General features: G+C 42.2%; 2 protein-coding genes across 10 annotated transcripts; one reads left to right on the top strand and one right to left on the bottom strand.

The window, feature by feature from the left end:
• Positions 1 to 3563: 3563 nt before the first annotated feature.
• On the bottom strand, positions 3564 to 7566 carry inhbab (inhibin subunit beta Ab). The gene is made up of 2 exons (XM_063461587.1): positions 6723 to 7566; positions 3564 to 4947 (listed from the first exon to the last, which is right to left on the bottom strand). The coding sequence occupies exons 1-2, from the start codon at positions 7120 to 7122 to the stop codon at positions 4172 to 4174; spliced, it is 1176 nt and encodes a 391-aa protein (XP_063317657.1). The 5' UTR covers positions 7123 to 7566; the 3' UTR covers positions 3564 to 4171.
• A 5719-nt stretch (positions 7567 to 13285) lies between these two features.
• On the top strand, positions 13286 to 47486 carry amph (amphiphysin). Of its 9 annotated transcripts, none has more exons than XM_063461385.1 (23): positions 13286 to 13416; positions 14099 to 14179; positions 19682 to 19736; positions 21369 to 21463; positions 21554 to 21649; positions 21727 to 21834; positions 21960 to 22045; positions 23934 to 24009; positions 24101 to 24183; positions 26833 to 26971; positions 33201 to 33320; positions 33402 to 33485; positions 33903 to 33929; positions 34053 to 34076; positions 37543 to 39750; positions 40053 to 40082; positions 40859 to 40891; positions 43641 to 43931; positions 44494 to 44538; positions 45056 to 45106; positions 45799 to 45987; positions 46107 to 46208; positions 46297 to 47486. In XM_063461385.1, the coding sequence occupies exons 1-23, from the start codon at positions 13348 to 13350 to the stop codon at positions 46399 to 46401; spliced, it is 4197 nt and encodes a 1398-aa protein (XP_063317455.1). In that variant the 5' UTR covers positions 13286 to 13347; the 3' UTR covers positions 46402 to 47486. The 9 variants fall into 9 exon arrangements, with proteins under 9 accessions (XP_063317455.1, XP_063317456.1, XP_063317457.1 ...); XM_063461386.1 differs by having other exon boundaries at positions 37546 to 39750; XM_063461387.1 differs by having other exon boundaries at positions 33210 to 33320.
• Positions 47487 to 72089: the final 24603 nt, after the last annotated feature.

Raw genomic sequence — 72089 nt, forward strand, 5'->3', positions numbered from 1 at the left:
CACCCTTAGTCCTCCTCTTAGTATTTTTTATAGCAAGTAAGCCCAGATCAGATGACCTCAAAGACCTGCTAGCGACATAGGGCTGTAGCAGATCAAAGATGTAGGCAGGTGCCAGTCCGTGCACAGCTCTGTAGGTCAAGACCAGGATCTTAAAATCAACTCTAAATTTAACAGGAAGCCAGTGTAACTGAGATAACAATGGTGTCACATGCGAGTACTTGGAGGATTTTGTCAAAAGCCTCGCTGCAGCGTTTTGCACAACCTGCAGACGATCCAGAGAACCTTTGCTAAGACACATGAACAGCGAATTACAATAATCCAACCGTGACGAAATAAATGCATGTATAGCAATCTCCAGTTCAGAGCGAGATAAAATCGGGCTTAGCCTAGCCACATTTCTTAAATGATAAAAACAAGACCGAACCAGAGAATTGACATGCCCATCCAATGTGAGACTCGAGTCAAAGGTGACACCTAGATTCCTGATAGAGGATTTAACATAGAGTGAGAGAGAACCAAGGGCTTTCACTATCTGGGGTAGAAATCTATCAGGGGCGCATACGAGGACTTCGGTTTTGCCCTCGTTGAGTTGGAGGAAATTTGCAGCCATCCAACGTTTGATCGAATCTAAGCAATCATTCAGCCGCTGAAGCTTAGACAAATCCTCAGGCATAAAAGAAACGTACAACTGAATATCATCAGCATAACAATGATAAGAAATATCCTCAAAAGTTTACAGTGTAATTAATCAGATCTGCCATTCAGATATTCCAGAGTACATGTGGCCGTAAATACATTTACAGTGTGTATTATCGTAGGGTCTTTACCTTACAATAAGGCTCATCAAACACAGTGAGGCAACTGTTGTCATGATATAAATTCAATTCATTTTTCAGTTCAATAAAAATGAATTGGACTGATGCCCGATGTAGACCTGCGGAAACCAAACATGAATTTTCACTAACATTATAATAATAATAATAATAATAATAATATTACATTTTATTTATAGGCGCCTTTCAGACCCTCAAGGTCACCTTACAGTAACACGTAAACAATACCATAAAAACATAAGAAAAATGTATATATAGCAAACATGGTAGATAAAATTTAGACATAAACAGTCATAAAAGTATAAAAGCAAATATAAAAACTGAGCAAGGTAAAAATGGCCTAAGACAGGTCAGGTGTATGCAATTCTAAACAGATGAGTTTTGAGATGTGATTTAAAAGTGGTGAGACAGTGTGTGGACCGTAGAGCAAGTGGAAGTGCATCCAAAGTCTCGGGCAGAACGACTAAAGGCTCTGAGTCCCGTGGTAGTCAGGCGAGCAGGTGGAACTGATAGAAGGGAAGCTGAAGAAGAGCGGAGCGTACGAAGGGGTGAGTATGTGTGGAGAAGATCGGATAGATATGGAAGAGCGAGGTTATGAAGCGCTTTGAAAGTGAGAAGCAGGATCTTGAAATTGACACGGAGGTGAATTGGGAGCCAGTGGAGCTGTTTAAGAACAGCTGTTATATGTTCAGTGGATCTAGTTCTGGAAATAATACGAGCAGCTGTATTTTGAACCAACTGCAGTTTATATATATATATTATATATAATGTCATTAATTATAAACAAAATGAATCAGGAATGATTTCTCTGTTTTACAGGCAATACATTGATCTGTTATCTGTCCTGTCAACTCTTTCATACTAGCAGTGAGCACAGCTTTAGTAACCAAAGGCTATCCCACTCGTTTCTAATGCTAATAATGTATTCTTTTATACAGAGGAAACATGCTACACATTTCACAAGAACACACATTTTAACCAAGGGTTAATAGAAATATAAAGGCTCAGAGCAGTGTTGACTCCTGTTTGTTTACAGTGTATGTTATGCCTGTTCATGATGGTTTGTGTTATTGGGGATCTAACCCGTCAGCTGTAGGGATCTCACTTTGTTTAGCACAAAGACAATGGACTGATGTTATTGGTGGTTGTCTCATGTAATTGCCATCTAAACCATATCTCTGTTTGTGTGAATTTAAACAATTTAAGCTAAAAGTTAAACTCTCACAAATTCCTCTATTTGGGTCCAACAAGTTCAAACCTTCCAAATAGTACCTCTCTGAGCTGAAGCTGGTCATTGTCCAAAGAGTTTCATCAGTGCCCAGAGTGCTGATAAGTCTGATAACCTCAGTAACTGCTGGAGTCTCTCCCAGGATTCAATGGGTGAGGGTACTGGCCCTGTTTCCAGCCAATCACAGGCATCTTAGCTTAAATGTTTCTGTTTGTTTGTTTGTTTGTACTTTTGTCTACAACCCTTCAGGACATCTTTTTTTTCTCAGCCTGCAGCTCTGTGGGCACGTTTGAAACTGACTCCTGATGTTGTGTTTCAGGCTCTTTTCATCAAGTGTTTCTGTGCTCCAGTACCCAGAATTCTTTGGGTTTGCCTCAACAGTCTTTGTGGTTCTTAAACCAACTTGTTAACTCAGCGATGAGTTTGTAGGTCAGTGAACAAACAGAGCGCCACCATGCCAGCTGGCTGCTCCGCTGCTTTCAGCCTGCGAAGGTTTAACTTTACCAGTGTCAACAGCCAATCAGGGGGCAGAACAGACAGAGGTGAACGTGAAGGAGCCTCTCAGTCTGCCAGCCATCGCTCCCATTTTTACCTGAAGACAAAGAGCTGGCTCTCAGATTTCTGGCTTTGTGAATGTGTGAAAACAGAGCTCAGAGCTGAGGGGCTGGGTGTCTTTGAACACATGCGTCAGGAGTCCAGCCTGCATGTCCAGACCAAGATACTGAACCCGTCAGGGTGTCAGTGTGTTTGTGGATGTTTGAAAGGTGCTTGAGTATAGAAGAAAAGTATCTGTATGAATGAAGCTTGTAGTAAAATGTGCTTAGAGGAGAAAAGAGCTATTTAAGAACAAGTCCGTTTACCATTTACAGCATGATTAACATCAGAGAGTAGCTGCCTGAAAGTTCCCCATAAGCACGTCTTCCTCTGAAAAGAGTTAGGGTTCGAGTTAAGGTTGGTTGTAAAAAAAAACAAAACACTTTGAAACCTGAAAACCGAGCGGCTGGGTGCCAGCAATCACACTAAATCTGAAATAAAATCACTGATCTGCAGTAAATTAAATCACTTCCTGCTTTTCAGATCTTCATTTTGCTTTAGTCAGGATACACTTTATTGATGCTTGAGCCAGCCCAAATCTGTGATATTAACTCATGATTGACCTTAATAAACCTTTTAAAACAGGGCCGGTGTCCTGCAGGTTCTAGATATCACCCTGGGTCAACAGAGCTGAATTACACGATTAGTTCATTACCAGGCCTCTGGAGCACTTCAGGACATGTTGAGGAATCAGCTGACACATCTAAAACCTGCAGAAAGCGACCCTCGAGGCCTGCAGTTCCCCACCCCTGTTTGAAAGAGTTCATAATGGCTGAGCTGTTCTAATATTTGCAGTGCAAGGTTTGTCCTGAGGGTGGCACGAACTCTCAGAGAGTCATTGAAATGCAAAGACTTGTGTTATTTAGAGTTTTCCAAAGACAGAGACAAAATGTAGATTGGTAGTCCGTTTAATGAGAAAACAATCAATGGAAATAAATTACAGAAACAACATATTTTACAATTAAAGATTGATGTGAAGAGAAATGTCTTCAGGTTGTTTTTGTTTCAGCAGATTAAAGGTTTAATCTGACACAGGTGGATTTCAGCCGTTTGTCTCTCAAGAAAATGAACCAAACGTTTGTCTTTGGCTTTCATCTGAATCCAAACTGAGGCAATGCATCTAGAAATACCTATTACTGTGCAAATATCTACATTCAGTGTGTTTCATAACAATAACGAACATAAAGTTTGGCTTCAGCAACCAGATTAACTACTTTCAGCTTCAGTGGAGCATGCTAATAATGTGGAAACGTTCTCTGAGCAGCAGAAAAGCAACACTGATGAAGCGCACAGAGACATCCACGTTGCATAGTATCCTCAGCACATTCCAATGTGGAAAAGTCTCTCCCAGTATGAAACACAAAGATTCACTGAACACAGGAGACTGTCTTTCCTGGGAAAGAGCGGATCAGATGTTTCTTCCTGCAGGTTGCAGGTTTCATAGAATATTTCTCAGAGGTTCTCTGACAGTTTCCAGAGTCTTTCCGGTAGAAGCAGCAGAGCAAAAGCCAGCTGTTCACGAGCAGCCGCACTCCTCCACGATCATATTCTGGATGTCCTTCTTGATAATCTTCTGCTCTTCGTTGTAGTAGAGCATTGACATTGCTCGCAGCCTCGTTGGCACGCAGCACGACTTGATGTTTTGAAATGGGCTGTAGCCTCTCATGCGATAATGGTTGATGACCGTTGAATGGAAAGACAGCGGTGAGCTTCCGATGCTTGCCATGTGGTTTGGACAGTCGCCTTCGCAGTAGTTGGCGTGGTAACCAGCCGGCGCGATGATCCAGTCGCTCCAGCCGATGTCTTTAAAGTTCACGTAAAACTCTCGTTTGCAGCAGATGCGGATTTTCCCATCGCACTGCAGAGCTCGTTTAGCTCGGCGCTTAGCCACCTCCTCTCGAGCTCGAAGCGCCACCATGAGGAACGGCCGGTGTGACTGATCTCCTCCCGTGGCCCGTTCACCGTTTGCAGGCGTCAGGACGGGAGCGGCACCTGCCTCGAGACACAGAGGACAGGAAACCCGTAACCTAAGAGGACTGCTGCCGTCGTCCAGTAGATTCTGAACAGTGCGAGGAATGGCGAGGGTGTGCCAGCCACTACGACGGGTGTCCGCCATCTTCTCCGAAACACAGTCCTCGTCATCATCGTCACGATAAAGCCGCAGCATCACTTTGCTTCTCAGGCGGTTCATCTTTGACATTTTCAGGAAGATCCAAACGTTTGCCTGCTCCACCACAGACAAGCCACTGCCCTCCCTTGAGATGTCAAAGGTCACCGTGTTTGGCCCGTCGCCTGTGAAAGAGAACAGTTAGGACATTAGCGCTGTGTCACATTTACTACACAGAGTCAGAAAAATTCAGTCTAAAACAGTGCGATCTCTGACCCTTGACGATGACAGAGGGGCGTTCAGAATTCAGTCTGATAGTCTTTGACCTTTGACCTCTCAGATTGTATTTTAAGTGGAAACTGGATGGGTTAATGTGGTTTAGGGTTAAGTCTGGGTGGATTAGGGTTGGTGTGGGCGATAACCTGTGTCTGAGCTTGGGAAGATATCAAATGAAATGTGCTGAAGACGCCTTTGGAAAGACCAACTTCATCTGGCAGTTCATTTTTCCCTGAAGGGAACAAACGAGGAACTTGAAGCCATGACCCCGCTGACCCCCCCGCACACAGATAGAAATTTTAATGAGTGAACAAAGTCGATGTTCTTAACAGTGAAAGCTTGAATGGAGCTTCAGCCTCTAAATATATTCAACATGAGGAAAGGCACTAAAAAAAGACCAGGCCCGATTTCAGGGAATGATGTTAATGATGTTAACAAGCCTGGTCATATAGGACGCTAACCCCGCCCCCACCCACCCACCCCCACCCCAACAAAAAAAGGCCCGTCCTGTCTCAGTGCTTCCTTCTTTGTCTCCTGTTAGAGAATAATTAGTGAGGCCCAGATTTATCTGAATGAACAGATTATTTACGCGCTAAGATCACTTGGTATGCTCGCCCAAATTACTGTGCACTAATTTGGGCGAGCATCCTTTGAGGGGCCTTTTGATAGAGACAACTATTTATAGAACAAAGCAAAGCAGCAATGTGACGGGTCCGTATTCACAGGAGACTTTAAAGCCTTTGCAACCATCATCATCTTCAGTAAGTCACAGTGGATTGAGAGCAGCTTAATGACAAGCAGCAAAGATCTACCGCTGGTCAGACCAATGTTTCCCTCATCTTTCATCTGTTGAGACTTTCTCCAGCTGTTTGTTCTCAGTGAAAACACCTCAGAGAAGCTCTGTGGATGTAAGATGTCCTCATATTGATTGTTACTCTGAGTCTTTGTGACCCAAACGAGCAGATCATTCGAACATTCCTGTTTGAAGTAAAGTTTGACCGCTGATTGGTCACCAGTCTGTCTGACAGACATCTTCAGTGACTGTTTAAACTTTGATGAGACGTTGATTTGTTAGTTGACATTTTGGGGTTCAGAAATGAAAGACACAAGGCTGTCGTTCCATCAGAGAACCCTTCCTTGTTTCTGTCCACAGAACAAACACGTTTATTTCACTCAGAGACAAACTGGAAGTTTCACTGCAGTCAGACGCATGAATGTGAGCTGAATGTTCTGACCTGAACATGAAAACCTGTGGCTGAAATCTGTAAACACACTTTGACCTCTTTGGATTATTGTGAATGAGCTGAAAGAGCAAACAGACAGTCTGACATCACTGACGGTCAGTGAACCTCTGAAGAGTCTGACTCCACAGACTCCACTGAGTCTGGATCTGCTGACGTTAATAACCGAACCCTGACCCAGCCAAGAGAAAATGTTCCCTACAGACACTCTTTAATCCACCGTGTCTTCAGTTCTTACATTAAAGGGTTTTTTTCTGCCAGACGCCTCCTCGCAGAATTAGCTTTAACCAGTCAGAGGGCTCAGTGGTGAGCCTGAAAACCTTCTACAGCTGTATTTAACCAGAACTAATAACACTAATAACACTAACCCTGAACTCAGAAACTGGATGTGATCTCTGTCAGGACAAGAAGATAAACCACGCCTGATGTGCCGTGGGACTCACCTGGCTCTCCAAAGGTGATTATTTCAGATGGTGGTTCGGGTGGTGCTGAATTGCCCGTGCCCTGGCCCTCCTCCTGGATCTCCACACTGCCGTCTTCAGCCACATGGGCCACGTGAAGTTTCTTGATGGCGTTGAGCAGAGCGGCACGAGGAACTGGCTGTGTCAGGTTGGGCCGGGCGCTCAGGTGCAGCATGTTGAGAATGTGACGCTTCACTGCCTCCACCATGTCGCTCTGAGCTCCGGACGAAGACGAGTTCCTCCTCAGCTGAGGCAAAGAGCACGAAGGACAGTCAGAGGACAGCGCCGAGTCCTGCAGCCGTGGTGCCGGAGAGATGGTCGGAGAGGCATCGATGAGAAGCCATGCTGAGATGGAAAAGACCACGGCAGAAACAGAACACATAATGGTTGGCGGTCTGATGCAGAGTAAAAGACAGTAGAGTTTTTATTTGAAACAGGTTTGAGATTCTTCAGATAAAATCCTCTGAAATTCAAGAGACTTCAGGGCGGAAACTAGAAGCTCTGACGTGAAGTTGCTGCAGGTCTGATGCGGTCTGAGGCTTGTTCTGGTGTTGCTAGTCCTCCTGGTGCTGGCCCGGTGGTCCTGAACTGAACGAACAGTGTGCAGGGTCACTCTACTCTTCCTCTCTGCTCTGTTACAGTAATTATACCTCTCAGCCTGTTTAATCCCTCCCTCCATCCACAGAGGTATTTCCCTGTGAGTCACACACACACACACACACACACACACACACACACACAGTGAGTAAAGTCTCTCAGAATATCTCAGGACTGTTTGTGGAGTTTCCTCCTGAATGAACGTCACGACATAAGAGGAGGAGGAAGGAGGAAAGAGGAGGTAGTGTCCCTGATTCATTCACCACACACACACACACACGTGCACAGACACACACAGATGAGTCAGCGCAGCGTCATCATCACCTCACGTGGAGGAGAGACTGTCGGTGTGAAATAAATTTTTAGAATGGAGAGAGTTTGTTCTAAAGACCAGAGTCCTGCACAGAGCAGATGGAGTGTGCTCAAAACAGACTACCACACACGCACACACAGTGACATCAGCACGCCCTCTGCTGGTGGGAGTCAGGACCTACAGCGTCCTCTTCACCTGAGAGGGACCCTCTGAGTCAGTGGCTCCTATAAGTTCACACAGGTGTGTCAGCTCTGCGGCAGGAAGGAGAAACATCGGGAATATCCACATGTGTGGATGTCAGTGAACTGACCGCAGACCTCCGACCTGAATGGCTGTAAAGCCTAAAAATGTGACGCCGTCATAACACGGGTCGAGCGTCAACTGAAAATGTCACACAATCACTCGTTTGTTTGATCAATTCAAGATGTCAACTGGCAAGAAGTGCTTTTTTTTGACAAAATTCATGTGGATGTGAATTTTTGAATGATCTAACTTTTAAATGACGTAATGCTGTTACGTCATTTAAAGCAGAAGCTGTTTGAAGCATCCTGTATAAAGATGAGACCAGCAGATGATTGGACTAGAGCAGGGGCGGGGAACTCCAGGCCCCGAGCGCCGATGTCCTGCAGGTTCTAGATCTGACCCTGGGTCAACACACCTGAATCACATGAGTAGTTCAACACTAGGCCTCTGGAGAACTTCAAGAGGAGGTCATTTAACTGTTTAAATCAGCTGTGTTGGATCAAGGACACATGTAAAACCTGCAGGACACCGGCCCTCGAGGCCTGGAGTTCCCCAGCCCCTGGACTAGAGCAATGATGTCAGTGCTGAGAGCGATGCAAAGAACAGAAGCAGCAGTTGAGCGATTACAGATTATTGAACTTACACATAAGCTTCATTTCACTTGCTGGCCCACGTCCTCATTTTAGGTTTGACAGTGTTTTAGTCGATAAAGGTGATAAAGGCTTGGACATGAATTGAGCTGCAGTTTGGGAAAGGCCTTGAAGGGGACTGGCAGATCCCCGTGCACTGAATAGAAGAGAAGAAGTTAAAGAAAAGGGAAGGGAGGGTGGGGCACATAGACGAGAACGAAAAGCATGTAGAACTGAGGTAACATATATAGATAAGAACTGGAAGGAGCGTGTTTGGAGGCGTGGTCCTGCTCCAGAAATTCAGATACTTTATCTCCAGTTCAACATGGCTGTTGAGTGACTGGCAGAGTCATCAGCTGCACACCTGCAGAAACATTAGGACCTGCACGGCACAGAAAATAAATCTTACTGGACAGAAATGATAATGTGGCTTCTTTGTAAGCAACTCATTTCCCCGCTGACACTCTACATCTGAACTTCAGGGTTCCCCCACCAGACACACTGACCTGTGGGAAACGGCACTCAGGAGGTAGTGGGGTTTTGTAGTGTTTGGAAGGTTGGTGGTTAGAATCCAATCTGCATGTTGAAAGTGGTCAAAGTGCCCCAGGTGCACCCATCGAATTTACGCATGTGCATGAAAACTGAATGAGGGTGAATGTGTGAATACAGACTGCAGGGTGTAACATGCTGTGAGTGTTCGCTGTGGAGCAGCGCGACATGAAACCCACTGAGGTCTAAACACGGTTTGCGTGGAATGAATAATTAGCAGCTAACTAACCCTGTGAACTACATAACTGTACTCAGTATTCTTACAGTGTCATAATAAATGTCACCTTTATAAGACAGAACTGAAGAGAAGGGGCTCTGAAACAGAGCCCGGTGATCCAGAGTAAATTTAAATAATGTTCTAAGCTGGAAATGATCTTTTACTTCAACAACACACAAACAGAACCGCGACACAAGCAGGACTCATGGAAACAATCCGGTCTTTAAGTCTGACGTCATTAGCCGTGCCTGAGCCCAAACTCCGCTGCAGGTCCCAAAGTCAAACGAACACTGCAGCATCACTGACAGTTTAATACTGTCTAAATTCTTTCATCTTTAATAAAACGATCAGCATTGCTGCTTTACCAGGTGTAACAATTAAGTTTAACATCCAGGCATCCATGAAAACAGAATTTATGAAATTTAACAGAGTTAGAAGTTAGCAGGAAGTTAGCTCGCTAGCTTCCACCTAAACATGATATAGCATGTTCTGACTGAGAGATTTCCAAAACAAATTCAAACGTACAGCTCTGCTATCACTTCCAACATAAATGAAGACAGAAACTAAACAGCAGTGACGTTTGTAGGGTTACTGAAGTTGGGCTAGCTGGTATATAATGATGTGCTACGTGGTAGCTAGCGACACAACTATGTTAGCATAACATAAACACAGTGAAGCTGGAGGATGAACGCTAACTTTTTTCCACTCGATAAAAGTTAACGTGAGGGTTCCTGATGGTTAGAGACAAATGCAATCGCATGGCAGGATGCTGTAAACGGACCAAACTTCAGTCAGGAGAACAACTGAGATAATCCATCCACAATACGAGGTTAGTCATTAATATACTGCTGCATGGGCTGGGCTGGAGTTACATCTGAAGGTTTAAAAACTGAGCTTTAAAATGAACAGTGGTAATAAAACCAGAGAGAGGCCGACAGTCATCGCTGACTGTTTTTAGAGGCTTGTTGAGATTAAATAGAACAAGATACAAAACATTAAAACATGTTAAAAACACAAAAGCCTTATTAAACACAGAGTAGTTTGGGCCCGGAAGCAGGATTCATCTCGTCATCACTTAAAGACCAGATAGTCTTCTCCAACATGTAGTTTGAGGCTCTGCTGCCCTCTGCTGGTTGTTTCTCGACATTAAATTCAATCAGTTCAGCTTTAGTAATACAGCACTAAGCGATAATCAAGCGATAGTGGCCTCAAGGTGCTTCATGTTGCCCCGACAGGTGTGGCAGGCCTGGACAGGGGCAGACGTTGTTGGCGACACATTGACAAACTGCTCTATAAAGCAGCGGCCCCCAACTCCCGGCCACAGACCGGTACCGGTCTGTGAGTTGTTTGGTACCGGGCCGCGAGAGTTGAGGCTCGGGTGTGAAATGTATGGTTTTCAGGGTTTTATCGTTAACTCGGCTTCCCTGGGTCTTTTCCTGTGTGTTATGAATAAATTTTCTATACATTTTCATGTACTTTATATTTCTTTTGTAGTTGTGTGTCTTTATTTGAAAGAAATATTTACGCGTTACCATAGCAACCAGAGAGCATTAAGGGGCAGAGAGGAGGATGTTACTCTCAGTGTTTTTTCAGGAGGACGCTGCTAATAAAGTAAAACATTTACACAGTGAATTCACATTTATTATTATATTTAAAAAAATACCACAGTTTTTGGTTTGGTCGTATCATTTTATTTTTTTGTATTTATCTGCCACACCTTAAAGGCCGGTCCGTGAAAATATTGTCTGACATTAAACCAGCCCGTGGCACAAAAAAGGGTTGGGGACCGCTGCTCCTCAACACCAGCCAAAAAACAAAGTGAGGCAGAAATGATGTCAGCGGGGTCACAGACATTTACCTCAGAGAGATCAAAGTCAGCAAATACAGGTATACATTTCCCAGCATGCTGTCTTTTTTTGACTTATTAAATCAAAAAATCTATCTAAACAGGTATCCATGCTGCACAACGCAGATTAGGGTGGTATGACATCCCTGAAACATCTGTCTTTGATAAAGACCCTAGATGTTAGAGGGGACACGCCCACAATCCCTCCTCCATTCAGAGATGGTCTTTCCCTTTTCACGTAAATGGCCTCCTTGACTCCGCCCTCAAACCAGCCTTCCTCCCTGTCCAGGATGTGTACATCCTCATCATTGAAAGAGTGTCCACTGGCCTGTAGGTGTAAATAGACTGCAGAGTCCTGGCCTGACGAGGTAGCTCTTCTGTGTTGTAGCCAGAGGTTGTTTGGTTTCCCCGATGTATAAATCCTGGCAATCCTCCTGCACTTAACAGCGTACACTATGTTACTCTGTTTGTGTCGGGGGACCCGATCCTTGGGGTGGACCAGTTTTTGGCGCAGCGTGTTTTGGGGTTTAAAAGTCACAGAGACCTGGTGTTTAAAAAAAATGCGTCTCAGCTGCTCCGATACTCCTGACACATACGGGATCACTACAGGTTTTCTCTTGGGCAGCGGTTGTCCTTCTCTCCTGGATCGGCTGCAGCTTTCTTTAGGAGCCTTTCCAGCTTTGACAAAAGTCCAGCTGGGATAACCACATTTACTCAGGGCCTTCTTGATGTGATGTTCTTCTGCCTCCCTGGCCGCTGTGTCAGTGGGGATGCTGTTCGCTCTGTGTTGTAGCGTCCTGATGACACCCAGTTTGTGCTCCAGTGGATGATGAGAGTCAAACCTTAGATACTGATCCGTATGTGTAGGTTTACGGTACACGTCAGCTTTTAGATGTCCCCCATTACTGATGGAAATCTCACAGTCTAAGAAGGCTAACCTGCCACTTTTCATATCCTCCCTGGTGAATCTGATGTGTCCACCGAGTTAATGTGATCCGTGAAATGTAGTACGTCCTGAGATTTGATTTTCACCCAGGTGTCATCCACATATCTGAACCAATGGCTTGGTGGTGTTCTGAGAGTGGTCCTGTTGCTGACGTTGGGCTCATCCTGTAATCTCTTACAAATTATCTCCAACACTTGAGTGACTGGAATACAAGTGAAGGGAGATGTAACATCGTGCGAGACCATTGTTTCATCTGCCTCCACAATAACATCTCTCACCTTTTCAACAAAATCCAATGTGCTCTGGATGTTCAGGTGTTCAGAGCTGCCTACCAACGGGCTGACGATCGAAGCCAGAAGAAGGAACTCCCTTTAAACATAAAGTGGCCCCACACAGGTTAGGGTTTGAGTGCTGCTCAGATGTAATTACACACACACACACACACACACACACACACACACACACACACACACACACACACACACACACACAGGGGATTGAATAAAATAAAATAAAAGATTTAATTAAAGGTGTGTTTTAGCTTTAATCACTCCAGTAGCTTTGTGGTGAATAGTGGGGGTGGGGGTGGGGGGTGTCAAGATCTCTGTCTAAATAAATAAATAAATGTGGGTAAATTCTCAGATGATGACACATGCAACTATTTTCCTGGTAATAACTGAAATGAGTAAAGAAAATCAACAGCCTATTTATGCAAGCTCATTCATAATTTTATTGGGAGGGGGGGGGGCATAACCCCCCTGGAAATTACGCCCCTGGATCACTCTGCTGCTACACAACCAATCACTCCTTATTGATTATTGATCAGAGATCATGACCCATTAGTCCACACCTGGTTGTTAGGGTTAGCTGTCACACCTGTCACAGCTGAAGGGTCAGGGGTTTAGCCCATATGCGCTGTCAGGCCTTAACGTTTGTTCACCTAGAAAAAGAACGTTTTGTTGCTTAATGACGTCAGGACAGGCTTTACATCACTTCCTGTTTACTGTAGAGTTGAGTTAAAACCTGAAATAGCTCGTGAGTAAGCTGCTCCACCTGCAGATTAACCCGTGACAGTCTGAAAGCTCCGCGGACACACACACACACACACACACACACACACACACACACACACACACACACACACACACACCTCACTCACCGTCCAATCAGAGGAGCACTGAGTCCTCGGCCCCGCCCCACTACACTCACACACCCCTCCCCCTCCCGTGTCTCCGGTAATCCTCCGCTCTCTCTCGGTGCGGTCGTCATGGCGGAAATCAAAACGGGAATCTTCGCTAAGAACGTGCAGAAGCGCCTGAACCGAGCCCAGGAGAAGGTGAGAGGGGGAGGAGGAGGAGGAGGAGAGGAGGAGCAGGTGATGGAGGTGATGCGGAGGGCGGATGGAGAAGCGGTGCTGGAGGCTGCAGGAGGCTGCAGGAGGCCCGGTCACCGCCGCTCTCTAATCCGATCGCTCACACATGATGATCGATGTTTTACTGATCATTTGCTATTGAGCCGCGCGGAGGTCACGTGATTAGCTACGGGCTGAGGAGAAAAATCATCAGAAACGGAAAAATCATCAAAAACAAACAGAGCGCGTTCTGATTGGCTGGAGCAGATCGTGATGTCACGTGTGCGGTAAAACACGTCACGCACGTTTTCCTGTTGAAAATTAAAGACGTTAGTGACGTATTTCCCAGGTCCAAGGTCGGGAGTGTTGTCCACGACGTGATGACGTCATGGTGCTACCTTAGTTTTATTTATCGGGCGCAAACAGGCGCACACGCACAGCTGTGAGTTGATGCCTGCCCCTCTCCTCTGACGTAATTAAGGTGCTTCACACCTGAAACAGGAAACATCCACTCAAAGAGAAATCGTAGAATTCCTTCAGCCCGTGATCTAACACACCTGTGTGACAGGTGGCAGCTTTACTGACGCTGACAAAACTCACGAGCGTTTGAATCACCAGCGCCAGCGCTGCTGGGCAGCTACAAACTTTGATGTGATTTCTCTTTCAGGTTCTGCAGAAGTTGGGAAAAGCAGACGAGACCAAAGATGAGCAGTTTGAACAGGTGGTCATCAACTTCCGGAGGCAGGAGGTAAGACCATACCTGGGATAACTAAGTGAAGCGCTATACAAATACAGGCCATTTACCATTTACCAGGACAACTTGGCTCATTTTACTTACAGATTTTATACAGAGCTGGAAGGTCGAAGACTTCAATGCTCTGCTCTGGATGTACAGCTCTCACTGAGGCAGGATAATTACTGACAAACTGGTTAATAAGCTGAACTTGACTGTCTCCATATTTGAGCTCATTATAAACCACTGCTGGCGGGAGCAGGTGTTACAGTCAGGCAGTGTGTATGTAAAAACACCAATGTTTGATCACTGTTTAATCAGCATTCACATTTCTTTCAAAAATTCAAAGACTTTTAATTTTATACAGATGTAAATGTGTAAAATAAGAGTTGCTTTCAAAATAAAAGCAACAAAGTTACATTGTTATTACCTGGTAAACGGTAAGCCATTCTCTGATGGGGAGAAACTGCATGATGTATGCTTTAACAAATTTCCCTTTGACCTGAAAGGGGCCGGGCAGCCACGTGACCAGGTGTTTTTAATGCCCAGGCGTGCTGTAGATGAGATCTCAGCCCTTCTAACAGATCTGCAGTGGCCCTATTTTCCAGAGATCTGATTCGTTAGTTGGCAGTTTTTTTTAGTTTTTTTTTTTTAATTTGTTCATTTCAGGCACAACAAATACATATATTGAACATAAAGTGCACAAAAACAAAAAAACAAACAAACAAAATGTACCTGAAAAGGAGTGGGATGAAGAAAACTTATTAAATCCCACCCCTATGTTCATTCATCAACAAAAAACAATAAGCTTCCCGCAGCTACGCCCATCGTTGCAAACCAAACAAACAAAACCAAGCAAAACAAATAGAACCTTCATAACTGAATACAGAATATATTAATTATAAATTGCGTTACCACAGGTAACAGGCAATAATAATTACAAGTAACAAACACACATACATATACATACATACATATGTATCTACACACACATGTACATATATATACATACATACACACTTTTTTTTTTTTCCCTTGGAATCCATACCAGCAATGGTAAGAGAACAGACATTTCAGAGTGCACTAAAACCATCATTGATTATACTGTGACCAGACCGACTGTTTGTAGAGGAATTTAAATCTATGAATATTTTTGCATTGTTTCAGTTGTAAACTCAGACTGTTCCAGATTTTCACACCACATACAGACACACAAAAACCTTTACGGGTTGTTCGAGTTCTGGGTAATTTGAATTCTCCAAAGCCTCTCACATTATAAGCCCTTTCTCGAATTTCAAATATAGATTGTAAATTTGCAGGTAGAAGTTTATTAAAGGCTTTGTATAAGATTATGGATGTATTGTAATTAACCAGATCCTGGAATTTAAGTAACTTTGCCTGAAGAAAGAGTTTGTGAGTATGATCTAGATAACCAGCCTTGTGAATAATACGCAGTGCTCGTTTCTGTACTGTGACTAATGGATTAGTTGTGTTTTTATATGTGTTTCCCCACACTTCCACACAATATGTAAAATATGGAAGAACCAGGGTACAGTACAGAGTACGAAGTGCATCTTTATCAAGGTATGGTTTCACTTTGTTCAAAACTGCGAGGCTTCTGGAAATTTTGGTTTTTATGTGTCTGACGTGGGGTTTCCATGAAATTTTGTTATCAATTACGACTCCCAAAAATTTGTTTTCACTCACATTATCAATTGGTACACCTTCAATAATAATTGGTAATTCTATATTATATTTTAAATTACCAAAAAACATTGCTTTAGTTTTATTTATATTTAATGATAATTTATTTATATCCATCCATTTTTTTAAATTAATTTTAGCTCCCTGTTTACGGTCATTACAAGATCAGTATAATCATCGCTACTGAAAAATATGTTGGTGTCATCTGCGAACAGTATGAGTTTGAGTACTTGAGAAACATCAAAAATATCATTTATGTAAACATTGAAAAGTTTTGGTCCCAACACTGACCCTTGGGGAACACCACATGTAATACCAAGTTTCTCAGAATGGTAATGCCCTATGCTAACATATTGTTCCCGACCCGTTAGGTAACTTTTTAACCAGTTACCAGCTTTCCCTCGAATACCATATCTTTCCAATTTATCCAATAAAATTGAGTGATTGATTGTGTCGAAGGCCTTTTTGAGATCAACAAAAATACCAACTGCATATTTATTTTTATCCAGTGCATTAGTAATTTCTTCTACTGCCTCAATTATCGCCATTGAAGTGGTTCTTTGCGTTCTGAAACCATACTGACCAACATTTATTATTTGATGTTTTTCAAGGAATTTTTCTAATCTTGAATTAAAAAGTTTTTCTAAAATTTTTGAGAATTGAGGCAGTAGAGAAATAGGCCTATAATTGGTAAAACTGTGTTTGTCATTACTTTTGTATAGTGGTATTACTTTTGCAATTTTCATTTTTTTTGGAAAACAACCGGACTGAAATGATAAATTACAGACATATGTTAAAGGACTAGCAATATTCAGAATAACCTGTTTAACTACAGACATATTTATGTCATGATAATCCATTGAAGACTTACTTTTACATTTTAATGTGATATTTATTACTTCTTGCTCATTTGTAGCAGAGAGAAACAGTGAAAAGGGATTTGATTTTATATTACTGATATTTTCATTTTTTTGACACGGGATGTCCGCTGCTAGTTCAGGGCCAACATTTATAAAAAATTTGTTGAACCCATCAACAATGTTACTCATGTTGTGATTTTCACCATTTGCATCAATGAAATATTCAGGATATGATGTTCCAGAAGATCCTTGTTTAATTAAGTTATTTAACACATCCCAAGTTCCTTTTATATTGTTTTTATTTTCATATAATCTTCTTCTATAATAAAGTTGTTTACTCGTTCTTATAATATCAGTCAATTTATTTCTATATGTTTTATATCTTTGTTCCACTTCTTTTGTTTTTACTTTGATGAACTGTTTATACAGATTGTTTTTCTTTTTGCAAGCATTGATAATTCCTTTTGTGAGCCAAGGACTTTTTATCTTTTTTTTCGTTGTCCTGTGTTCGTTTACAGGACAATGTTTATTGTACAACATAGTAAAAACATTTAGGAAATTGTCATAAGCCTTGTCCACATCTGACTCTTCATACACCGAGCTCCAATCTTGTTGTGCTAAATCGAAATTGAAGGCATGAATTGCTTCTTCATTTATTGTTCGCTTTGCTATTGTAATCTTGGTATCTATTTTTTTTAAATCACAGTCACACAAAGTAAAAACTGGTAAGTGGTCAGTTATGTCACAGACAAGCAGGCCACTATTAATTTGGAAATCCATGACATTAGTAAAAATATTGTCAATAATAGTGGCGCTATGTGATGTTATTCTGCTTGGCTTTGTTATTGTTGGATATAGTGATAAGCTGTACATCGTGTCAGTAAAGTCATCAATGGCTTTTAACCTTGTTGGGTTTAGCAAATCAATATTAAAATCACCACAGATGAATAGTAAGTTTTGGTTCACTGAAGCAAACATTTTTTCTATCCATTCATTAAAAGTGTCAATACTTGAACTGGGTGTCTGATATATGCAACTTATTATAACATTTCTCTTTTTTTCATTCATGATCTCAATAGTCAAACATTCCAAAATTCCATCAATAGCCATAGACATAGTTGTTACAACATTGTATCTTATAGAGTTATGAACATATATAGCAACCCCTCCGCCCGCCTTATTTAATTTATTCATGTATTTTAAATCATATCCATTCAAACCGAAATCTATTCCTTTATCGACATTGAACCAAGTTTCAGTGATGGCTATAACACTAAAGGGGTGAGAAAATTGTTGCAAGTAGTCCTTAATGAAATCAAAATTAGAGTACATGCTTCTACTGTTAAAGTGAATTAATGAGAGCTTCCCGTCTAGGTTGATTTTTTTTCATATTGTTCGTGTGTGAAATAATTACAATTTTTAACAAAAGAAGAGAGAAAATTGCTTTCAGAATCTATTTCTGGGTCTATTATATTATGCTCCATATATTCACAGTCTAGATCAATTACTTTCTGTTGGAGAATTGATTTCAACGTGTCCATGTCATTTCCTGGTGTAATTAGAGATGTTGGTGTATTTATCATCTTTGATTGTCATTAGAGTTATATATTACCTCGATACATTAGTGTCAGTTGTACTTGTCCAGATCCTCCATGTTCCTCACTGTCAGTACTTTTGCCTCTTCTGGTGTCCCGTTTAGCTTGATGAAATCTTGCAGTTTGTTACCCATGTATGTTGTATTTTACCGTTCTTCTTCAGTTGCCTTGCCTTCCTCGCGATGTCTGCGTTTTTTCGTGTCAGATGCTCATTAATGAAAACATCCGTGCCTTTCAGTTTGCGTCCTTGTTTCAGCAGTGCGACCTTGTTCTTCCGATTGACGAATCTCATAATGACGGCCGGCGGTCTGTCGCTCCTCCTGGACAGTGGGTGACATGCTTCTACATGCTCCAGGTCCATCTCTATCCCTTTGCTTTGAAGGAAGGACGCCACCTGTTGCTCCACCGAGCGGGTCTCCTCGTCACTGGGCTCCCCGACGTTCCCGGCCACCGCGCGCGCATATGAGCGCGGCTTGATTTTAATACCGCTGATGACCATGTCGTTCGTATGGGTGTACTGCTCCAGCTCATCCACCCGCCGCTCGAGATCCATGATTCGTCTGTTCTTCTGGGCATTTTGGAGGCGTAGCTGTTTTACCTCCTCCAGAAGCCCCAGAAGCAGCTTCTGCTGCGCCCTGACTGCGGCCACGTCTCCGCACAGCGCTCCGAGGGAGGTTTTTATGTCCTCGACCTCCTCTGGTGTTGGGCCTTTCTTGGGTGGCATACTGGGTAACCAGCCTTTCCAGTCCAGGGGTCCTTTCTTCTTTTATTTAACTGGCGAGCTAGCAGTTGCTGGTAGCTAATCTGTAAACTTGCTAGCTATCTCCCGGTTAGGGAGCGCAGCCTGTTGTTCAACATGAGCTGAACAAACAGCAAAGTTCCTAAAGACAAACTGTTAAAGGAGCAAACAAAGCAAACTTACACTTTCTTCACACACCAACAACAACAAGTTAACAGAATATGTGAGGCGAGTACAGCACCATTTACCATGGCAATGTAACCTGGTAAGAAGTAAACACTCTGTGTAACCTTGAAAACACAGAGTTAAACATTAAGTTACCTGGATCCCAAATCCTGTGTCATAGAGAGCTCATTTCATGCCTTTAGTGTGAAAAACCTCAGTTTATGTTTGATTTGATTATATTGTGCATAATCACAACAACAGTTGCCTCAAGGCACTTTATATTGTAAGATAAAGACCCTATAATATAAAGAGAAAACTCAGACAAGAAACTGGTGACAGTGGGAACGAAAAACTCCCTTTGAACAGGAGGAAACCTCTGCAAAATGTCTGACAGGAAACAGAATTCCTCCAGTGTAAAATAACTGATATAACATGTTTGTATGTGCTTTGCCAGTCTGAAGGTTCTCGGCTGCAGAGGGAGATGAAGGCCTACATGTCTGCCGTTAAAGGTCTGTATGGTTCATTATCTACGTGATACAAACCTCACATGAAAGAAACGTCTTCAGTGACACTTTGCATGATTCACAGTTTATAATAATCTTTCATTATCTAATGCTGCAACCTACTTGGAAAGTCAGAGCAGCCACAGAGGTAAACAGTCCAAGATGGCGGCAGTCAACTTTGAATCTGTACTGCCACTGTGGTGTATTTGTGACTCACTAAATAAGACATACAGAGTACTGACCAGGCTCTATCCATGAATGTGCTGCAGGGGAGTTTTTAAGTACAAAAAATATTATTATGCTGTATTGTTAGTGATAACTGAAGGACTCTATCTTGCTAAGAAGCAAAACAAATCCTGCTTTGTTTTCTCACATTGCAAACTTTCTTAGTGAAACATACGAACTCAGGAGTGATGTCACTGCTGAATTACGAGGTACCAGGAATGTGGCATCAGTTCATCCTGTCTTAAAGGTTTTTTAATTTCTTCCCCTTCAAGACTACTTTGTTATGATTGGCTGCCCCTCACTAGGATTCTATTCAATATTCAACTCAGTTCAGTTTTATTTATACAGCACCAAATCACAACAACAGTCGCTTTAGGGTGCTTTATAACCCCTATGAGCAAGCACTTTGGCGACAGTGGGGAGGAAAAACTCCCTTTTAACAGGAAGAAACCTCCGGCAGAACCAGGCTCAGGGAGGGGCGGGGCCATCTGCTGTGATTGGTTGGGGTGAGAGAAGGAAAACAGGATAAAGACACGCTGTGGAAGAGAGACAGAGATTAATAACAGGTATGATTCAATGCAGAGAGGTCTATTAACACATAGTGAGTGAAGAAGAAACACCCAGTGCATCATGGGAATCCCCCGGCAGCCTACACCTATTGCACTAAGGGAGGATTCAGGGTCACCTGGTCCAGCCCTAACTATATGCTTTAGCAAAAAGGAAAGTTTGAAGCCTAATCTTAAAAGTAGAGATAGTGTCTGTCTCCTGAATCCAAACTGGAAGCTGGTTCCACAGAAGAGGGGCCTGAAAACTGAAGGCTCTGCCTCCCATTCTACTTTTAAATATTCTAGGAACAACAAGTAAGCCTGCAGTGTGAGAGCGAAGTGCTCTAATAGGGTGATATGGTACTACAAGGTCATTAAGATAAGATGGGGCCTGATTATTTAAGACCTTGTATGTGAGGAGCAGGATTTTGAATTCTGGATTTAACAGGAAGCCAATGAAGGGAAGCCAATACAGGAGAAATCTGCTCTCTCTTTCTAGTCCCTGTCAGGACTCTTGCTGCAGCATTTTGGATTAACTGAAGGCTTTGCAGGGAGTTTTTAGGACTTCCTGATAATAATGAATTACAGTCGTTCAGCCTGGAAGTAATAATTGGTGACTGTTATGATTTGGTGCTGTATAATTAAAATGGAATTGAATTAAATTGAACTACAACTCCCGAGTAAACTAACGTAGCCTCACAGAAAAGGTTTCAGTTAGATGGCGCAGGTGGCAGAGCTCTGACCTCACTATTTAAAATTTCCGAACAGGACAGGATGATAGAGAAAAGCTTATCTTCTTTACGCAGTGAGTAGCAAAGTTTAATGTTGCCATTATGACCACCAGCTGAAATTGTACTGTCATTGGCAGGGATGCAGCAAGCATCCATCAACCTGACTCAGTCTCTGCACGAAGTCTATGAACCCGACTGGCATGGAAAGGATGACGTCCTGACCATCGGGAAGGTCAGAGTCATAAAAACATCCCAGAGTACACAAGAACACCAGAATCCACCTGAAATATGTAGCATAAACCTAGGTGTCTATTTTCTGCAGGACTGTGATGCATTGTGGGAAGACTTCCACAACAAGCTGGTGGACTCGACACTACTAAACCTGGATGCATACCTGCAGCAGTTTCCAGATCTCAAGGCAATCAACAGTTTGGTTAGGGAATGATTTTCTGAAATGGATGCATGTCATGAAAGCTCAACTTCTTTTTGTTTCAGACCCGTGTCGCCAAAAGAAGCCGCAAACTCATTGACTATGACAGTGCCCGACACCACATGGAAACCATGCAGACGTCTGGGATGAAGAATGACCGCAAGATGATGAAAGTGAGTCATTTCATGTGTGGATGGACAGTCACAAGATAAAGGATCAGCTGTTTCCTGTTACCTGTGCAGCTGTTGTATCTGTGCAGGTGTTTTGTAGTTGACTTAATCATGAACTTTGTCTGTAGGCAGAGGAGGAGCTCAAAAAGGCACAGAAGGTGTTTGATGAGTTGAATACAGGTCTACAGGATGAACTGCCAACTCTTTGGGATCGGTGAGTTTTGACATAGCATGCTAGGTTTGAGTGGGCAACTAAAATTTCAGGCTGAGTAACTTTGATAAGAAAAAAGGTTAAAGCTCCTGACCAACGAGCTGCTGGTTTGAGTCTGGATTTTAATGCTGACATCACAGAGAAGACTGCTTTTGTTCAATCTGTCAGGGATCATGTACAAGTTATTATTAAAAACACTGATTAGTTCCAGGCCATATGTAGCAACCTGTGATGGTTTCTACTGGTATTATCTACAGCTACTTTCAGTACCATTGATGTTAAGTTATACTCTTTTTCTCCAATTGATCTTTCTGAGTTAACTTCAATAATTACTTCCTTCAAACCATCAACGTGTCTTTTAGACCCCATTCCTACAAAACTGCTCAAAGAAGTCCTGCCATTAATTAATGCTTCAGTCTTAAATATGATCAACCTATCTCTAATAATCAGCTATGTACCACAGGCCTTCAAGCTGGCTGTAGTTAAACCTTTACTTAAAAAGCATCTCTAGACCCAGCAGTCTTAGCTAATTATAGGCCAATCTCCAACCTTCCTTTCATATCAAACATCCTTGAAAGAGTAGTTGTCAAACAGCTAACAGATCATCTGCAGAGGAATGGCTTATTTGAAGAGTTTCAGTCAGGTTTCAGAGCTCATCACAGCACAGAAACAGCTTTAGTGAAGGTTACAAATGATCTTCTTATGGCCTCTGACAGTGGACTCATCTCTGTGCTTGTCCTGCTAGACCTCAGTGCAGCGTTCGATACTGTTGATCATAATATCCTATTAGAGCGATTAGAGCACGCTGTAGGTATTACAGGTACTGTACTGCAGTGGTTTGTATCATATCTATCTAATAGACTCCAATTTGTACATGTAAATGGAGAGTCCTCTTCACACACTAAAGTCTATTATGGAGTTCCACAGGGTTCAGTGCTAGGACCAATTCTGTTTACATTATACATGCTTCCCTTAGGCAGCATCATTAGAAGACATAGCATACATTTACACTGCTATGCAGATGACACCCAGCTCTATCTGTCCATGAAGCCAGGTAACACACACCAATTAGTTAAACTGCAGGAATGTCTTAAAGACATAAAGACCTGGATGGCCGCTAACTTTCTGCTTCTTAATTCAGATCAAACTGAGGTTATTGTACTCGGCCCTGAAAATCTTAGAAATATGGTATCTAACCAGATTCTTACTCTGGATGGCATTACCTTGGCCTCCAGTAACACTGTGAGGAACCTTGGAGTCATTTTTGACCAGGACATGTCCTTCAATGCACATATTAAACAAATATGTAAGACTGCTTTCTTCCATTTGTGCAACATCTCTAAAGTTAGAAATATCCTGTCTCAGAGTGACGCTGAAAAACTAGTTCATGCATTTATTACTTCCAGGCTGGACTACTGTAATTCATTATTATCAGGAAGTCCTAAAAACTCCCTGAAAAGCCTTCAGTTAATCCAAAATGCTGCAGCAAGAGTCCTGACAGGGACTAGAAAGAGAGAGCAGATTTCTCCTGTATTGGCTTCCCTTCATTGGCTTCCTCTATTCAATTCAATTAAGAAAAAGGTGATTCATGTAAAACTTGGTGCCTGCAGGTGACCATCATCACAAAACTATAATAGCACCCCAGCTTTGAGCGTTATCCCCAGGTCCTCTCGCCCCACTTCCCTGCTGACTCTTTTCTAACAACAGAAAAAAACTGTCCAAAACTTGCAGAAAGGTGAAATGTCTTCACAAAACATAATGAAGTCCAGTCACTTTCCCAGCACCTTAGACTACCATAACCTGGATCATTGAGAACCTTCACAGCCCCAAATTGTAGTATTTATAAAAACAAAAAACAACAACAGCCAAGTTTTACTTTTGTGCTCTGCAGCCGAGTCGGCTTCTACATCAGCACCTTCAAGAGTGTAACGAGTCTTGAAGCAAAGTTTCATCGTGAGATCTCACTGGTGAGTTTTCAATTTCCTAAACCAACAGGGTGGCTTTTCTTTTTTCTTTGAAATCATTTTAACTGAAAAATGTCTCTTTTAAACCATCCAGGTGTGCAGAGAACTGTACGAAGTGATGACAAAACTGGGAGAGCAGCACTCTGACAAGATATTCACCATCCAAGGGGCTCCGAGGTCAGTACAAGCTTTTTCCATAACTGAGGAAAACGAAGGTAGATCAGCGTTTGGTTTCAGTGTCTTAAACTGATCGTACAACGTGATGGCAGCAGTGGGTTTAGAAAAAATCAATTTTATTATTCTGTTTTTAGTTATTCTTTCAACATAAACCAATCAAACTAGAGTTTGGGTGGCTGGGGATTTAAAGATAGTAGTCCAGTTTCCTTCCACAGTTCAAACACATGCATATTAACTGGTCATCTAAGGAGCTTGGAAAGAAAAGCATCTGGACTACGAGGACCTGGATGACTGAGAACCTTCACAGATTTATTAACTGGTCATTGTAAAGTATCCATTGAGTTTTGTTTTTTTCAAAGTTTTAATCCACTCATCATGGACATGGATGTCATGGTAATTTGGGGCTTTTAATGATTTCTTTGAACTGCTCTTTTTCCAGAATGATTCAAAGTTCTTCAGAATTTCTTTAGGATTAAGAGATTGAATGGCTTCTGACACTTCTTACTTGCATAAGTCCTTTTCTTTGTGGCTCAGACAGCGAATAAATCTGTATTTTTTTTTTCAGGAATTTGCTCTGTATCAATGTGCTAAACATGGTGCATTCAGACTCAATGTCCCCAGCCACCCTTAGAATGCTGTCCAAGCTCTGCAAGAGGTGGGAGTTGAAGCTCTGACGTACCAGGGCCTCTCCCACTGCTACTGCACCCTCACTGAATGTTTAGGTGAACCCGGTCTGTCCTGCGTACTCCCCCCACCACCAGGTGGTGATCCGCTCCTCTCTTCACCCGAGTTCCCAGAACATATGGCTGCATAGCTGATGGTATGATTACAAAATTGATCATCGAGCTGTGACCTAGGGTGTCCTGGTGCCACCTGCACTTACGGACATCCTTATGTTCAAATGTGGTGTTCACTTTGGTCAAACTGTAGTTTGCACAGAAGTCCAGTGTGGGCAGTTGCAAATTCAGTTGAGTTTAAAGGTGTTGATTATGGAGCAGGGGCTTCTTTCTTGGATGGCGCCCTCTTAGGTTCCTGAGATGTTTCCAGTTCATGGCAAGCTTGAGCCTCGGTGGTTCCTGGGTATTCTTGAACACCTTAACCAATTTCCTCTGAACCTGAGGGGGACAGTTTGGGTCTTCCAGACCTTAACAAAGTGTTGACTGATCCAAATAACTTCTACTTATTAATGTAAAGTTAAAATACCTTACCTTTTTAATGTTAAAAGACATTCAGCACCACTTATTAAAAATGTAAGCGGGTGTACGTATACCTTTTTTATCCTATGTGGATTGTAGAGAATAAAATTCCTGGTTCTTTTTTTTAGGTTACATCCTGGAAAAAGAACAGTTCAGAGAAATGTTGAATAGCACAAAATTACCCTGACATTCATGGCCACGATTAGTGGATGAAAACTTCTGACTGCAGCTGTTGTCGTGTTCAAATTTTTCAGAAGGGATTCAGGAGAAATGTCTGTCGTTTAAAAAGACTTAATTTGCTTCAGCAGTTGAAATTATAAGTTGAACCTCTGTGTGCACCACTGGTCTGCTTCTCAGAAAGGATGACTGTCACGATTCACTAAGGACTCACGCAGGACGCTCCAACTTGAGAAGGACACGGTGGAATTTTTTACATGTTCCACCAAGTGTATGTACAGACAGTGTGGGGAATAGTGCCATATACAAAGGTGACAGGGGTGTGGGCTCCAGGGATTCCAGGGTGGGGAGGATGGGGGGGGGGGGGGGGGGGAAACACTCGCTCCTCTTCGATCGCTCACTGCTCGCTGCCGGCCACTCTCCAGTCACTCACTACAAGGAATCCTCTCAGGGAACACAGGGACAGGTCCGGGAATTTATATACAGAACATGCACGTTAGCACGAAGGCACAGAAGTAACAAGAGCTTTATACTTTGAGAGCCCGGCTACACTGACGCGAGTCACACAATGATCCAGCGATGAATAGCCGCCATCCCTCGGCTTAAATGCTGACAGTGCAAGGGTTCAGCCGTTTCCTCTTCACGGGTGCGTAGCCGAGGGCATGAGCCCAAGTTGAGTTCTGCCCTGGCGAGAGAGAGACAATAATGCTACTGATCAGCTACCTGCTGATCCACCGGGCCCTGACAATAACGGTGAAACGGGCTGTACAGCTTATATACTGTGACAATAACAAACGATTATTATGGCCATCTTCTCCCAACACAAATGCGGCAGTGTGCTCCTCCCATCCATTTACTTCCGACCTCCCGTCTGCTCCGATTCCTGGAAGACACAGACACATAAAGACACCCTGCGTATCCTTGGCTATCTGCTCTTATTTTTCTGCTGATTTTAAGGCCCAGTTCAGGACATCTTGTGTGGACTTCCTGGCCCAGAGACTATTCTAACCATTATCATGTATGTAAGCGTGCTGCAAAAACCCTCTGCACTCTACGTGTTCCTGCAAATTTTCTAATCCAGACAACAGCGCTGACTGAAGCTGTCAACCCTCAAACACGCGCCAATACGTTTATGAGCACATTTGCATTGTTTATATATTAACATAATCAAATGGCTTCATTTTATTAAATTGTTTATAAAATAACTATGTTTCAACACTAAGTTTGGATGTGAGTGTGACAGAAGTCTTTGCTTAGTTTCTGTCCTGTTCATCAGTGATTCAGGACCTCTACGACTCGCGAGAACCCCATCACCACCAGAAGACGAGAGTCCGCCTGATAGTCCAGATCTCAGCACCAATCATATGCTCCGTCCCATCTCACCTGGACCGCCTCGACCCAAATCTCCAACACAGGTAAGTGTCAGTTCCCATGTAGATGTTAGTCACTGGATCTAGTTGTGTATCTGGACAAAATAATAATTTTCATTGTTTGTAAAAATGTAAATGTAATAATTAGTTTTGCACTTGAATATTTGACCAAAGTTGATTTCATAGGTACGGGTGTCAAACTCCAGTCCTCGAGGGCTGTGGTCCTAAACTTTTCCATGTGTCCCTGCTGCAACACACCTGAATGACATTAGCAAGACTCTATAGGACTTGACTGCATGCTGAGGAGGCAGTTCAGCCCTTTGATTCGTGTAACAGCAGCTCATGAGTGAATGAACATGGTGCAATTAAAGTACTTTTAGAAGTACATTTTTCAAAACCCTTTACTTCACTCTAAGTTACTTGAGTAGGGTTAGGGGTTGCAGTCAAGCTCTATAGAGTCTTGCTAATTACCCACTAACGTTATTCAGGTGTGTTGCAGCATGGACAAGCTTCAGGACAGCGGCCCTCAGGGACTGGAGTTTGACAGCCCTGTTATACAGTGGCTTGCAAAAGTATTCGGCCCCCTTGAACTTTCCCACATTTTGTCACATTACAGCCACAAACATGAATCAATGTTATTGGAATTCCACGTGAAAGACCAATACAAAGTGGTGTACACGTGAGAAGTGGAACGAAAATCAGACATGATTCCAAACATTTTTTACAAATAAATAACTGAAAAGTGGGGTGTGCGTAATTATTCAGCCCCTTTGGTCTGAGTGCAGTCAGTTGCCCATAGACGTTGCCTGATGAGTGCTAATGACTAAATAGAGTGCACCTGTGTGTAATCTAATGTCAGTACAAATACAGCTGCTCTGTGACGGCCTCAGAGGTTGTCTCAGAGAATATTGGGAGCAACAACACCATGAAGTCCAAAGAACACACCAGACAGGTCAGGGATAAAGTTATTGAGAAATTTAAAGCAGGCTTAGGCTACAAAAAGATTTCCCAAGCCTTGAACATCCCACGGAGCACTGTTCAAGCCATCATTCAGAAATGGAAGGAGTATGGCACAACTGTAAACCTACCAAGACAAGGCCGTCCACCTAAACTCACAGGCCGAACAAGGAGAGCGCTGATCAGAAATGCAGCCAAGAGGCCCATGGTGACTCTGGACGAGCTGCAGAGATCTACAGCTCAGGTGGGGGAATCTGTCCATAGGACAACTATTAGTGGTGCACTGCACAAAGTTGGCCTTTATGGAAGAGTGGCAAGAAGAAAGCCATTGTTAACAGAAAACCATAAGAAGTCCCGTTTGCAGTTTGCCACAAGCCATGTGGGGGACACAGCAAACATGTGGAAGAAGGTGCTCTGGTCAGATGAGACCAAAATGCAAAACGCTATGTGTGGCGGAAAACTAACCCTGCACATCACTCTGAACACACCATCCCCACTGTCAAATATGGTGGTGGCAGCATCATGCTCTGGGGGTGCGTCTCTTCAGCAGGGACAGGGAAGCTGGTCAGAGTTGATGGGAAGATGGATGGAGCCAAATACAGGGCAATCTTGGAAGAAAACCTCTTGGAGTCTGCAAAAGACTTGAGACTGGGGCGGAGGTTCACCTTCCAGCAGGACAACGACCCTAAACATAAAGCCAGGACAACAATGGAATGGTTTAAAACAAAACATATCCATGTGTTAGAATGGCCCAGTCAAAGTCCAGATCTAAATCCAATCCAGAATCTGTGGCAAGATCTGAAAACTGCTGTTCACAAACGCTGTCCATCTAATCTGACTGAGCTGGAGCTGTTTTGCAAAGAAGAATGGGCAAGAATTTCAGTCTGTAGATGTGCAAAGCTGGTAGAGACATACCCTAAAAGACTGGCAGCTGTAACTGCAGCAAAAGGTGGTTCTACAAAGTATTGACTCAGGGGGCTGAATAATTACGCACACCCCACTTTGCAGTTATTTATTTGTAAAAAATGTTTGGAGTCATGTCTGATTTTCGTTCCACTTCTCACGTGTACACCACTTTGTATTGGTCTTTCACGTGGAATTCCAATAAAATTGATTCATGTTTGTGGCTGTAATGTGACAAAATGTGGGAAAGTTCAAGGGGGCCGAATACTTTTGCAAGCCACTGTAGGTGTTCATTTTACTGTTTGAGGATTTGGATTGTGTTTTTAAAAACATGAACAGTTTAATAATTTTAAACACCCGACCTCGCTCACAGCAGTGATCGATCACATGGCCTCATTACCAAAGCATTCAGGTGTTTCCTTTAAAAACAGAACTCTGTGGCAGTGCTGCTAACCAACTTTTGTCCTCTGCTGTTGACGGCAGAAATCTCTTTGTTGTTCCAACCTCACAAAGGCTGCGAATGGGAATTTCTGTCAGTGATCAATAATGTCAAAGTCACAGCTCACCATTGTCTTTAACTGCGAAACTCGACCTGATCAGACTGATCAATAATAACAAGCGATCGATGGGTATGCATGACTGATAGTGGTGCGTGTTTGTTTGAACTTCACGGTAACTTTGGGACTGTTTTTTCTTTGCTGCACACTTTTGTCTGTTGATTTGGTGAGTGAACAAGAGCTGTCTGTCCTGTGTCTGTGCCTCCGTCTGTAGATCACTACAGCAGTGTTATATACAGTCTGCAGATCATATATAACACAGTAGAGCCCGAGAGTAGAACATCACCTAGTTTCTACTGATGTTCATGAGATCTGACCTTTCCTAACGTTTAACGTTCTGTACATGTCAGTGTATGTTGGTGTGTCTGTAATGTCATGGCAAGTTTCTACAACACTGGTTGAGTTTGCTAAGGTGCAGTGCGAGAGCTGATATCTTAACCAGGAAATAGTGTAAAAACACCAAAACATGGAGGATCTAAACTGTCAACCAGCACCATATGAGCTGCTGCTGATACTGAAATGTCATCAGACACCTGAAGACAAAATACAGGAATATCTGAGTATTGGTTCATTGACTCAAATAAAGAAGCTGGCTGTGTAATGTGCAGATTCTTATGTATGATGTACAATAATAATGAAGTTTGTTGGTGTACAAATGATCAAAAACATTTTCACAAAAACGAAATACAACCAAAATTACAGAAAGGAGATTGATCATTTCTAAAAAGCATTTGTCTAATTTTAAAATGGAGCCACGGCAGACTGGAGCGCACTCTGACCGCACTAACGAATGAAAACAAGTCCTCACATCTCAGTGATGACTGAAAGAAAAGGAGCACTCTGCTGTTTTTTCTTACTAACAGAACTTTGAGTTCAAAGTGACATGAGTCAGGGTCGTGTCTGATTCCTCCTTGTCAGTCTGGCATGGTGGGGGTTCACATTGAAATCATGTCATAGAGATGGTAAACCCCATGTTGCAGAGAGCAACATGGGGTTGGTATCTTGCCCAAAGATTTGGTATGCAGACTGGGATTAAACCACCAACCTTCCGGTAAGTAGGTGACCTGCCCTACCACTCACCCTGTGGGTGGGTGCAGAACTAACTGAAAATACCAAACAGTTAAGTCTAAACAGGCTGAAAGGTGAAACTAACAAAAGGGGCTCATAAAGTCAGGTGGGCTCAGACAATCCTGACAGCAGGAAAAGAACAAAGAAGGAAGTGAAAGCATAACAACGAGCCTCAAAACAGGAGGTAAGAGAAGCACAGCTAGAGTAAACTCGTACAGCAAGACCGGCACAGAAAGCAGAGGAAATGGAAACAAAGTTGTTACACCGAGCCTCTGGTGAAACGGTTTTAAACTATTGATCCTGAAGTGTCTGCAGCCATAATCAGAGCTGTCTGAAATCTCTGAACAGTGCAGAAGCTGCAGGGCTTGCTTTATTGCCCCCTGTAGCAGAGGCAACGCTGGAATATGAATATATTAGGGTTGCAACGATACACAAAATTCACGGTTCGGTTCGGTTCGATACTTTGGTGTCACGGTTCGATATTTTTTCGATACAAAAAATGTTCATGCTTTTTTAATTTGTCATTTATTAAAATTATAAATATATATTTTAACTCAAAAGTACAGTTTTTAAATTTAATGTTGCTGAAACGACAAAGTAATAAAAAAATAAATATCTCATGGAGAAACCCCTCATCTTTGGAAAAGAGAGTTTATTACAGAGAAATGGCTCTTTCCAAAATAAAAGCTATACTATACGCTTCTTCTGGGGTATACTCTCAGCAGCATATTAAACATATCAGGTCCCCATAAGGAGAATCATGTGCTAACGGCTGTCTAAATGACTCGGGTAAAGTTTGTAGCATGCGTGTTTGTTGTTTTTGTCTGCTTCCACTTGTCTTTGCACTAGGATGATGTCGGAGTAAATGTGCAGTCATATTCATTGTGTTCCCACTAGTGCTGTCAGCGTTAATCTGAAATGACATTAATGCCACAACACGGCAAATCTCCGTTAACGAGCTACCGCGGATCGCCCCGTGCGTGGGGCTGGACAGCGTCAACACGTTAACGAGCAAACTGCGCTAACGCACTAGTTCCCACCCATGTAATTGAGCATTGCGTGGCACATCCGACATACTGTTTTACTTTTGTCCATGACGCGCTTACCATCAGGGTCATACTTCACATGAAGACCAAAACAGTTCCAAAGGCCAGATCTGAATGAGGGTGGGGGAGGTTCAATTTGCCATGTTGCAAGGAGCTTAGCTTCTGTCTTGCTAGCTTGCGCTGTGCTCAGTGGATCTGCGCTCGACAGTGCAGCCTAGGCGGAGTAGTCGAACGCAGATCCACTGAGCTCTCAACACAGACAGCATCGTCAGAAGAAAAGTTGATAAAATAAATTAAAAATTTTGTATTGTTCGATACACATGCGTACCGAACCGAAAGCACTGTATCGAACGGTTCAATATCGATACGAGTATCGTTGCACCCCTAGAATATATATATGTGTGTGTGTGTGTGTGTGTATATTATTTATTTATTTATTTATTTTTAATGAAAGAAGAGGAATTGGATTGCTCATGAATATAAACCATCACCATGACTGGCAGCAGCGCAGATCGTGGAAATGTTCATTCGTACCTGTCTGAAGCCACATTTAAAATATCTCTAAATCCAGATTTGAGTTTGACTACAAATGACCACATTGAGTTTCAGCACAGTTCAGTTTGGATTTGTTAACATGACCATGAGTTAAGCTGACTTCAGCCACAGAAATCCTGAATACAGGAGTCCCAATGGAGCATCTCTGCAGCAGGAGGAGAACATGAGGAAAACATTTATGGCCTGCATGAAGCATCACACTGAGAACTGAGTGAAGTATGTGAGTTAATCTTCAGGATGATGATGTTTCTCCGTAGCAGAGCCACATCAGCAACGTCTGCCATCAAATGTTTAGTCAGTGACGCACCAGTCAAACTTTCTAAACACCAGACTGAGCCCTTCTCAGGTCTCTTTCACTTCACCTCATCGTGCTTTCCATCAGGGCCGAGGCAAATGGTAGAGTGCGTCTCCAGTTCCTGGAAAGCACAACAGTTCTGAAGATGTCACAGGAACCAGTGTTGTAGAATCTGCCATCAGAACAGTTGGTTTTCTTCAGACTGGTTTATTTTGTACTTGTGTGATAAAGGTCTCAGATCTCAGACATAAACTCCATGTGATCTGTACGCACGTAGCAGCTATCACTGTCTAATCTATGAACGAATTCAAAAACGGTATCCAAATTAAAATAAGTATTAATCATCTATTGAAGCAAATTTGGCTTCATACTTTTACAATTTAGCTGAAAAGTAAACATGTTATTGTGGAGGAAAGTGAGAGCGCCTCCTGTGGCCTGTTAGTGCTTTTAAATGAGGGGTGGGGAACTCCAGGCCTCGAGGGCCGCTGTCCTGCAGGTTTTAGACGTGTCAGCTGATTTAAATGACCTCCTCAACATGTCTTGAAGTTCTCCAGAAGCCTGGTAATGAACTAATCATTTGATTCAGGTGTGTTGACTCGGGGTGGGATCTAAAACCTGCAGGGCACCGGCCCTCGAGTCCTGGAGTTCCCCAGCCCTGTTTTAAAGGTTGGTTTAGTGCTTCAGTCTCTCTCCATTTTCTGTGGGATTCTTGTGTTTTATGTCCAGTGGCAGTGATTAGACACATAATGCTGGTGCAGACATTGAAACAGTTTGTCAGAAGGTGTCTGTCTTTGGCAGCATGTTTTTATTTATTTTTTCACAAAAGGAAAAAGGTGCTGCCTGATTAAATTCACTCTGAGACGATCGTTAACAGCTCGCTGTGTTCGTTGTAGCTTAAAAAGGGGCCACCGGTGCCTCCTCCACCAAAGGTCACACCAACCAAGGAGGTGGCAGAGGAACAGATCATCGACCTCTTTGGTGGAGAATTTTTACCTGCTCCTTCGCCATCACAGGTACGAGTCCATGTGAATAACGACGGCAGAGGTCGTGTGGGTTACAGACTTGCTTACTTGTTTTTGCATTGTCATCCGCAGCCCAATGAACGGCCCGGCGAATCTCTTCTTGACCTGGACTTTGATGCTTTTCAACCAGATGAAAGCGTTTCACCAGTACCACAGGTTCCCTTTATTACCTGAAAGCATCCACACATACACCTGAAAACCATAGCAGTGCACAGGTCTTATTTCTGACATCTCGGCAGGAGGGACTGAGAGCTGAGTCTTCACTTACTGTAATGATGACAATGGGAAGCAAACTGATAAATAATTCACCTGCTATCAGCTAACAGACTAGAAGACAGGTGGCGTTTCAGCTGCTGACACACCTGTTAGTAGCTCTTCGGTCCTTAATTCTCAGATTAGATTTTGATATTTCTTCTTGTTGTAGTAAAAATTACTTCTGAAGATAAATGGTTTCATATGGATTTTCTTAAACTCTAATATATTTGACAAATCAAACGGTCCAAACATTGTTCCTTTCTTCCTGCCAGTACCTCAAAAACTGTGTTAGTTATTCAGTATTTTTGCTCCTTTCAGACTGCTGTACCATGGGACATGTGGTCGGTGAGTAACTAACCCTAACCCAACTACTTCTTATTCTACAGCTTGATTTAATGAGAAAACGATCAAGTAAATCCATAAATCCAGATTGCAGTGGTAAATTCAGATTTTTATCCCCTTTTTAAGGCGAATACTCAAGCTGCTCAGCCTGTAAGTAAACTCACATAGTTCACTCTGTAATACATCATTTATTAATAAAGTTATTCACTCCATCAGATGGTCTTGTTAATCCAGTATAGTCTGCACAAAGTCAATGCTGGTCAACAAATGGATCTTTCTGGGTCAGTTTTTCTTTCTTTGGAAATGTAAATCATTATTTTAGTCTTGTTATCACTGAAGAGCTGTTGCCACATATTTACAATTTCCACAGTTTAACAAAAACATTATCAAAAAGAGGAGATGGAGCAATTAGACTCCTGAATAGAAATCCAGGGAGCCCCACAATATTTATTCTGTACATCTGGATGCATCGTTCCAAAATACCGTGTCCAGATGAACAGAATACATTTTCTGGGCTTTCCTGACAGATGATTGAGCATTTATCAAGACCAAAACTTATGAGAGATTTACCCAAGGCTGGTTGTCTTACCCCCTGTTTAGTTTAAGACAAAAATATATTAACCACTTATACACCAAAACACAGCATAGGTTCTCGGAAGCTGTAATCTTAGTGTTTACATGTGTATTTTAACCATGTAAAGCACTTTGTGCTACAGTTTGTATGAAAAGTGCTTTATAAATAAAGATTGATTGATTGATTGATTGATTGATTGATTGATAGTGGTACTAGCAGTATAACCTTTTTAAAATTAGTTTGGGGGAAAAAATCAGTGTAAAAAACGGAACCACCAAGGGGAAGATTTAAACCTCTTGACATTTTTAAAATCATATAACTGGTTTAAATTAAAACCCCATCATCTCATATTTAACTTTCTCTAAAATGGATTCATTCATATTGTGAATTTTAGGTGTGTGGGATAAAAAAGAAACAACACAAACAAACACATACCTACAACCACTGACTAATTCATTTTGACCCCAAAGAAATTAATGCAAGACAGTTGCAGCATGCCTGGTTGCCAAGCAACACTCTTTATTTGCACAGAGTTTGACATGAAGACTGCTGTATCAGAACAGCTGAAACACCATGTCTCTTTCAGACCTCCAAAAACTGGTCCACCCCAAGGATCGGGTCCCCCGACACAAACAGAGTGACATAGTGTACGCTGTTAAGTGCAGGAGGATTGCCAGGATTTATACATCGGGGAAACCAAACAACCTCTGGCTAAGAGGATGGCACAACACAGAAGAGCTACCTCGTCAGGCCAGGACTCTGCAGTCTATTTACACCTACAGGCCAGTGGACACTCTTTCAATGATGAGGATGTACACATCCTGGACAGGCAGGAACGCTGGTTTGAGGGCGGAGTCAAGGAGGCCATTTACGTGAAAAGGGAAAGACCATCTCTGAATGGAGGAGGGGGCCTAAGGGTACATCTGTCACCATCTTACAATGTTGTGATTGCAGCCATTCCCCAACTCTCTGTGAATGGGACTCATGGCCATTGACCAAAGGTCATGACAATTTGCATATTGTTAACAAATCTCAGTTAGCGAGTTATCGCGGATCGGCCCGTGCGTGGGGCTGCACGGCGTCAACGCGTTATTGTGGTTAGATCATTAATGTGTTGATAGTGACTATACACAGTGCAGGTAGAACACAGTTTCCCCCTCCTGAGTCACCTGACGATTTGCCAGAATCTCTCTGAAAGTCTTTTTTCATGGCCTCTCCAAACTCCTGCTGCACAAGTCTTTGCTTCTTCCACTGCCTGAGCTGCATTACGCTTGGCCTGTCGGTACGTATCAGCTGCCACAAAGTTCCACAGGCTAACTGAGCCCAATAGGATTCCTTCTGCAGCCTGGTGGCTCCCTTCATCTCTGGTGTCTACCATTTGGTTCGGGGGTTACCACCATGACAGGCACCAACCACCTTGTGGCCACAGCTTAGTGCAGTGGCTTTGGCAATGGAGGTGCTGAACATGGTCCATTCAGACTCAATGTCCCCAGTCTCCTTCAGAATACTGCCGGAGGTATGTGTCGAAGATCTCACGGGCTGGGGCCTCTGCCAGGCGTTCCCAGTGCACCCTCACTATGTGAGTTTAGGTCTGTCCAGCGTCCTCCCCTGCCGCCTGATTGAACTCACTATCAGGTGGTGATCAGTTGATGGCTCTGCCCCTCTCTTTACCAAAGTGTCCAGAACATATGGCCTTAGGTCTAATGATACGATTACAAAATTCATCATCGACCTGCAGCCAAGAGTGTCCTGGTGCCACATGCACTTACGGATACCTTCACCTTGTTTGTTATGGACAAGCTGTGATTTGCACAGAAGTTCAACTGCAAAAATACCACTCAGGTTCAGATCCAGGAGGCCATTCCTCCCAATCTAGAGTCATTTCTTTATCCAGAGTTGCACTAACTCAGGCTTCTTCCAAGACAGATGTGACATGTCCCAACTGCTAGTCTTGGTAGCTGAGGATTGGTCCGACAGGGCCTCCGCTACTGGCTGCAGCCTGACACCCAGCTCCTACGGCACTTCCTGGAGTTGTTGGGCCTACAAGAGGATGGGCCCATGTCCCTTTTGTCAGGTTGTGCCCTGCCAGGCCCCATGGACTAAGGTCCAGCCACCAGACCCTTGCCCTCAGGCACCATCCCTGGGCCTGGCTCCAGGGTGAGGCCCCAGTAACCCTATCCTGGGCAGGGTGAACTGTTTCCTTGATGGTATACTACCATTGGGGCCCTGCAAGGGGACAAAAGCTCACCTGACAACATAACCCCTGGGATCCCTGGGACACACGAACCCTTCCACCATGATAAGGCAGTGATTCATGGAGGGCAAACAAATTAGGCATAATATCGGAAAGTATATTTAAAAAGAAAGCTCTTGAAAGAACCGTGTTGGGTGTTTTGAAGGTTTTCCTAATGGCATGTAAATCAATTCAGTCAGACTGATGGCAAAAACTAAATAAGGACTAACTAAAGCACACACAAAATCTAATTTACTCAGTGTAATATATATTTCAATGTGCAAACCCTGTGAAAATGGTCCGGTACAAGGCACTAGAATAAAAATGCAGCCGCTAATGTCTAATGGGACTATGGGTCAGAGTCCCATTGAAAATAAAGTTATGGCTATATCTGCATTCATTAAAAAAATAATCATCTACTTTACATCTAAGATGACTGTTGAGTTGTACATGTTGCTTCTTCAAGGACCTGACCGATTCTATAGACTGCAGTCAGATGAAAGCAAAATGCCCCCAAAAGTCCAACAGTAGACTAGAAGGTTTCTACTCTAGTGGGCTTTTCTTTTCTTTGATTGTTTATTTTAAAACTTCACCTTGAAGTTACATTGAAGAAGTGCAGGTGCTTCAATCAGAAAACTGAAACAGTTTGATCAGCTGTGACTGGTCATCTTTGTGCAGACGACACTGTATTCTCATTTCCTTCCATGAAACCACATGTCTGTCTGATAACATGCTGTGTTGCACAACCTTGTACTGAGGTTAGAGTGGGGAGGGGCAAACTTTAATTCATCATTCGCTACCTTTCCAAGCAGGCTGCAGATACCGGCTTTGTCGCTGACTGGTCTGCTGATTTTGGTTCAGTGTCAGCCAACGGAGAAGATGCTTCAGGAGCTGAGGAACCTGCTATCCATGGGGGTCCGACTGTGGGGCAGGAAGGGGCACAAGAAGGGGCGCAGGGTGAGACTCGGGGCTGGCCCCAGGGAGAAGGGATTCAGCCAGGTGGAGAATCAACAGCAATCACCCAGGACAGTGAAATCACACCAGCTGAAGATGAGGTTAGCAGCTGGGAATCTCAACCTAACTCCAACCTTCATTCCTCCCTGTGCTGTGGAGAGGATGATAGTACAGGGCAGGCAGATTCAGGGGCAGATGAATCAAGGAAGGAAGATCGCAGGAAGTCTACCCCGGGACTTATATTCACCAATGAGTATGGTGAACAAATTGAGGAAATTGCAGAGGACAGAGAAGACAAGTGGTCCAGGTCTCCTGAAGGGTCAGGATCTGAATATGAAACTGCTGAGGAGTGGGGTGATGGTGGTCAGGGAGGAGGCTGGGCAAGTGCTGATGATGAGCTTTCATATGATGATCGAACCCAAGAGAAGAGCCAGAAGGTTCAGGCAGGTGGAGCTGTCCCAGGAGATTGTCCTCAAACAAGAGAAGAAGTTTCAGATTGTTCTAGTATTGCAGCCAAAAGAAACAGAAATAATTCATCCGAAGAAGTGCCAGAGAGACCAGATGTTTATCAAGATCACTGTGAAACTGAAGGAGAAATAGATGAAAGAGTTTATTTCTCTGAAACACAGGGAGGTGCGTTTGATTCAGATCCTTTTGCAGAAACTCAGGTAGGAGGTGCGTTTGATTCCGATACTTTTGCAGAAACTCAGGTAGGAGGTGCGTTTGATTCCGATCCTTTTGCAGAAACACACGGAGGAGGTGCGTTTGATTCAGATCTTATTGCAGAAACACAGGGAGGAGGTGCGTTTGATTCCGATCCTTTTGCAGAAACTCAGGTAGGAGGTGCGTTTGATTCCGATCCTTTTGCAGAAACACACGGAGGAGGTGCGTTTGATTCAGATCTTATTGCAGAAACTCAGGGAGGAGGTGCGTTTGATTCAGATCCTTTTGCAGAAACTCAGGGAGGAGGTGCGTTTGATTCCGATCCTTTTGCAGAAACTCAGGTAGGAGGTGTGTTTGATTCCGATCCTTTTGCAGAAACACAGGGAGGAGGTGCGTTTGATTCAGATCCTTTTGCAGAAACTCAGGTAGGAGGTGCGTTTGATTCAGATCTTATTGCAGAAACTCAGGTAGGAGGTGCGTTTGATTCAGATCTTATTGCAGAAACTCAGGGAGGAGGTGCGTTTGATTCAGATCTTATTGCAGAAACTCAGGGAGGAGGTGCGTTTGATTCCGATCCTTTTGCAGAAACACACGGAGGAGGTGCGTTTGATTCAGATCTTATTGCAGAAACACAGGGAGGAGGTGCGTTTGATTCAGATCTTATTGCAGAAACACAGGGAGGAGGTGCGTTTGATTCCGATCCTTTTGCAGAAACTCAGGGAGGAGGTGCGTTTGATTCCGATCCTTTTGCACAAACCCAGGTAGGAGGTGCGTTTGATTCCGATCCTTTTGCAGAAACACAGGGAGGAGGTGCGTTTGATTCCGATCCTTTTGCACAAACCCAGGTAGGAGGTGCGCTTGATTCCGATCCTTTTGCAGAAACACAGGGAGGAGGTGCGTTTGATTCCGATCCTTTTGCACAAACCCAGGTAGGAGGTGCGTTTGATTCCGATCCTTTTGCAGAAACACAGGGAGGAGGTGCGTTTGATTCTGATCCTTTTGAAGAAAAACAGGGAGGAGATGCGTTTGATTCAGATCCTTTTGCACAATCACATTGTGGAGACAAAAGGGGTGGTTTTGAATTTGATCCATTTGCTGAGACTTCAAAGAAAGCTGAGGTTGTGTTAACTGGGGATAGAAAGAGTGGGTGGGATTTTGCCAACAGTTTCCCAGCCATCTCTTCAGGGACCGGGGCTCCTGCTTCCAGCACTACCTCCTGGCAGGAAGGTAGTGGCAGCAAAAATTCTGCATCCATCTGTGGAACAGCAGCAGCAGGAAATAAAGAAGTAAACAATCCCAGAATTCACAAAGAACCAGAAAATTCAGACATGTCCGAAGATGAGGCGGCAAACCGGAGATTTGGAAAGTTGTACCAAGAGCTAGATACAGAAAAGGAAGAGGTACTTGACTCCCTTCCTTCTGTAGTTGAATGGTAGATTAGAAAAGAATAGAAACAAATTTCAAACAGACCTTTCCTGTCTACCACCCTCCCAGAGACTGAGAAACAGTGAAAGTCCTAAAACCTGGACCTCAGCCTGAGCTCCTCCTGCCTCTCCTTTTGCTTGCCTCCATCTCTTACTATCCTCTGCTTGTTCATTCCATGCTTACATTTCAAATCTAGTCCATCTCGTTATTAGATTGGTCTTACTTGAAGGCTTCTAATATTAATAATACTAACATATATCTCTGGAATTCAATTTAGGTGGCCAATACATTTAATGGATTTTCACAGGTAATTTTATTCTGAGCTTGAAGTATTTGGATCCAAAACACTGAAATGAATCGAGTTGTTGTGATTAGTGTTTGGGTTTTGGTAGAAGATCGTTCTTACTAAGTCAACTGAAAGGTTGGGTTTCACCAATGATTCGCTGTAATTCATTGTCATTTTTACTATTTTCTCTAGTTTCTACAAACAATTTTCAGACTTAGAGTAGAACAACATAAAAAGATTACAAGCAGGAAGTTCAGAGGTCACTGCCAGAGACTAGTGACTTTGAAAGTAGAAGGTGAACTCAACAGCTTACTTCCCCAAAGCCAAGAAGCCTTTATTGTCCAAGTAATGTTAGTCTCCTCTCCAAGTGTCTCTGTTCTATGTCACAACAAGGTTTGATGAGTGTTCTGCAGATGTACTGAAAGTGAAGCAACAGCACTCCTGCTACATTTGAATTTTTCAAACGTAGCTCCTTAAACCTGCATTTGAGTTAAATCTGGTGATGGTTGCTTTCTCCAAAGACTCTAACCATAGCATGTTAGAGAAGAAATCTGAGAAAACTTTAACGGGGGGGAATTCTCTATGTAACTGTTGAAATCATGGATCTCCCACTTTAAGTGGCCTCATGGGACCATAATTTTTGAAGGTGCAGTTGCAGAACTTTGATTGCATCTTATCCTACATCCCCGTCTCTTAAATGTTTCCCTTTTATTTGTGAATGCTAAAAAATGATGAAATTCTCAATCAGTCAGTTGTGACTTGTTTTTCTCTTTTTATTAAACACATGCACTCTTAAGGATCCATCATTTTTCGCAGATTTTGATAAGATGGTGAGTTTTATAAACATTTGTGTAACCCACCCCATCTTCCATCTATGTATCTACACACCCATTTACAGTTCTGTGAAAAACTGAATCCACCTCATTTTTCAGCAGCAGTAACCTGCTGTGATGCTTTCTGTGGGACTTTCTCTGTCACTGTGAAGGAGTTTATGTCCACTCACTTATGCACAGCCTTCTGAAGGTCCAACCACAGCATCTCAGTCAGGTTGAGCTCTGGACTCTGACCGGACCATCGTAGCTGCTCCATTCTTTCCTGTTTCAGCCGTTCTGTTGGATCTTTGTGCTGCTGCTGATGGTCCGAGCTTCAGCTGACAGACGGCCTCACACTGACTCTAGAACACTTAGACAAGAGTTCACGGTGCACTAAGATCATCGTCCCTCCTCCACCGTGCTGACAGCTGCTCTCAGGTGTTTTTGCTGATATGCTGGGTTTGACTTTGTGCGTTATGGACAAACATCTCCACTTTGGTCTCGTCTGTCTGAAGGATACTGCCCCAGGATGCTTTCTTTTTAGACAGCAGGCTTTCCCCTGCAGTCCTGCATGCTCAGGCTTTTTTTTTAGTCATACTGTGATGAAGTTTAAGCTTAAACCTGCAAACTGAAGAGTCTGAGATGGAGTTCTTGTATTTTTTTGGAGTTTCCCACAGTAAATAATAAATGGACTTGTAGTTGCATCCTGCTTTTGTGCTCTAGCTGACCACTGCAGGCTTTTTGCTTACAAGCCTTAATCACCGTAGCTGGACTGGCCATCGGGCATACCGGGCATTTGCCCGCTGGGCTGATGGTGATTTTTCGTTTTTATGGGCCGATGCTTTTTTTTAAATTTTTTTTTTTTTATGCTGGCCGATGTGTAAAAATAACTCAGTTGTTTGGTGGTGGCTGTGGCGGAGCTGCCACAGAGGCCAGCAGTTGGATGAGGGAAAGGGGAGGCAGGAGGAGGAGAGACCTGAGGCAGCCGCCGGTCCCAGTGTCAGGTGAACTGAACTTCAGGTAAGAAGTTATGACCTGCAGTCTATCTGGGTCAGATATAAACCAAGTTTAGGTGGAGTTTATTTTCGTTGTGCTGACTTTTTACAGTCAGTTACAATAACTCGTACTGCGTACTAGCTAGCATGACGGAGTTTCTATACAGCTGGGTGGGTGCTATGATGTTACTGATAGTGAACTTTATTTTATTCATAAGGTTAGTTAGTAGAGTTGCCAACGGCTCCTTAAAAAATGAAATGGTCCCTCATTCAGAGAAAATATTACGCGTTTCATTTGAGCTGAGAAGGAACAGTTTGTCCCGGACTTCAGCTACAATGAAAAAAAGACAAAGCTGGAGTTATTCTGTCGTTACGCTGTCATTTGACTCTTCTCCTCTCATTCTCTCCCCTCCCTCTCCTGTTGCTACTTCAATCATGAAACTGATCAATGATCAGCTGTTGTTAGAATTTATTTAATATTAATTTCTAGTATCAGCTGATGTTTGCTGGAGCCACAGCTGTAAAAGCTGCTGGTCATGATGTCGGTTTGGATATGTGGTGAGAGGGAAACATGAAGATGAAACCAGGAGATGTTCTTACTGAATCATCAGAGCTGAACAGGTGATGGAGAAACAGGTTTACCTTTTAGGTGACATGAATGAGTTGAAGGGAAGTTATGAACTGTTTCTGAGAGACAAATAACACCAGGATCCTTTTCTAAGTAGCTGACAGCTGGTAACTGTGCAGGGGCGGGTCTAGCAAAGTTTAGCCAGGGGGGCAGGTAGGGCATTAACAGGGAAAGGGGGGCACAAAGAAATACTTTTCTTTCTTATTCTCATTTAAAATATCTAGCGTTAATAAATAATGATCAGAATCTTAAAAACCAAAGTTTTCATCTGATGTAAAATGTATAGAAATCATACATATACCAACAAGACTGTACATCACTGTCACAACAGCGTTTGTTTTCATTCAAAGGCTTTATGGCTTTAATACGTGGTGGGCCGGTCTCTAGTCAAAATGCCCGGGCTGATTTTTTTTGTCCCAGTCCAGCCCTGTTATTCACCCACTCACACACACATTCATTCAAGTGTTTTTTTGTTTGTTTGTTTGTTTTAAATGCCCAAATCCCTTGTTAAACTTTCACACTGTAATGAATGCATTGGAGGAAAATTCAGTATCTTGGCCAGGGATACTTTGACATTAAGGTTGAAATAGCCGTGGAATCGTCCATTGACCTCCAGACTGCTAGACAACCCACTGAACCACAGCCATGCTATGATCTGACGTTGGGGTAAATTTGCTGTGATGTCCACGCCAGGGAAGATTGTGTCATTGTGTTAACACACACCAGAATGGTGCAAACCAGCAAATTTCCAGAAAATCTGCTCTTACAGAGGTGCTCACACTTGATAAGCAACCATAATTGGTGCATTTGCTTCAGCACCTGGCTGCTATGGAACCTCCTAATTCCTTAATTAAGGGTGTACTTAGTTTTTCACAGAGCTGCATATGTATGTACTTATCACCTACATAGCTAACTACATACTTTTTTTTTTACATCATGTAAATATTTGATATCTGTCCTGAGATGTATTTATTTCTGCCAGTGAAAAGTCTTAGGCTGACCTAAAGCTTAACTTGTAATCATATAATTGTTTAAATGCTGGGAGCTCATATTATGAATTCTGTGGCTTTTAATGAACGTCATACTAAATATTGTGAAATGAAGTGGGACATTTGAAGTTGAATGCCATCTTTCTCTGCAAAAGAATGAAGGAAACAGTGAATCAAATGAAGCTCTGGAAGCTGCAGAGGCCCAAACTGCAGGCTCAAGAGAGCCTGCAGCAGAAGACAAACCTCCATCTCTCACTACTGGAGGAGAGCAAGATGAGTGCCCACCTCTTTTTGCTGGAGAGGAACCTGTATCTTCAACTGCAGGAGCAGAGATGGAGGAACCTCCAGCTCCCCCTGCTGGTGAGGTGGAAGAATCTGGAGCTGCTCCAGCTGGTCAGGACGATACAGACACACGTTCAGACAGCCCGAAGGAGGAAAAGCCTGCTGTGAGTGGATAACCTTGTAAAATGCTGCCTTTTGTGATAACCTAATCATCATCTCATCAATATCATCACTGTGACCTCCATCTCATCGTCTCATCATCATCACTGAATGAGAAAATCACTGAACTCCACACTGGAGATGCATCAGTGTGGAAACCATTCTTCTGTTTCCAGCCTGTATCCAGTGCACATTAAATGTCTTTCTGTGTAAGGATTTTAACCCTTTGCCCTTCTCATTTCATGCCAACGAACCCTTAACCCAATCTTTACCCTACCCCATCCACTTTATGACACAAAATGAACCCAATCTCATAAAACACTGCTGCTTTTAAAAACAAAACAAAAACAAAAGCCTTTTCAATTAGTATCACTGAGTTTAAATCGTTATATTCTTCCGTTTTCCCAAAAAGTTGACTATGTTCATCTGGATGTAGCGTTTCCAGTGGGATGACGATAAAATGTTTCTCCACTGAAAACGTCCAGATGAGCAGAATCAACTTTTTGGATTTCCTTACCTGGATGATTGAGCATGCATCAACGCAAAATCTGTTTTCTTTTCCCAAAGTCAACAGTGGTATCTCCAGGCTCAGAACAGGCAGAGGTCAGTGAGGTAGGATACTCCACTTCTTCTGTTTGTTTGCTTTCACTGTCATTTTTACTTTTTATCGGCAACAATTATTGAACAACACAGGTGTGAATGTGAGTGCGAATGGTTGTCTGCATCTGTGTGTTAGCCCTGGGACAGACTGGCGACCTGCGCAGGGTGTACCCTGCCTTTCACTCAAAGACAGCTGGGATAGGCTCCGCCCCCCCCCCCCACGACCCTGAAAAGGATGGATGAAGTGTTGAAATGAAATGATGAGAATGAATGCAGCTCTCTGAACAGAGACCTTGAAGAATAATGGTTCGACCCCTACGTTGGTCATTTTTTGAAACAAAATCCTTTTTTTTCTGTGATTTTACACCTGCTGAATTTAGGGCGGTGGTCACTGATTCATATCTCTTTTTTCACATGTGAGGTCAAAGTTCTAATTTTACAAGAGCAAAAGTTATTATTAAATGTTTGTTCAAACATTCAAAGGCCACACAAATGTTCTCAAATGGAAATGATTTCTGTCTGTAAACAGATTCCTCCTGCTGAACAGGCCAAAACTTCTCCCAGTGAAGCGGCTCCATCGGTGAGTGTAGCATCATCACTTTAGATTTAGAAGAAATCATGAAACTTAACTCACTGCCCGTGTGTGTGTGTGTGTGTGTGTGTGAGAGAGAGAGAGTGGCTGAAATTGTCATATTTATATACATATATAGATAATCAGCTTGTTCTACAAACATACATCCTTAATCTAACATCAGTGGATTTTAGATTGGACAATAAGATCTGATTGAAGTGCAGACTTTCAGCTTTCATTCAAGGGGTTTAACAAAAGTAATGCGTTAACTGTTACACAACTTCCCATTTTCAGTGGAGGAATGTGTCTAAAGCAAGGCTCAAAACTGAAAAACTGACATAATTTCAGATATAAGAATTGTTTTTACTACTTGAAAGCAAATCATTTGCAGTCGGTAACAGCCTGTAGAATCATTACACTAGAATGTTGTTTGCTTTTTGAGATGCTCTGCAGGTCTTTACTGCAGCACAGTCAGCTGCTGCTTGTTTGTGGCTCTCTGCCCTCTGGTTTGAATTTATTAACTGTAAAAGTGCCCTGCTGGGCTGAGATCAGCTAACTCTTTCAGCCATAGAAAAATATTGCGAAATGAAGTGGGACATTTCATTTCGCAAGATGCTCTGCAGCAGTAACCTGCTGTGATGCTGTAAATATGAAATGAAAGTTTTTAGATGTGATCGCTAAATGCTGAATGTCCTCTGCAGGAAAATATGCCAATCCCTTCTGTTGTGATTGAGCCTGCCTCAAGTAATGAAGGCGATGATGACCGAGATGCTGACATCATCTCTCCCACTGCAATCAGTGACAATGGGGTGACAACTGAAAACCAGAACATCAAGCATATCAGTCCTTCTGGGGGAACGTCTGGACTTCCTGATGATTTCCTTTACAAGGTGAGGCCTAATCTTAAAAGCTAAGATTTTATGCTATCAATTGAGGAGGAAAAAGACTTTTCTAACGAACTGTTAAAATGTGGAGTCTAATGTCTGTAAACTATGATGGATACCTGCAGGTGGAGACCATGCACGACTTTGAGGCTGCAAATTCAGATGAACTTGATCTGAAGAGAGGCGATGTGGTTTTGGTGGTTCCCACTGCCTCAGTGGAAGATCAGGTGATGGTCACACAGAAATGTAATAAATATAAGTTCTTCACCAACAACATCTTAACAGGATTGTTCTGTTTTTGTGTGTTTGCTGCAGGATGCCGGCTGGCTCACAGGGATCAAGGAAAGCGACTGGTTAGCATTTGGAGCTGGTGCTCAAAAAGGACTTTTCCCAGAAAACTTTACTCAACATTTGGAGTAAGATGTTCCCTGACATGGCAAAATGATAAGTAGAAACATGAGTAATCTGTGTCCCAGCCATTGAATCAGCATGTAGCCATTCCTTTTCTTGTAAGTTGTACCTGCTGCAGCTGTCTGCTGGACAACAATAAAGTTTCTCTGGCAGGTGAAACTACTAAAATGAAATGTTATTGTTAAAAAAGAAGAAGAGAGAGAGTAGTACTCTTCCCAGTTCCCCTGATGATTTAAGCATGGTGTGGTAGTATGTTCCACCCTCCTGTGGAAGTAAGATATGCCTTTTGTTTAAATAGAAATCATATATAAAACAATAATAACTCAACAACAAAAAGCTTGAAGTGACTTCAGGTGAAAACAAAGGAAAAAGATAAACTATCTTTGCACTAAGTGTGTGGTAATCATTTTGTTTTGCTATGAAAGGCTACAGAAACTTTAATGCTGTGATTTGTTTTTGAGTGCAACATGAAACTCGGGTTTCTTTTTTCTGACACGTTGTAACTGTAACTCTTGAATCACTGTTGATGTTTTCTGTGTTATCATTATTGGGTGTGTGGTGATTGATCTTTCATTTGTAATATGTGTTGATGAACTAACTCACTGGCCAGTGTTGCTTTGGTTCTGCTAAGGGGATACTGATGTTTATTGTCTGGGTTTTGGCACACACAGTAGTGCAAATGCTGCATGAAAATCCTAAATATTCAAAGTACATATACTAAAGATGAAAATAAAGAATTTCTTGTGTGTTACGCATAGATTTGTGTATGGCATATCATCTGTAAATTTGGTTACAAGAAAAAAAAAAAGCAAATAAGGAAAATTTTTGTCAGCGGTTTAAGTGTTTCATCAAATACAAGGTATTAACAAACCAGTCTGCAATTATTTTTTTAGGCTTCAGAAAAATTACCCTTATACTCCAGAAAATTTAAACCTTCATCAAACTGGTTTTGATAGCCAGGTGAAGCCTCCCAGTAGACCTTTATGTGATGCACACAGCCTTGAGATAATATTGGTGTAATGAATTAAATAGTAAGTTCCATGTTTGATATTGTGTATGGTTCTATGGTAATAAAATAAATAATAAAACATTAATGTTTCAAGTAAAGTAATTGGACCAAATGCTGTCTTTAATGTTTAGAAATCAGTCAAAAGATTAAAAAGGGTATGCTATTAGAATTATGTTTTTAATTATTCTTTAAAGATTTCAATGGTTTACGTTAGGCTATAGCCAGCTCTAAAACGGGGTTCACTGGAAATGACTGAATAACCCTAATGCCTAGAATCCACAAATTCTGTGGCATCCTGGTAGCAGCATACACCTGCCTGCCAAGTTTGGGCCAAAACGTGAATTTTTAGGGGTCATGTCTAGGGTTCCCTGGTGGACTCAAAATGCAGACTTGCAGTTCCCAGCTTAGTGTGTTTAATTGCAATGAATGATTAAAAAACAAATGACGCTGAAGCTCCAAAGTAGAGAGAATCTCAAGAAAACTCCAGTTTAACCAGATCCTCAATCCTTTTTTCCTCAAGATAACTCTTTGTCAGGATTACTCACATCCAGGGTCCAGATGCCTGTTCTTAGTAACCAATCCAGCATTGAATGGATGTCCTCCTCCAGCCAATGAACTGCTGATCGGACAATCACTTGTGGGTGAGGTAATCAACCAAGGTGCTGATAGATGGGAGCTGGAGGAAGACCTGCCTCTAAAACACAAGGTGTGGTTAGTGCACACACATACAGGAAAAAGACAGTGAGAGAGAAGTGGGTTGGCTGGGAGGACTGTGACAGGTATATTATGGTTTTTCACTTCCGGCGCCGCTCCGAGCTGGCAGCCAGTACCAGCAGCTCCGACCTGATTCTATTCTATATTGGCTATAGCCACAATTCTAAACTCATAACTTGAGAAGCATAAGGCCTAGAGCCACTGAATTTAGTGGAAGTGGCTTTTTCCATCAAATTCAGTTTTATTTATATATCGCCAAATCACAACAGTTGCCTCAAGGTGCTTTATATTGTAATGTAGACCCTACAATAATACATACAGAGAAAAACCCAACAATTACATGACCCCCTATGAGCAAGCACTTTGGCGACAGTGGAAGAAACCTCTGACAGAACCAGGCTCAGGGAGGGGCGGAGGGAGGAAGACGTGCTGTGGAAGAGAGACAGAGATTAACCCTTTAAAACCGGTCGGAGCGGGCACGCTCTGTTTTGCGTAACTATTTTTAAATCCCGGTAGCTCTGCAACCACGTAAGCTAGCACAATAATTTTTTTTGCATATGAAACCGGAGGAGTTGTACTTACTTATGCCATCAGCTTGTCCTCGGTCACGTTTCCTTCCACATATAGCTTTGCAAAAACTGCATAAAAAGCGCTTGCAGCAACAAAAACATAATATTCCAGAAACACGCTTTGCCGATCCGATCAGCTGTTCATAACACTTCCTAGGTTGGAATAGACATCAGCGCGAACTTTCACATGTCCGCCATGACCTGCCCGAAACCGGAAGTGATGTCATTTCGCGGAAATGTAGTTTTTTAACCATCAGGGCCTCATGAGCCTGTACTGATGTTTTTAAAAGTTATCTTTGACTTTATGACTTTCTGTGTCGTTTCTGGGATGCTTTGGACTTATATTGCACTGCTGGAAATAGTTTATTTTGATGCATATGCTGCTTTTTTGCAAATTTGCACTATAATTTTTATTTTCGTTTTTCCTGCAGTATATAAAAATTGGTGTATCTCAAAAATAAAACTATGAAGACACTCAAAATAAATTTCCTGTGGTGGGAAACTATTTTGTGCAACTTTTTTGTATTTACAGTTTTGAGGGATAAGCCTCTTACATTTCTCTAACTAGAAATATATGTTAAAAAAACAAAAACGATTTTCAATATTTTTGTAGTTTATTGCACTTTTTTGCAATTTATGTAATTACTATGCACTTAATCCATACATATTATTAAAATTTGGGCTATAATGGTTGTATTGATGTATAGCAACTTGAAATGCTCCCAAAAATGGCACTACAGCATGTAAAAATATAATATAAGCTCTGGCGGACTTGGTTCTATGGTAGGTCTTAAAGGGTTAATAACAGGTATGATTCAATGCAGAGAGGTCTATTAACACATAGTGAGTGAAGAAGAAACACCCAGTGCATCATGGCAAAAAGGAAAGCTTGAAGCCTAATCTTAAAAGTTGAGATAGTGTCTGTTCTTATTTTCTTCAATCAGTGGTGAATATAAGATGTTCTGGCTTTGCGGAGGGCTTTCTTATAAAGCAACGAGTTATCTGCTTTAGGCTACGTGTTTGAGAATTATACCACGGAGTCAGGTACTTCTGATTTGAGGCCTTAGTTTTCACAGGAGCTACAGTATCCAGAGTCGTACGTAGTGAGGAGGTAAAATTATTAACAAGATAATCGACCTCTGTTGGAGTAGCGTTCAGGTAGCTGCTCTGCTCTGTGTTGGTACAGGGCATTGAAGATGATAACAGTGGGTGGATTATATTCTTAAACTTAGTTACAGCACTTTCAGAAAGACATCTACTTTGATAAAGTCTACTCTCCACTGCTGTGTAATCAATTATTGTAAATGTAAATGTTATCAGGAGATGATCAGACAGCAGAGGGTTTTCAGGAAACACTGTTAAATGTTCAGTTTCTATGCCATATGTTAAAACAAGATCTAGAGCAGTGGTTCTTAACCTGGGTTCGATCGAACCCTAGGGGTTCCGTGAGTCGGTCTCAGGGGTTCGGCAGAGCCTCTGCCGTGACATGCACAGCTCATTTTCTGCACCAGTAGAAAACAAATCTATGTTTTGAATTTGAAAAAAATCATATTTTATTTTTCACGAAAGAGGGGTTCAGTGAATGCACATATGAAACTGGTGGGGTTCGGTACCTCCAACAAGGTTAAGAACCACTGATCTAGAGTGTGATTAAAGTGGTGGGTGGGTTCTTTTACATTTTGAGAGAAGCCAATTGAGTCTAATAACAGATTAAATGCCATGTTGAGGCTGTCATTTTTAGCATCTACATGGATGTTAAAATCACCCACAATAATTATTTTATCTGAGCTGAGCACTAAATCAGATAAAAAGTCTGAGAAATCAGAGAGAAACTCTGTGTAAGGCCCAGGTGGACGATAGATGATAACAAGTAAGACTGGTTTCTGAGTTTCACAGCTGGGGTGGACGAGGCTAAGCATCAGGCTTTCAAATGAATTAAAGTCTGTCTGGGTCTTTGGTTGATTAATAGGCTGGTGTGAAAAATTGCTGCCACACCGCCCCCTCGGCCTGTGCTTCGAGGTTTCTGGTAGTTAGAATGACTCGGGGGTGTTGATTCATTTAAACTAACATAATCATCCGGCTGCAACCAGGTTTCTGTAAGGCAGAGTAAATCGATTTGTTGGTCAATTATTAAGTCATGTACTAACAGAGACTTGGAGGAGAGAGACCTAATATTTAATAATCCACATTTCACTGTTTTACTCTTTGGTTCAGATGTGGATACTGTATTGTTCTTTCTTTGTGATTTTTATGTTTAAGTTGTTTGTTGCTGGTTTTTAGTTTGTTTTTTGTCTGTTTGGGAGCTGACACAGTCTCAGTGGAGATGGGTTTTTGGGGGGGTAGCAGGAGGAGAGAAGCTGCAGAGAGGCGTGTAAGACTGCAACTCTGCTTCCTGGTCCCAACTCTGGATAGTCATATTTTGGGGGGTTTAATAAATTGGTCCATATTTCTAGAAATGAGAGCTGCTCCATCCAAAGTGGGATGGATGCCGTCTCTCCTAACAAGACCAGGTTTCCTCCAGAAGGTTTGCCAATTATCTATGAAGCCCACATCGTTTCTGGGACACCACTCAGACAGCCAGCAATTTAAGGAGAACATGCGGCTAAACATGTCACTCCTGGTCTGATTGGGGAGGGGACCAGACAAAACTACAGAGTCCGACATTGTTTTGGCAAAGTTACACACGATTCAATATTGATTTTAGTGACCTCCGATTGGCGTAACCGGGTGTCATTACTGCCGACGTGAATTATGATCTTACTGAATTTACGTTTACCCTTAGCCAGCAGTTTTAAATTTCCTTCAATGTCGCCTGCTCTGGCCCCTGGAAGACAATTGACTATGGTTGCCGGTGTCTCTAGCTTCACATGTATGAGAACAGAATCACCAATTACCAGAGTTTGACCCCCGGCGGGTGTGTCGCCGAGTGGGGAAAAACGGTTAGACACATGAACAGGTTGGTGGTGTACCTGGGGCTTCTGTTTAGGACTATGCTTCCTCCTCACCGTCACCCAGCCGCCCTCTTTCCCCAGCTGCTTGGGGTCTGCCGGGGAACAGCTAGCGGGGCCTACGCTATCTTCGGCTGCACCAGCTACAGGGGCCTGGCTAGCTACGGGTGAATTCAGTAATCCTGGCCTCCAGAGCTGCAAATATGCTACATTTGTTACAGGTATCATTACTGCTAAAGGAGGCCGAGGAGTAACTAAACATCTGACACAATGAGCAGGAAAGTGCAGGAGGGACAGGTGAAGTAGCCATGGTGCTAACGAGTCGGCTACCAGCTAAGCTAAGCTAGCGAAACAGTACAGAGACAGTGAGTGAATAATTTGGCTATAAATTAGGTAGTGAGTACACAGAAAGTGTGGTTCGGATGAAGCACGTGAAGATTATACTATGAAAAAAGAATGCATCTAACAGTTTTTAATTAAATTGCTAAGGAGACAAGCTACTCAAAAACACCACTGTGTTTGAGCAGGAACAGGAAGTGATACTCTACCGCAGAGAGAATGAACACCAAGTCACAGCGCCACCAAGAGCCAGGAAAGACCCTGATGACAAGCTACATTGTAGCCACAGCTGCTCTGGGGCGCACTGACAGAGGCAAGGCTGCCGGACACTGGCGCCACCGGGCCCTCTGACCAGCACCAGTAGGCAACGCGTGAAGTGTCTTGCCCAAGGACACAATGACCGAGACTGTCGGAGCTGGGGCTCAAACCTTCCGATTACAAGACGAACTGCCAACTCTTGAGCCACGATCGCCACTTTCTAGAGCAAAACCTCCATTGTTCAAATCGCTTTCTGAATCCTCTGGATTTTGTTCCTCTGGTTGTTCATCACAGGATAGCATGTTAATATCTTGTTCACTTTCAGACTCAGTTTCACACAAAAGGGCATCTTTTTCATACTTGTTAATTTCCATTAAATCTGCTCAATCATCAATTCCCATGCTGCGTTCATCACTACTGTCAGGTAACGTTGGATCACAAAGCAATGCATCATCTCTGATAATAATATCTGTGTACTGCAGATGAATCTGTTTCAGTTTATGCAAGGCTTGGATCAGTTTAGACCAGGTGACAGTCTGGAACAGCTGATGGCCTTTGTAGCACAGTCGTCTTTTCAGCTTGATCCTCATTATCTGGGAATGGTTTCTGGGCCTAGGTAAACAATGTTCTTATGTAATAGAGGCAAAAGGCTGACTTTAATCCAATCTCAATACAAAAGATATTCCAAGTTCTCTGAAAACACTTGGGTCAGTTTTATTGTAGCTTTTTCAAAAACTGAACATTTTTGCTTATATTTTTAACCAGGTTGGTTAATGATTAGATCTTAACTTCAGTAAAGAGACGTGCAGAATAAATCTTAACAGCCTGTAATAAAACTTGTAACTTGTAAGTAGAGTTTGGGTAAATCTTTCAGATATCTAAAATTCAAAGCAAATATAAACACTGTGGTGGTGTGTTGATCAGGCGATTGTTCGGCTGGATGTGCTGCAGCAGTCAGGAAACAGGAAGTCTCGGTCCTCAGGGTAGCTTCTCGATGACAGTTGTAACTGAGTAACAGAAATGGGTTTGTCCTTAAATAATAATAGTATAAACCTACTGTAATCAAATGTTATAGTCAATGAAACAGATGTTAAGGTAAAATATATATTCTTAGTGCTTATTTTCTGATTATATTGTTTTATGTAGGCCAGTATAGTGAAACAGGCCATCTTTCTTTTTTAAAGTGTGTGAAAGGTCTTAGGTGGCTGTGCGAGACAGGAAACTGTGCAGAATACACTTTGTGCAGAGCTGCAGAGCACAGGATGTAGACCAGAAGTGGAACTAGGCAGAGTTGTTTTTATCAAAACTGTGTGTGACGTATAACAGAACTATATCATACGCATTCGGCTTAATGCTTCAGATCTGCAAATGGCTTAGGGCTTTGCACATCTCTCTCTTCCGGAAGATGATTGAATAAAATAATTATAAATACTTTGACCAACTGAGTCGTGTTCTCTCTGTCCAGTAGAAGAATAAAAGAATCAGGTTTAATACAGACTAGCAAAATGTATTTAAAGTAATGCAATTTAAAATTGAATATAGCAGTCTGACCTTACAGACCTTAAGACCTTACAGAATAACAAGATTATCTTATTACAAATAAACTATATAAAATATATAAAAGGTTTATCAAAGTAATTGCGCCTTTAAGCCAAACTATCAGTGTTTATTCCGCAGTGTAATGCCAAGTTACACTTACACTACAAATGTAGGGCTGTGTAAGTAGTTTCTACTGTGTATTCTACTATTGTATATTCAACTTTCTACTTGTATTTTCCAGCAAAATGACTGGATGTGAGAGTTTAATGACAGGAAAGAAGGAGCAGTGAGAGCGGAGATCTCTCAGAATTTTGTAAACAGATCGACCAAGTTCTGGTAACTTCAACTCCAAAAACTTGGATTCTGGTAAAACTTGATGGCTTTTCAACTCAGGTTCAAGCTTGTCAAATTAGACAGAGCTCATGGCAGAGAAATGATAGAAGATAGAATGACTTGTCAAAAAAGATGGAGCAGGGAGAGGGACAGACAGGACAGACAGAATTGCTTGTTAATAGAGGGAGAGGGTTTTCTGCAGCAGAAAAAAGAGACTGGAATTAGGTATATTTCCAATAAACATGGCTTTACCATATTTTTCAGACTGTAAGGTGCACTTAAAATCCTTTAACCTTTGCAAAAATGGTGGTTGTATAAGAGACACGAAGCAGATTTCAAGAAAAAGTGAGTATATTATTCTGCATTTTATGTGTTACAACTGAACAATGTTGAGAGTGAGTGAAATTTGGACTTATCTGACTGTTTTGTTTGGCTTAGAGTGCCTTATAATCTGAAAAATACAGTACTTACAGGGCTTTACACACTGAGGAGCTATTGGACTGAACTGATAGAAAATGTTTTAAAACAGTTTCACCACCATTTGTAATGATATTTCTGCATTCTGTTAACACAATAAAATACCCCATAAACTTAAACCAAGATGTGCTGCTACAATAACTTACTTTAAATGGTCCAACTAAACCTACACACTGAGAGCAGACAGTTTCAGGCCACCTGCTTTAAACACTTTACACACACTCAACTCAAATTTATTGACCGACTGGCCAAAAAAAAGGAAAGGAAAAAGAAAGACAAAACACAAAACCCAGCATTTCATGAACACTGGTGGAGACCTTTGCTAAACATACTTGGATAATCCTCAGATGTTATATTCAGTCCTGTAAAGTTATATATTTAAAAATATATGATCCTCTCCAGTCACTCTGGTATGAATGACTGAATTACTTTATGGTAAACAACAGTGAAAGAATTCCAGATCACAAGTTTGTAGTTCAACATACAAGTGATGACCTTTGACCTTCATCAGGTTTCATTTATTTATGTCAGAGAAAGGCCCTTTCTCAATTCTCAAGTACGCGAGTCCTACAAAAGGAGGAGGGGGAGAATGAGACATCTTGAGCCGTCACTGAAGATCGAATGGATAACAGCATCAAACGATCATAAACCAAGCCAGCCGGTACATCATTGATACAAAGCGAAAACAACAGAGCAGATTAAAACAGCAGTACGAAAGAGCGGGACAAACTTCGCCCGGCAGCGGCAAAGCCAAACACAGGCGCCATCCATGCAGACGAGGCGTGGAACATAAATGCATTTTGCCAGAGGCTCACAAAGCAATTTCAACAACCACAAAGCAGCTAAAACAGTACATGAGAGCCGGTAAACCCATTTCACACAAAGACGTAAACACAAAGCACGGACCCGACGCATCAGAACCAGTGAGATGTCAGCTTTCTCACCCGATGCCACGGACACGCTGTCGGGGCTGAAAGCCGACAGCTCACAGATTCTGAGCTGCAGGTTTTAGCACTCTCTGACCAAAATTGACTAAACCAGCAGCAAAAGAAGCAAATTCACCAGTTGCTTTATTTTGTAAAGCACTTTGAAATGTTTGTCCCAAAAGCTGTTATAGACAGATAGCTTTACTTCTCTTTACCTAGCTATTAATTTAGGTAAAATTAAGTAAAAGCTGCCACAAGCGTAGCTAGAGTAGCCACTTAGCACTCTGTGCTCCTCCGCCACTGCCTCGTTTGAGTTTTGGATGAAATGCATTCTGGGATATTGCATTTCGTCATTTCTAGCTGATTGGAGACCAAAACAGCCAATCAGATTTTTTTGCATCCAAGTCTGTGATTGGCTGGTTTTGTGGCACAAATATACAGATGTATACAGAAAGAGTTGAATGCGCACAGGCAGAAATGTTGAGAGCGCGAGCAACACATTGCGAGCAAGCGCAAATGCAAAAACTGAGCGAGAGGGGCTGCTATTGTGTGTGTGGATAATATCAAACACTGAAATACATTTTTTGCACGCAGCAATGCGTTTTGTTCACTCAAATTTAGCTTATCTTCGCTCAAAATAAATTTCTCCTCAAAATGCAACACTTGCACCTTTTTACGTGCGCTCAAATTTTTCTTACATGCGCTCAGAATAGTGGCACAAAAATAACGCCATAGAGAACAAGATTAAATTAATAAATGCCTGATTCACTTATCCAGGGGATGCTCTGTTCTGGCAGTTCATCACGTTCATAGGCTGCAGTGTACTCTTATGAGTCATTCTATTAACCTGTATTTTTCCCAGTCAAACTCCATTACAGACATTTGATATGCTGTGAGGTTTGAAATGTCAGCAACAAGCCTGTACTCCCTGTATTAGCCATTTATGTGTGAACAGCTCAAGCACCGAAGCCTCCATCTTGATTCAAATTTTCATCTTGCTGTTATTAGGCATGGGAATTCTTTCCAGCAGTGGTAAATCCTTACAAAGTGAGTGACAGACATAGACAGGGTTGGACTGGGACAAGAAATCGCCCCGGGTATTTTGACTACAGACCGGCCCACCAGGTATTATAGGAAAAGCCAAAAAGTCTTTGAATGCAAACAAACACTGTTGTCACAGTGATGTACACTGCCTTGTTGGTATGATACATTGTACATCACATGACCACTTTGGTTGTAAGATTCAGATAATTACAGGTCACCTAAAAGGTAAACCTGTTTCTCCATCACCTGTTCAGCTCTGATGATTCAGTAAGGACATCTCCTGGTTTCATCTTCATGTTTCCCTCTCACCACATATCCAAACCGATATCATGAGCAGCAGCTTTTACAGCTGTGGCTCCAGCAAACATCAGCTGATACTAGAAATTAATATTAAATAAATTCTAACAACAGCTGATCAAGCTTAAACGTGCTGCTGTTGTTTAATGCGACATCCGCTGGTTTCCTGTTTCTGGCGCAAAGTGGGCGATAAACAAACAAGAGAGAAAAGCCGATCAGCTGATCATTGATCAGTTTCATGACTGAAGTAGCAACAGGGGAGGAAGGGGGAGAGAATGAGAGAAGAGTCAGCTTTGCAGCAAGGACAGAATAACTCCAGCTTTATGTCTTTTTTTCATTCTAGCTGAAGTACGGGACAAATCGCTTCCTTTTCGCCTCAATATGGAACTCCGATGGCCAGTCCAGCTGTGGCTACATATATCGGCTGTTAAGCTTAACGTGGAAATACTATGCAAACATTCAGAGATGAACTTACGCACTTGCTTTACTTCTCTGGGAATGTTTTCTCCGAGAGGAAATGCCGCGGTTTGGAAGCATAGTGAGGCTCCAAATGCTCCACCAGACCACCGTCAGGTCTCCAGACAACAGCTGCTCTATCACGTGACCCATACTGCTCCGATGCGCTGAGCTGGGTTACAACAAGTAGCGCCTTTTTTGAGGTGATTTTGTGATACTTCGGATCGGATGACATTTTTTATTTCTCTCCGATATCCGATCCAGTAATTTAGGTCAGTATCGGACCGATACCCAGTAGCGGTTTTTTATACGGGCGAAACGGGTGGTTGCCCGGGGCGGCATCGTGGTGGGGGGGCGGCATGACAGGCATCGACAAAAAAAACAAAAAAAACAATGCTCGTACTCGTGCTGCCCCGACGTCATGCCAGCGCATAGTGGGAATGTCACAGGCACCGGTCGGTTTTCTATCGCCCATTTGCTGGGAGTAAGGGCGCCCTCCGTTTGCGAGGTCCGCCTGCTGCTTGCGGCACAGGGAGGAGAGGGCGGGGCGGCGGGGGATTCTCTGGGTGGCTGGAGCAGCACCTAATAACCAACTCACAAAATAAAACAAAATAAAAACAAATCAACAAACACGAAAACAGCAGACATCATGATACAGACTTATAATTTGCACCGATGTTTTTCTAAATTCTATACGCGAAAAGTGAGCGCGGAAGCCCTCGGTGCGCCTGCGCGCTGCTGAAGTCAAAGTAAACTTTATTGTCATCTCCGCTACATACAGTCCAGTATATAGAGAGACGAGACGACGAGGCTCCAGTTACAGCAGTGCAAGTAAACAAACAATAAATATAAGAAGAGTAAGAAAATAAATATACACTTTAGGACCAGGGGTAAAGGGATCAATAACAATTTAAAATTTATAATTCACAGTTTGATGATTTAAAGTCTCACACACAACCTGTCGAAAGGGGAGGGGCCGGCTGCTTCCAAATAGAGCACATTTCATTCATAATGTTGTAAATCCAAGCCCATTATGTATTCATGATATGAATCCTGGGTTGTGTGAAATCACAAAAAATACACCTTAGACAAAGTGAATCTGTGAACTAAGGTGTAGGTCTGTTAGGTTATGTTGTGGTGATCCTCGAGTTGGGGGATGGGTGTGTTACAGGCATGGCCCTTTAAGGGTGAAACCTGATGGGAAATGTATTCGGGTTGTGTGTGCGTGTGTAGAGAGAGAGAGAAGAAGGGGGAAAAGTAACGGTTAGCTACAGAAGAGACGGAAAGAAAATAAATAAAAGGAATATAATAACTCCCTCGGCAGCCAGAGTTGTGTCGGCGATGCTCGCTGTGAGTAAACTGTTTCAGCCCACTGTACGCGGTGTTTGTGCCTTGGAGAAGAAACAAAGTTCGGTGAAGCAGTTTTCCTACGCCTCCCTCGATCTTTTTGCTAGCGGAGTTGACCTGTATAGTAAGCTGGTTGCCGGCTACGAGCCAGTCATGAAACCTTCAAGTAACTGCCAGAGGTTTCCTTACTACGGTTCGGGGCCGTGGATCTGGTGCGGTAACAGGTGTTCATACTGGAGTGCAAAATTAAAATCAAGATGGACAAGAAAAGTTCAAAGTCATCAGGTGCTCAGTTTAGAAAAAAGAGAAGAGGAGGAGAAACGAGCAAAAGATACAGGTAAGCAGATGTGTCACTGGATAATGGCAGGTCATCCTGAAACTATCAGAATCAGAATACTTTATTAATCCCTAAGGAAATAATGTGGGTTACAGTTGCTCCAAGAAGAAATGGTAAAAATAGTAACAGTAACAGACTAAACTCCAAACAATACAGTGTCAATTGTTGATTTGTCCTGTTCTCATTGTATGATGAATTATGATGGCTGTTTGGTAGCCGTTTGCATACTATGCATACTCTCTTCATATGTGTGTGTGCATGTTTCTCTGGTGAAATTCAGTATGGTTCCGACAACAGTTTTATGTTAATGTACAATCCTTAATATGTTTTATGTGTGTGTGTGTGTGGGGGGGGGAGTGTTCGCCCAGGGCGCCGAACAGGCTAGGACCGCCACTGCCGATACCGATAGGTAATATTGGATCGGTCCATCTCTAGTTTATACCATTACAAAAACAAACAAACAAACAAAAAACAATCGCCCCATGAAAACGAAAAATCATTTGCCCGGTGGGCCGATGGACACAGATGTCCTATCTGACTTGTACAGACAGAAAGCTCAGTGTAGGAGCCATATGTGAGTTTTTCCTTTTTTGGGTTAGAGGGCTGGTTTAGTCCACACGCTGTATTGGTGCACTGTAAAATGTAATATTGTGTTTAATTAAAAATATTAAATAGGCTGAACTCAATTTTTATCAATTTGTTATTAGAACTCAATTTAAATAAGTTACCAGTACTTTTTATGCAAAAACGGCGATAAACTCAATTTATTTGAGTTGTCTTAACTTAGAAAAACTAAGTAAGCTGGAAGTTTTGCTTCTCAGTGCGGAAGGATGAAAGACGTGTTTTGAAAATGCCACGTGACTACCGTCCTCCTCCCTCCCGGATCAGTCCGCATGTTCATGGCGCCAGCATTTGTTATGGAATATATTGAGCAAACCTAGAGATATTATTGTTGTCATTGCTGGGAATCTTTACTGACTTGGTGAGTAAATGTTTACTCTTATTCAAACTGATTTTGTGGCTTCTCTTAGTTTAGAACCAGGTTTCTAATCTTGCTAGCTAGTTAGTGTTAGCCTAGCGTTGCTGCTGTCGCTGGGCTCATGTTGCTTAAAAATTAACACCACAGCCTTAAAACCCTTATATAAAACTATGTCTGTGAAATTTTCTTTTGATTGTTTGAAATAAAAGTGAGATAAGAGCCCAGACAAAATCCTTCGGGAGGTGCAGCCGTTAGGGGTGGGGTAGGTGTGGGGTGTGGGTGGTGGATAACAGAGCTCTCCGAAAACGTGGAAGCACTTTTGCAAATATGTGATATTTTGATAAGTTAAGTAGATATTTGAGCATTACACAGCTACATTCTCGCCTGAAAATATCTTAAAAGGTTATTTTGTAACCCAGAAAGGGTAGTCTGGGGAAAAGGAGGATCGCATTTGTCGGCCGCGGTTGTCGGAGCCTGTGCGCACTTGTAAGCGCGGCAATGGCGGAGGAGCGCGGCTAAAAAACTTATTACTTTTTCTGGATCACAAAATAAACTTTTAAGATATTTTCAGGCGAGAACGTAGCTGTGTAAAGTTCAAATATCTGCTCGATTTATTAAGACATCACATATTTGCAAAAATGCTTCGACGTTTTCAGAGACGTCCATTTGTTGTTCATGCTTTGTGGCAGCTTTTGAACATCTGTGGCATCTATTAATGTCAAATCTAGCCTTTATTTAACAACATAAGCAAACTCTATGTTACAATGATTGCACAGCCATTAAGGATCAAATCAGTTTCTGAAAAATGTTCTGTTTTTTCTCCCTCTGCTTGCTTCTTACTGTCTTTGAGGCTCGGGACCAGCACTCCTGTTGTTGGACAGAAAGACATCAACTCAGTGGTAAGTATTTTGGTTTCCCAATATATTAGCAACTGTCAGTGACATTTATATTAATCAGGCTGAACTTTAATCATACTTTAGATCAGCCTGTTTTACTTATTGTTTTGTTTGTGCTTTGGTTTGGGGAAGTTGTTTCTTTACTGATCTTTTCCTGTCTTCTGTTATTAGACTTGAGATATGACTGCACTATGCTGTTGCTGGTGACTCCAGTTAATTCTACAAGACATGCTGTGTAAGTAAACAAACAACAACAGTTTGGTCTGCATTTCTTGAAAGATCACATCCCCAAACTTAGTTTAGAGCAGGGGTGTCGAACTCTAGTCCACGAGGGCCGGTGACCCCTGGTCTACACTGTATATAGTGAAGTCTGCAAGTTTTCTAACAGCAAAATTTGTTTTGTGCCCAAATCATTTTGCACATCATTAGAATGAAAGTTATTGCCCATGTTTGCATAGCCCTTTTTAAAATGATGCTTTCATGACATTATTGTATGTTGGGTGGGGGTCAGGGCGATCCAGACTGACAATTTGGGACATTGAATGTCACCTCTCCGGTGGGGAGGGAGCCTGAGATTGTCTAAATTGGAGTCTGTTTTATACCAAAAGCAGAAAAAAATGTTTTAAGAAAGCAATTAAGTTCATGTTCCAAAAAATATGATTGTTTGCTTGCAGGACACCAGGAGAGGTGAGTCCTCCGTCACAGATGGTGTGGTCAGTGAAGATGGTCGCCTTCAGGTTCAAACTCATTGCATCTCCAACCCACATCCACTGCCACTGTACTGAAGGGAAGTTAAAGACTTTCTTCTGCACCTACATTTGGATCACCTCGATCCATGATAGTCATTCAGGCAGTAATGCCTGGACTGGAAACAAGCCATCCTTAAAATATTACAACATTCCAGCTCCTGTGTTGGAATGAAAAACAAATGTGTTGTTTAAATTAGAGACTGCAGTTGTGACAGAACAACAAATATTTTATTTTGATTATATAAGTAATGTAAGTACAAAACAAGCTTGTGGTAGGCCTAAACTTATTTTCAGAATAATTACATCTGAGACTTTGTTTCATTGTAAGATTATAACAGTGATGGCAATATAATTGTTTGTTGTTCAGCAGAACAGTGTCCAGTATGTTGGCTGTTGTACTTTCTTGTGTTTGAAAATAAAAGTTGGGCTGATTTTAACATCATTACAAAAAGTGTTGTTAATTATTTTTAATCATATTCATGGTACCACAAATTGTTTTTTTCATTTAGTTGAACTGGAAGTGTTTGTCAGTAGGTAAACAATTAGTATTGCACAGTCAGAAATATCAAGTTATTCTTAATACTGCAGACTTGCAATGTATAAGTTGTCCTAACAGTCATCCTAAGTAAGCTTTACTTAGTTTTTTTGAGGCAACGAGTTTCCATAATTTTTTTGAGTTCTGGGAACTAACAAGGCTGTACAGTGTACTCAAAATGAGTAAGTTGCCCTAACTTGGTCATCTTACGTAAACTTGATCTAATTTTTTTGAGTTCTGGGAACAAATGAGCTTGTACAGAGTACTCAAAATAAATAAGTTGTCCTAACTTAGTCATTTTTAGCTAAGCTTTACTCAATTTTTTTGAGGCAACGAGTTTCCATAATTTTTTTGAGTTCTGGGAACTAATTAGATTTTACAGTGTGCACGGTTGTGGGGCGTGACTCCTGGGTGTGTACTAGATGATAAATAATGGCACTCACCTGTTCACCGCACCTGCTGTTTGATGAGCGGAAAGGTAGGCTGAGCACGGGGAGAAGCTTTCTGTTGACCACAGCTTAATGCACAGTTTGATACACGTTTGATGCCGTAGGCTGATTCTTTGAGTGAATATCGCAGTTTGCTGGAATAATTGGTGTAACACTTTGTGAGTCGCAGTCATGTCTGTTTGCACAGTCTGAGCACTTGTTGTATGTTTGCTCCTGTGTCCTGTTGTGTGCTTGTGGGCGGTATAATGGTTGAATAAAAGGCACAAATAGCTCAGAAGTGCATTTCATGTTTATTGTTGCATGTTCAGTGTCCCCATGTTTAGCCTGCCGCGGTCGTTGGTTATATTGGAGGAACCGCAATATCGTGTCAAGAGAAGAGTTTACAAGTTTAATATTCGATTATTTATATTGAGATACGAGTTTTTACTGGTGAGCCCGGTTCGCTGTTGCCGTTGTCCACGCAGCCTTTAGAATAAGCTTATGGCTTCACACAGCTGGTTTCAATCAGGAGTTATTTGTTCCCCTGTTAGGTTTCAGCAGTACAGCTGCATTAGGCGTTGTACTGATTTGTTTTCTAGCTGTTGTGCATCAGGCGGCTGAAGCCGTTGGCTTGGGAGTACCGCCGCAGTCCTTGTTTAAGACTGTCTGTCTTGTTCAAGGCTGACGGTATGGAGGTGCATAAATACCCACCGCTAGCATGCACAGAAGACTAGGCTGAGTTAGCTAGCTTAGTTTAATAGGTAGATTAGTGGGGGATACGTTTCTCCTGTTAATCGTGTGTGTGGCCAAAGTTTATTGAACTGAATGTGATTAAGCTGATGATGAAGCTGTGTGGCTGATAAGGTGCAGTTTAATCTTTGGATTTTGCAGGGGTTTTTTTTTTTTAAAAGGAAAATGGAGGCAAAGCAATGAATGCAATAGAAGGAAAAGACAACAGAAACGTACTGTTACAGCCTCGGGAAATTAAAGGTTTCAAACAGAACGCCGCACTGAGATTAATGAAATTAAGTGTTATAAAGGTTATTAAATAATGAATGCAGTTTGAGGATAATGTTTCTAATGTCCAGTCTCAGTTAGAAAATTTGTCTACGTTGCTTGATGCAGCTCATCTGCATGAAGCACTGGTTCCCTTGTTTCCCCAAGAAGAACAAACTGCTTGGTTCTCCAGCACCGGTGCACATAATGTTGGATTTATTGAAGGGATTAAGAAGTGGGGACCCACAGAGTACAGACCAGGTGTCTGTGGATAAACTTGATTTGGGACAGTCAAAATTGTTCTGGTGTAATACCTGTTGGAAAGGGTTCTTGTGTTTCTAGGCAGACTGGGAATGATGGCAAAGGTGCTGCTATAAATGATGTTAAATTCAAATTTGATTTGGCTCATACAAGGAACAACGTGCAGTGAAATGCTTGTTGCTGTGCAATGCCTGACCATAAAACTACGGTATAAAAAACAAATATACGTGTGTGTGGGTACATAAGGGGTGGGGCTCGATTTAAAAAAAATATCATAAAATAAAAAAATCAGAGGCTTTGTAATTAATTAATCTCAATTAATTGCTCAAGAGGATTTGCCCCAAAGCTCAAATGTTTTTTATTTAAAAGGGGTTTTAGTGGTCGACAGAATCAAATAATAGAGGGGGGCATTTAAACAGCATCTCAATTCAGAACAGAGAAACAAAAATAACATCCCTGGCCAAAATTGGCCAGACTTAAAAATAAAGTGTTCTTTTAAGTATATTTTCATAATGGTATTGTCTTTAAAAAATAATATCAACACAAAGTGCAGTTTTTTGTCTTAAACAAAATAAGGCAGAAACAAAAGATTATTTGAGCAGCTTCACGCTACACCAACTCTGAGTAACCTAACCAACATTATTTTGTACATTAGGCTAAACAGTGTGATCATCCAACATTTTAGTGCAAAAAATAACAAACCCATTGGACTCACAATGACTCCATGCTTATTTACTGTCTCTTTCAGCCAGTTACTTAGACAAAGTGTTCACATGTTCAGAGCAGCTTTTTGTTACTATGTTACTGTAAGTGAGAACAGTCTGTCACATGGGACAAAAGTGGCAGGACCAATCAGATACTTGCAGGCCAGGACAGACAGCTGTGGGTGGGTCCCTGCTCAACTGGACCACCACTGCAGCGGGCAGTCTGTCTCACTGATGGTGCATTCTGCTCTGTATAATCTCGGGGCCCTTTTACACAGGGCTTCCTCATCTGAATCAGAGAGGAGGAGGCTCTTTGTCTCTGCTGGCTCTTCTGTGGTGGCATCTTCACACTGTTCCTGCAGCAGGGCTGGTCCAAACCTCTTCTCGCTCTCCCCTTGCAAGACACTTTAAATCCTTAAAGCGTGGCTATCTTGAGCCACTGATGGTTGAGTGTAGCTGCACGTTGGGATAGGTCTTTTGTGAAGGCAGTCTTAAATTTCACCGTGTAGTTTGAGTCATCATCAGAGACCTCCATGGTGTGATGCAGGTGGCAGAAAGCAGGTAAAACCACTGAACATGAGACATGTCTCACCTCCAAGAAGCTCAGTCACAAACCTGTAGTAGACAGTTCAAGAAAGCCGGTTTTTAATCTCCATAGTAACTGTCAACTCTAGAGCTTTTTGAAGAAACAGTAACAATAAGTTAAATAGTTATTTATTTATTTATTTATTTTTTTACACACCTGCTTTTGGAGGTTTACCAGCTCTGATGGAGTTAAAATGACCAGCTTGTGCTTTTGTTCGTCTAAAGCAGCAAAAACAGCCTCTTGATTCTTTAGTAGACGAGAAACCGTCTCCTGCGTTGAATTCCACTGTGTGGAAACATCCTGTGTGAGTGGCTCTTTCTGTTCCCCAGTCTTGTTTGCTCCTGGTGTAGTTCCTCCATATTACCAGGGCTGTCATGTGATGTATGAGAGAGTGCAGTCCTACACCAGGACTATCCCTCTGTAACCAAAGTGTTAGTCTCTAATGTTGCAAATAGAAGTTGGTCAGCAGTCGGTGTCTCCATGGTTTCATCTGCCTTATCAGCACGTATAAAGGCAGAGACTGACATGGCTGCCCTCCTTTTGGGGGTCGACCATTAAGTTTGTGCTTGTCGACCTTCCTAAACGCAGTCTTCATTAGTTTTTCTGTCCCAAACTCAACGACACTGACAAAAATACATTTCCATTTAGAAATCGACCTATAAGAGTCTTAAACACTGCTGCATGGCTCACACACACTTGGTTGTATTTACTGTTGAAATGATAAGTTGGTCTACTTACGCTCAGCCCTTTGAAGTCATCAGAACAAGTTAAATCCAATGGAAGGGAAAATATTTCAAATTAGTTAAACTGATTGTAACAATGGGCATATTTTGACATATCAAAACAAACAATCTTGTGCAGTTAAAAGTTCATCGCTGTTAGCTGGCTGCAGCCAAAGTCAAACAGTAACCGAACAGAGTGAAATATGTCCACTTTCTGTTGCAACAAAGCAACATGTACTTCTAATCCTAACATACACCCAGTACTTTTAGTGAAATGGGGTCAATGCAATTCTTAAGCATGAATGCAAATGTTCATTAGTCAGCTGTGAGCGAATATTTATTATATATCTAGATATATTATAAATATGAATAAATGTTATATTTTTGGAGAAAGCCATCTTTCACTCATTCATCGGTGCACCACCAACTCATCATTGTATGTGTAGCTGGTGTGTTCCTGCGTTGTCTGACAATGAAAGGTAAAAGAAACAAAAACCTCCAAGTCATTAACTTGCCCGCTCCAGCTCCTACAACCAAATGCAAATCGTAGGGAAGAGGGTTAGCTCAACCCACCACAACTTCCAAGCTAGCAAGAATTATCTTTTCACGCTAGCATAGACTGTGCCTATAACACATGTGGCACACACATACTACACATTTACAGCATCTAGCAAAGACAGACAGACAATGATGACAATAATTGACCTAAAAACACAATCCGAAACGTCAGGCATTATGTAACACGCATGTTGGGAAAGAAATGACACAAACCTCTCCCACAGGGGAACTGTAGAAAAGGGGAGAGGCCAAAGGGGTGCCCCGTATTTATAGGGTTGCACCGAAGAAGAAGAATGAGGCGGGGCTCTAGCTGATAATGAACATACAGGCCTGTTAGGGTGCTAGGGTCGCTGACCCAGGGTTTTGAGTTTATTATATTATTGAAATTGATTTTGATATTATTTATCATTTCTAGTCTTTGGTTTCTTTGTTAGAGTTCTGTCTTATGGTTTATGTCTCTGTGTTCTCTAGTTGCTCTGTCTCCCCTGTCAGCTGTATCCCCTTGTCAAGTTCGCGTCTCTGTTATGTTTCCTGTTTTACTTTGAAAGTCCGTGTCTCATGTTATTGCGTCTGGTTTTGCTTCCCTTGTCTCGTCAGCCCTGATTTATCCCAGCTGTGTTTCCCTCCTGTCTCTCATTCCCTGATTGCGCCCTCTGTGTATATTAGCCCTGTGTTCTCTCCCTTATCTACCCTCATTCATGCTGTGTGTTCTGTCTGCCTGCCTGTGTTTATTGTTTGTATTTTGGAAGTTTGTTACTTTGAGTTCAGCATTAAAGCTGTTTGAGTTCACGTTTGTCTCCAGAGCCTGCACTTTGGGTCCTTTTCCTGCCTGCACACAGCCGTTTAATACCATGGAGGTCCTAAAAGTCAGGTATGAAAGGAACGGTTTGGGGTCTAGAACACATTTTGTGTAATTATAACAATATGTAATTTATGACCCGGTTACATACGGTCAGTAAGCGCAAGTTCCCAAGCTAGTGACTTAGTAACCCACATTGAAGGGCCCGCATACGTTGTTGCTCTTTGCTGTTGTTGTTTTTGTTTCTGGGTGGTGCAATACCACCCCCAGCTGGCTTGGAGTGTGGACCAGAAAGTGACTGACCCACATAGCTGCCCATTGCACCTGTTCAAAAGTCAGCCACGGCAGCCAGCATGAATAAAATATCTACATAGTAAAGGAGAAAATGCTTTGCAGTCTGGATAAAACCCTCTTGGGGTCTGGATTTGGACTGCGGTCCAGGGGTTGGGGACCCCTGCTATATACCAATATACTTCTGAAAGAAAATAGACATCTGCCCTTGAACTGAATAAAAGAAAGTTGATCACGCTGCAAAGAACAGAAATAGTTCCACCAAAGAAAAGTGGGGGGAAAAAAAAAAAAAAAAAAGGAAAAAGAATAAAATTCATGTTCTGAAATTTCGAAGTTGGAGCTCTGACCTTAATCCAACAGAAATGTTGGTGTGGAAACCTCCACTGGAGCTGAAGCTCTGTTCGTTATGGAGGAATGGTCTTTACTGAAAACCCCTCAGAGATGCAGTCCTGATCAAAAGTTTAAGACAACTTGAACAATGACAAACTCATATTTTTCAACAAGGTTCCAAATAACATGCAACTGAAAGAAATTGGATTGAGACAAAGCCTTTTTTGAGCATGCAGTTTATTGAAAATGGCACTTAAAATGAAACGAGCTGTTTTATAGCTGATCAAAGTTTAGGACCAGATGCCTTTAAAAGGCCAAATCTGTGCAAAAATGTGGTCATTTTCTGTCAGGTAGTCTCGCTCTCATGATGGCAAAGGCAAGAAAACTGTTCCCTTTTTGGACGTGGCCGGGTTGTTGAACTGCATCAGCATTTTTCAACCAAAATGTCATGCTGTGGTGTTTTTATTTACACACTGTGTGTGTGCAGGCTGGTGGAAGGGCTGCATAAGTAGCACCACTCTACTCAAAGTTATATTACACCTACAATATAGAACATGGTGTACTGCCAAACCCTAAAAGTAAATGTGCTGTTGACAAAAATAAAGTATCAGAAATGGGAAATCATAGATTCTCCAATTCTGCTGTGTTGGGTACAAAAACGCTATACTATGTATTTTCAACATCACTTGCTTTCATTTTTTTGCCTTGTGAGCACAGATGCATTACTTTTCCCTTGAATGTAACACTTTTGTTTCCCACTGGGCAAGAATTTGCAGGCTAGTTCAGCAGTGAACCTCTATCCCTGCAGAATATTAGCTTTTAAAGCCCCGGGGAGAATTCTGGCAACTTACCAATGCACACACTGCGGCCTTCGTTGTGAAATGTAGGGAAAGGGTGCACAGTGTCTTTTCCCCTTTATTACACTCTTCATTCACAAGACGACAGTTTGCCATTTAATAATTCACTTCCAGTCTATTTGTATTGTGGAGATATCAGCTGTTGGTTATTGCACCTTCTGTGCATGTGAAGTGTGTGTGATGGTGTAACTGTGTTGAAGTTATGTTCCCATTCTCAAGGCTCACCACGAATGCCTCAAAGGTAGCCTCTGAGTGCACAACTGACACACTTATGATCCCTGAACTTTAAAGAAATGCAGGCGCAGGTAGCAGAGCCTTGACTGCCTTTCATGACCAGTGTGTTTTTGTTCAGTGGGGACAACGGGGTGAAACCCAGCAATGTTTGAGTGCAGGCTTTTTAGGTGGATATTTTCAGTGCAGGGAAGACGACGAGATACATTTTATTTCAAAGGAGTTTGGCTTCTGTTGTGTACTTTGTGCATTTGATGTTTAGTACCATTGTCAGGATGCACCAGCATCATCAGCTACCGCTTTTTATTCAAAGTCGACAAATTACAATGACCAAAGCACGTCTAATTAGAACAATTCCCTGTTTCTAAGCAGCTGGTCCGAAACTGTTTTTATCATTTACAGAATATTTCTAAACTCAGACTAATGGTATCAAAGCTTGAACTTGAGATGATTATTCATGCTTTTATTTCCTCTTGTTTAGACTACTGTAATGGCCTTTTTACTTGTTTTAACAAATCAGCCTTAAATCGTCTTCAGACTGTGCAGAATGCTGCAGCACGACTCTTAACAGGCACCAAGAGAAGATCACATATTACTCCAGTTTAGGCTCCCTTCACTGGTTGCCTGTAAATTTTAGGTTTCATTTTAAAATTTTAGTTCTAACCTTTAGGGCCCTACATGGTCAGGCTCCTCAATATTTATCTGACCTGCTGAAACCACATTCATCTTCTCGGGCTTTAAGGTCATTAGATCAGAGACTGCTGGTGGTACCGCGCACTCGTTTTAAAACTCGAGGTGATCGGGCCTTTCAGACTGTGGCACCACGGTTGTGGAATTCTCTTCCACTGTCTCTTCGCTGCACGGACTCCATTGACTCGTTTAAAAAACAGCTAAAGACATTTTTATTTAGAAAAGCATTTGATTAATTTCCTGTTATGCTGTTTTTATAGTTTTATTATATTACAGTTTTATTTGCTGTTTTATTTACTGTTATATTGTTTTATATTTCCATTTTCTGTGTTGTAAAGCACTTTGTGATTTTTTTTTTTTAATCTGTGAAAAGCGCTATATAAATAAATTTTACTTACTTACTTTCCAAATTGCAATTTTATTTGTCACACACATAACCATAAACAGTACGACATGTGGTGAAATGCTTATTGCTGTGCAATGCCCGACCATTAAACTAGGCTACAGAAATTTACAAGATTTACAAAATTACAAATTTTAAATGTACAGAAAAATTAGAGGAAAAAAGGTTCCAACAGATGTAAACAATTAAGAATTCAACCCAGTGGGAACTAAAGACTACACTAAGAGTTGAAGTTAAATTACAAAGAAAACAAATAGGATGTAGAAATAAACAATTTAAGAAGGAAACTATAAGAAGTGTGCAAAAAAACAGAGCGTGTCCACTGCAGTGATGTATACAGCTGGTTCAGGGCCCGAATAGCCTGAGGGAAGAAGCTCCTCCTCATTCTCTCTGTTTTGGTCTTAAGGGAGCGGAAGCGCTTCCCAAACCTCAACAGTGAGAAGAGTCCATTGTTTGGGGGCGATCGTGGCTCAAGAGTTGGGAGTTCGCCTTGTAATCGGAAGGTTGCCGGTTCGAGCCCCGGCTCGGACAGTTTCGGTCGTTGTGTCCTTGGGCAAGACACTTCACCTGTTGCCTACTGGTGGTGGTCAGAGGGCCCGGTGGCGCCAGTGTCCGGCAGCCTCGCCTCTGTCAGTGCGCCCCAGGGTGGCTGTGGCTACAATGTAGCTTGCCATCACCAGTGTGTGAATGTGTGCGTGAATGGGTGGATGACTGAACGTGTAAAGCCCTTTGGGGTCCTTAGGGACTGGAAAAGCGCTATACAAATACAGGCCATTTGTTGGGGTGGGAGAGATCCATCATGATCTTCCTGGCTTTGGTCTTCCACCATTTAGTGTAGACAGACAGCAGGTCAGGAAGATCAGAGTGAATGATGCATTCGTCCCAGCTCACCACTCTTTGAAGATCTCATCTGTCCTGCTTGATGCTGTTCCCATACCAGGTGCAGATGTTTCCTGTCAGGATGCTCTCGATGGTGCAGGAGTAGAAGTTCTTAAGCACCTTCAGCGGCAGATGGAAGTCTCTAAATCTTCTGAGGAAGAAGAGACGCTGGCGAGCTTCCTTGACCAGGGTGTTAATGTGACAGGACCATGACAGAGTGATGTAGACACCCAGGTACCAGAAGCTGTCCACTGTCGTGCCACTGATTAATGGTCCTTGTAATTCCTCACCTGCTTTGTACTGAAGTCCACAATCAGCTCCTTAGTCTTGTTGATGTTTAGGAGGAGGTTGTTCTCCTGGCACCAGTTCTCCAGGTTCCTGATCTCCTCCAGGTAGGCAGCTTGGAGGGAATTATTGTGTTGAATGCTGAACTGTAGTCCACGAACAGCATCCTCTGCCACTGTCCAGGTGACTCGGGGACACTGGCACAGATTTAGACACCATTTGTCCGTGTACAGGAAGCAAAGTAACTGTAAACCAAGCTGGGAGTCAATTTTTTTTATTTTTTTTTTTATATCACGCTGTCATGGTGGAGTCAATATTCAACAAATACCAAAAATTACTCTTCCGGTATCTGCCTGGAGAATTACTGGAGGCTGAACGGAGGACAGAGGAGGCACAAGATAAAACCTTTCATAACAATTCTCGATTTTCAAGGTTTATTTTCTCATCTTACAATGTTGATTGTATTCAACACTATACTCCCTCATTTCTAACATTAAAAAAAGAGACCCTTGATTTCTAGATTAAAAAAACATGCCCAAAATCGGGTCAGATGAAATCCCTGTATTCAAGTTATGACAAGCCCACTTAGCTTGATGATTATTAATTTGAATGAGTAAAGACTTGATTTTTTCCCCAGCATATTTCAGGTGCAATAATATTCTTTTGGGTTTATTGGAGGACTTTGCCAGAGCGAGGTGTTTCCATTTTGCCCTAAAACATGAGGGACGGAGGATTTTGTTCCTCTCAGTGCACCTATGACAGTGAGACAGGTTTTCAAATTAAGATGCAACTTAAAACACTTGATTCAATTAGTAAATTCAATATATATCAGTTATCAAACTCAGTTTTCAACCTGAATGATTTCTCATTCTTAACTTTTTAGTTGGCTTCATTTAAATACTCATTGTGGCAATTTGGGGATCCG

Source organism: Pelmatolapia mariae, linkage group LG18, assembly GCF_036321145.2.
Source record: "Pelmatolapia mariae isolate MD_Pm_ZW linkage group LG18, Pm_UMD_F_2, whole genome shotgun sequence".
Lineage (NCBI taxonomy): Eukaryota > Metazoa > Chordata > Actinopteri > Cichliformes > Cichlidae > Pelmatolapia > Pelmatolapia mariae.

What these genes read in the sequence shown, in the direction of transcription:
- inhbab (XM_063461587.1), bottom strand. Translation starts at nt 7,122, where the DNA reads ATGTGTTCTGTTTCTGCCGTGGTCTTTTCCATCTCAGCATGGCTTCTC. An exon ending in AATCACCTTTGGAGAGCCAG is followed by an intron (nt 4,948 to 6,722) that starts GTGAGTCCCACG and finishes TCTCTTTCACAG; the next exon opens with GCGACGGGCCAAACACGGTG.
- amph (XM_063461385.1), top strand. Translation starts at nt 13,348, where the DNA reads ATGGCGGAAATCAAAACGGGAATCTTCGCTAAGAACGTGCAGAAGCGC. An exon ending in AGCAGTTTCCAGATCTCAAG is followed by an intron (nt 21,650 to 21,726) that starts GCAATCAACAGT and finishes TTTTTGTTTCAG; the next exon opens with ACCCGTGTCGCCAAAAGAAG. An exon ending in GCGTTTCACCAGTACCACAG is followed by an intron (nt 33,486 to 33,902) that starts GTTCCCTTTATT and finishes TGCTCCTTTCAG; the next exon opens with ACTGCTGTACCATGGGACAT.